The sequence below is a fragment of the Podarcis muralis genome, chromosome 5, assembly GCF_964188315.1.
Source record: "Podarcis muralis chromosome 5, rPodMur119.hap1.1, whole genome shotgun sequence".
Taxonomy (NCBI): domain Eukaryota; kingdom Metazoa; phylum Chordata; class Lepidosauria; order Squamata; family Lacertidae; genus Podarcis; species Podarcis muralis.
The window spans coordinates 94,841,065-94,913,153 of NC_135659.1; the positions used below are offsets into that span (position 1 = coordinate 94,841,065).

The window sequence follows — 72,089 nt, forward strand, 5'->3', positions numbered from 1 at the left end:
ATCTGCAAAATTAATTTCGTGTCCTGTTTCTTTCATGTGTTGGAAGAGAGAGGAAGTTTTTTCTTCTTTTTTGACGGCATTCTTGTGTTCTGCGATACGTGCATTTATTCGTCTGTTTGTTTGTCCAATGTACGTGGCTGGGCAGACTTTGCAGGGTATTTCATAGACCCCTTGGTTTTCCAACTGGATTTTATCCTTGGGGTTTCTGAGGATATTGGCTATTTTTTGGTTGGCGCAAAAGGCTGTTTTGATATTGTGTTTATGGAGGATTTTGCTAATTTTATCTGTAGTGCCCTTGATATAAGGAAGGAGGGCCATGCCATTGTTTTCTTCTGTGTCTTGGTTTTTGGGGGGTGTTTCTTTTTGGATTAGCTTCGTAACCCTGTTTTGCTGGTATCCATTGGCAATTAACACATTTGAGAGATTCTGTAACTCAGTTGTCAAGTGGTCTTTGTCAGCCAGGCGTTTGGTTCTGGAGATGAGAGTCTTGGCTACGGAGTTTATTTGTGCAGGGTGGTGGTGTGATTGTGCATGTAAGTAAAGTCTGCCCAGCCACGTACATTGGACAAACAAACAGACGAATAAATGCACGTATCGCAGAACACAAGAATGCCGTCAAAAAAGAAGAAAAAACTTCCTCTCTCTTCCAACACATGAAAGAAACAGGACACGAAATTAATTTTGCAGATTCCAAATTGCTCTCTAACATGGAACATCACCACAAGAGAATAATCATGGAAGCCATCGAGATAGAGAAACACCCTCACAACATGAACAAGCGTGACGACACATCCCGCTTGCCAGACATCTGGAAATTAGCCCTCCCCACAAAAACTGACACCAGATCCAGAGGCACACAGAACGCCATCACCAATCAACCACACCAGACCCAAACCCAGACCCTCTCCACAGATAAATTACAGACACCATCCAGTAGCCAAACCATGGTGGCACCTCCGGATGCTGCACCCCCCTGCAATCCCTACACAGATCTGGCTGGCACAGGCCACAAAACCACAGCTCGCCCCTATACACGAAGCCAAGCCAGAGCACAACTAAATGTAGTACACCCATCTTCTCAGAAAAACTCTTCACAAAGTTCAAGAGGTCAAGACACAAAGGCTTTAGCAACTAATCCACACCTAATGACCCACCTAAGTGGTACTCAGGATATCACTCAAGAAATCACTCAAGATATCCCTCAAGCAATTAAGGAACAAAAGAAGAAAAGGCACACTAGCCTGGGAACTTCCTCTCTGCCCAAAACATTGGAGGCCACACCTCCTCAACAGTATTTATAGGAACTCAAACACTGAGATCCTGCTCTGTTCCAGTAACAAGAAGCCGAAAGCACCAGCCTGAAGATGACGAGTGAGACCTCGTCGAAACGTCGCCTAGACACCCCAACTTTTACACGGGAAGATACCCGAGGACACCAAAACCTGCATATATATATATATATATATATATATATATATATATATATATATATATATCATTAAATAAAAATGAGACTGTTATACGTATATTGCTCAGGGCCGGATTTAGTTTTGATGAGGCCCTAAGCTACTGAAGGTAATGGGGCCCTTTATATGTCCAGCTGTCCTTTGTCAACAACAAATTGTCACTGTTTTTTGTGTTGAATATATGCTATATGGTAATTTATGGACCTAATAGGTATCTCAAGCCATTTGCACATAACAAAATATGTATTTTATCAAAGTAATTGTTGAAATACAATTAAGAAGTATATTAATAGTGAAATACAATTAAGAAGTATATTAATAGTGAAATACAATTAAGAAGTAGTATATTTTGGGTGGGGCCCTAAGCTATAGCTTGTTTAGCTTATACATAAATCTGGCACTGATATTGCTTCACTGATATATCTAGCAAATCATAAACACAGTGTACCAATCAAGTTTATCTGGACTCCAAAGAGGAGAAGTGACTGAGTTTATTTGACCTAAGAGAACCCAAACCTACAATCACCACTCTGTGAAGTTTGTGGCAGCAGCACAAATAAGTATCACTGATGGATATGTAGCGAAGTCTCTAATCACTGCTGTCATCATTACACTTCATGGTCCTCTACCTCCCTACTTCTGCATAATTTCTAAATTGGGCTCTGATGTTTGCAGTAATGAGATTTGTTGGGATGGCACTTACCTGCGTTTGTGCATGTTGTAAATGCACCTCTCTGGTTTGCTTCAGGCAAAGAGTGGGCACTTACCCTTAAAGTATAATCCATAGGTCTGAAATATCAGGCATGAACAAGAGGTGGTATTAGCTCCCGAAGGGGAAGAAATGTACCTTTCCATGTCATGTTCCTGATTAGGACAAATAAATTAGATGCTCAGCTTTCTATAAGTTCCCTCTACTAAAAACACAACAACAGCCTGGAAATTGAATATATAATAATGCCATGCACTTAGGTGATTCATCCTGTTAATATGCGGTATTCCCAAGCTACGTATTATTAACCCTGAGCATACTGGAAAATAAGCTCTCTCCCTTCTCCAAACCTCCCTTTACCAGGTGCACAACAAAAACAAGCTGATGGCAGAAAATGTGAGTTGTTTCCGAGGAGTGGAACTCTTGCACAAGTGGTTTTGGGAAGTAATGGAGGAAAGGCCCTAGCTCAGTGGTCAAGCATCTCTGCCTTGTATGCAGAAGGTCACAGGTTCAAATCCAGGCATCTCCAGGTTGGACTTGGAGAGATCCCAGCCTAAAACCCTGGACAGCTCCCGCCAGTCAGCATCGCCCATAATGTGCTAGGTGGGTCTCCTTCTGACTCAGTGTTAAGCAGCTTCCATACATTCTTATCTATTTGAGGAAAGAGCTTTTCTTGCAATGAACAGTGCTCTTTGCTGAGGGCAACAGCAGCAAATGGTTTCCTGAAGGGGAAAGTTGCTTTCCACATTTTTTTCCCCAAGCTTGGAGCTGCAAGCAATGATTCTGTATACAGTGGTACCTTGGTTCTCAAATGCCTTGGTACTCAAACAACTTGGAACCCAAACACTGCAAACCCGGAAGTAAGTGTTCCGGTTTGCGAACTTTTTTTGGAAGCCGAATGTGCTCCATTTTGAGTGTTACGCTTCCATTTTGAGTGCCATACTTCCGTTTTCAGTGCCACACTGATGATGTGAGTGTTACGCTGAGGTCTGTCTGTTTTTGCTATTTATTTTGTGTTTTTGTTTTCACGGCTCTTTTTGTTTTGTTTCTGTGACTGTGTGGAACCCAGTTCAGCTACTGATGGATTGACTGTGTGACTGCAGTACATTGTTTATTGCTTTCGTTTTATGGATCAATGGTCTCGTTAGATAGTAAAATTCACGTTAAGTTGCTGTTTTAGGGGTTGTTTTTAAAAGTCTGGGATGGATTAATCCATTTTGCATTACTTTCTATGGGAAAGTGCACCTTGGTTTTGGAACACTTTGGTTTTAGAATGGATTTCTGGAACAGATTAAGTTAGAGAACCAAGGTACCACTGTATAAACATGCAAAATACTCCTGCATGCAAAATGTAGAGTGGATGCTTGATTCTACATCCTCTGTTGAATGTCCATCTCTGCCAACTCTGAATGGGGTTGAAGATCTCAAGTGGGAACAACAAGTATAGGGTAGCAGGCCTGGATCAGCTGGGGAGCTGTCCTTCAAGGACATAGGAACCTGCCTCATAACTACTTAGAGTCTATTGGCCGATCTAGCTCATCATTGCCTACACCAGTTGTCTTCAACCTTTGCAGGTTCACAACTTGCCTTTAGCCCAAACATGCTGCTGTTGTGACTTTAGGTCAGGTTGTGACCCAGTAGTGGCTTCTGACCCACCTGTTGAAGACCAACTGGGAATATCTCTCCAGGGTTTCCGGTAAGAGCAGGCATGTTCGAAGTCTGGCCTGGGGGCCTAACCCAGCCCACCAGTCAGTTTATTTCCTGGGGTAAAATTCTAAAAGAAGGTCAACAACTTCAATCCTAAAAAAAGGGTCAACAACTTTGGTCGGCCCTCACGCATGTTCACTTCATCAAATTTGACCCTCTTCAAAAAACGTTTGGACACCCCTGGGTAAGAAGGACTGAGTGGAATCCATTGTTTATCCTGGACACTGATTTCCAGCTCTGAGGGTCTTCTGGTGGTTTTCTCACTGTGAGAAGCGAGGTTACAGGGAACCAGGCAGGTGGCCTTCCCTGTGGTTGCTCACTCCCTGTGGAACACCCTCCTATCAGATGTCAAAGAGACAAAGAACTACACAACTCTTAGAAGACCTCTGAAGGCAGCTCTGTATCAGAAAGTTTTTAAGGTTTGACGTTTTATTATGTTTTTATATTTTCCTGGAAGCCACCCAGAGTGGTTGGGGAAACCCAACCAGATGACTGGGGTATAAAATAATAAAATGATGATGTTGATGTGCAAGATCTTAGTCACCTGGGTCAGCTGAGTTCTCCAGTGGCAGCAGCAGTGGGAAGGAGGTCTGGAGCTACACAACAGAATCTAAGTAGCTAGGGCTGGATCTGCAAAACAAAGGGAGGTGCTCCTCCATAGAGTGTTATTCTTAGTAGCTAGGGCACTGGATCCGCCTCTTCCTGGATTTTCTCAGGCCCCTATGTAGAGCATACATGGACCTCCTCCTGAGTAAGCCAGATGGGATGAGGAACATTGGGCTGCTAGAGGGGAACTGCATCTCTCGACCTTCAGTTTCATCACAATGGGCCATGAAGTTTTGAGGATGGTGAAAGAGGATCCACGTATTCTGATAGGGGTGTGTGCACAGCATCATTCCCTGGGGCAATCTGGGTACAATTTCAAATGTAGCTGGGTGGAATGAGCCCAGCCAAGCCAGCACTAACATCAGGACAGAGAAAAGAAAGCACTTCTTCACACAGAACATGGTTAAACTACCAGATCAGATGAGCCGCTGGACCAGTTCAGCAGAGCTCTTCTTAACTTCTTGCCACTTGCAAAACAAAATCGAGCAGAATAGTCCCTGTTGCAGTTGTTACTTTGTTTTTATTTTTAAAGAAAGATAGCAATATTTATTTTCTTCTTGGCACCCTTTCAAAATCAACACATTTTGCTTTCAATTTCTTTCTCTCACCAGATGGCACAAAAATCTATCGCTCCCCATTTCCCAGAGCACCGGCAAATTTCTAGTAGCTCTGTTCCCTTGATAGTCGGTTATCATTTTGACTATTCCTGCCAAACTCCCCGAGACATGTTTTGATGGAGCAATTCACTTTTCTGCAAAACCTTTTGTTTTCTGTTACATTTCAGCTTCTCTTCCTCTCCCTTCCCGCCTGCCCCAAACACAACACAAAAGGTTTAATAACTGTTAGTGTTTTAGCAGAAATGTTCTGTGTCTATCACTTCCTTATACCTCCATTAAGCAATAAAGAACAATTGATTTTCTGTCCTGCTGTCCCTTGGGACCACACTTAACCTTCTGAAGTTGATCACCTCTCGTATTTTCAGTAGCAGGTAATTTCTGCAGTCCACCTAAAAAGCACTTTTACTGGGCCACATCACTGCCCAATATCCTGTTGACCTTATGTTTGCAGAGACTGGAACGAAAACTAATGGGTGGGCATCCAGTTTAGGTTTTAGTTGCTTTTTTCATTCAAATATATATGCATACATACATACATACATACATACATACACACAGCCTGCTTTATGAGAAACTTACTATGCAGCTTACTATCTCCAATAAAAACCAACCCCACCTGGCAATAAAATATAAAAATGCAAAATACAGTCGAACAAATAATAATAATAATAATAATAATAATAATAATAATAATAATAATAATATCTTTATTGTCATTGCCCCCTCTTGGGGACAACGAAATTACTTGAATGCTCCATAAAAACACTAATTAAAACAATACAGTATAGTACAGCAAGGAAGATTAGATGACTTTTAAAGTCCAGGCTTCCCATTCAGGGCCGAGATCGCTCTGGAGAAGAAGCTGTTCTTAAGACGGCTCGTTCTTGTCTTCATCATCCTGTATCTCCGTCCCGACGGCAGGAGCTCGAAGAGACAGTGACCAGGATGCGATGGATCTTTTACTATGTCCAGTGCCTTCCTATGGCACCTTGTGGCATAAATCTGCTCTAAGGTGGAGAGTGGGCAGCCAACAATGCTCTCTGCTGCCTTAACAACTCTGCACAACCCCATCCTGTCCTGGGTAGTACAGCTTCCGTACCACACACATAAGCCATAAGTGAGCACGCTCTCAATGGCACAGTGATAGAAGGCAAGCAGCAGTTTCTGCGGAAGATGGTTTTTCCTTAGAATTCTCAAAAAGTACAGTCTCTGCTGCGCCTTCTTCACAAGCCCCCTTGTGTTGACAATCCAGGACAGATCCTCTTGTAATTCAATGCCCAAAAATCTGAACGTTGTTACCCTCTCCACACAGACCCCATCAATCAAAAGTGGCTGGACATTGCACTTCTGTCTCCTGAAGTCCACCACAAGCTCCTATGTCTTCCTTGTATTTATGAGCAAGTTGTTAGCTCTGCACCACTCTGTCAATAGAAGTACAGAAATAGAATATAAAATATTGTACAGATCCTAACACAGTATTAAAGCATAAAACCAATGGGACTGTTAAGGGGAGGGGGAAAACCCATACAGAAGTAAAATATGACTAATTTGCAAAGGCCAGAAAGAAGAGAAAATGATTTCTTGTAGGATAAGGCTATTAACGGCTATTGTGCATGATAGCTATGTTCTACCTGAAGGAGAATCTCCACCCCCATCATTCTGCCCGGACGCTGAGGTCCAACGCCAAGGGCCTTCTGGCAGTTCCCTCACTGCGAGAAGCTAAGCTACAGGGAACCAGGCAGAGGACCTTCTGGGTAGTGGCACCCACCCTATGGAACGCCCTCCCACCAGATGTCAAAGAGAAAAACAACTACCAGATTTTTAGAAGACATATGAAGGCAGCCCTGTTCAGGGAAGTTTTTAATGTGTGACATTTTAATGTATTTTTAATCTTTGTTGGAAGCCGCCCAGAATGGCTGGGGAGACCCAGCCAGATGGGCAGGGCACAAATAATAAATTGTTGTTGTTGGTACGCCTCTGAATACCAGTTTCTGGAAACCACAGGAAGGGAGGGCGCTCTCATGATTGGATCCTGCTGGCTTTAGCTTTCCTACAGGTATCTGGGCAGCCACTGTGAAAGCCGGCTGCTGGACTAAATGGGCCTTTGGCCTGATCCAGCACTGCTCTTCTGAAGTCAGCTTTCAGATTAACACTGCAAAGTTTGCTCTCTATCCTCATCAACTGCTTTGAGATTATTGTCGTTAAACAGTATATAAAAATGTTTAAATAAATATATTTTCAGCAGGACCTGTCTCTGTATTCACGGGAAACACAGAAAGCTGCTGTTGGCCAGCTTGGACCCTTTTGTTCATCGAACCCAAATCGTTCTGGGACTCTGGGGTGTTCTACTGAAGTTTTTCGTATTGGGCAATATTCAACTGACTCGTCCCATCGGCAAAAGGATTTCTGCTTGTGCAACAAGGCTCCTCCATATCCCCATCATTCACCCCATGCATCCACCCCAATCTCCTCTGGAGGGTTCAGGGAACCTCTAGAACAAATTTAGGGGGCACACCAGGGGAAGAGGGAGGGAGTCTCATTGCACAAGTGGAAATTCTTGCTCTGGGAGGATGCTTATGTTGGGAAACTGTGTATGTGCAACTACTCTCACAGAGTCAATTAAGGTTTGGCAGACAGCCAGAAGGCAATCTGAAGGAGTAAGTCTGCCTGGTGATAGCAGAGACATTGATACAGCTCCCTGATTGGTCAAGCTCTCTCAAGGGAGTGATAATTAATGGCCTACTAACTGGAATGTGTTAGTTCAGTATTCAGAAGTTCAGAGTTCTGTGTGTCAGTGTAGGAGTTGTGAGTCGTGTCAGAGAGAGCTAGCAAAAGATCTGTGTTCTGTTCCTGTAAATAATCCACTGTATATAATAAACACCTAACTACAAGTTCCTGGTTCCTGCTTCGTCTATCCTGTCTGCAGCCAAGTCGCCAATTGCTTCCATGGATTCTGCATGTACTCTGCAAGGTCTGGCTAAGGTCCTGCAACTAGTCAGAAAGTTGCGAAACACCAAATAGGTTTTACCAATAGCTTACTTAGAGCTGTGTTGCATACAACCTTTTATTTGCTACTTCATATGACCTTGATGGCTGGAAACATCAACCGTGCTGTGTGAGAATCCCTTGCAGATGACCGCAGTGCCTGGAGACAGGCAGTTAGGTTGTGTATCCATAGCTGTGACCAGAGAAGGATGACCACTGGAAGGAGCACAGAGAGAAGAAACGCTATGGTGCATCTGCAGCAGCACAACCGGAGGCCTTCATCTGCCCCAGCTCCAACAAAACATGCCTCTCCTCTATTGGTCTCTACAGCCACAGCAGGCGCCGTAACTCTCCAATGGTCTGACTTCACCCCAGTAGGCATGTGCTAGTAGATGAACAGCCATTTACAGAAGGCTTCCCTCGGGAATCTGGTCAGCCACTGTGAGAAGAGGTTGTTGCATAAGATCGGCCACTGGCCTGACCCAGTGGGCACAAATTGTGTTCTCAATGCTCATCATCCCTGGCCGTGCTGGCTGAGGTTTATGGGAGTTGTAGTTCAGCAACGACTGGAGAGATACCAGTGAGCCATCTTGATTTGAGGGGAGATGCCCTGGGTCTGTTGGTGGAATTCAGCACAGTGCTAAAGGGAGCATTCTGTCAGGGCATGGATTTTTCCTTGCACAACAAAACAGTATTCCCCCTCCTCCCTCTGCACTCCTCCCCATATATATTTTTAGGGCAGGCATGTCCACCTCCCAAGAGACTGTGATCTACTCCGGGTATAAAAAATCTGGTAGTGATCAACCCATTGGCATTGGAGGGAGGAGGAACATGCGTGGGGTGGGTGGGTCAATGGATTGCCCAGAGTTGTTGAGCTCTTTTTGGGGGGAGGATTGCATAGGTTTTTTTAGCCCCCCCCCCGGTAACGTTTGTACAGTGGTACCTGTCAGTGTTTGAAAAAGAAAGGGTTCTGACCTCCTTTTTACTCCTTTGCCTAGTCCTCAGACTTTAGTTGGCACAAAGAGTCCTTAAGAAAGAGTACTTTGCAGAATGCTGCTTTTATTCTTAAAAGTCGTCTTCTCCAACCACGACCAACAGCTTTATACATATCAAACACAACCAGCTTTCTACCATCCAACCAACCCACACCCAACACTAACATTGACCACTCTATTTGTTGTTGTTGTTGTTTAGTTGTGTCCGACTCTTTGTGACCCCCTGGACCAGAGCACGCCAGGCACTCCTGTCTTCCACTGCCTCCCGCAGTTTGGTCAAACTCGTGTTCATAGGTTTGAGAACACTGTGCACCCATCTCGTCCTCTATCGTCCCCTTCTCCTTGTGCCCTCCATCTTTCCCAACATTAGGGTCTTTTCCAGGGAGTCTTCTCTTCTCATGAGGTGGCCAAAGTATTGGAGCCTCAGCTTCACGATCTGGACCACTCTATATATACAGGTACAATTTGGTGAAAGGTTGCATGAGTCATTGTACTCCGCTGACTCATCCTGACTTAGTTCTTTTAGCATTAAAGAAACAGCGGCCAATTTTTAGCCGTGACAGTACCTCGGTTACAGACACTTCAGGTTACAAACGCTTCAGGTTACAAACTCCGCTAACCCAGAAATAGTACCTCGGGTTAAGAACTTTGCTTCTGGATGAGAACAGAAATCGTGCTGCGGTGGCACGGTGGCAGCGGGAGGCTCCATTAGCTAAAGTAAATAGTACCTCAGGTTAAGAACAGTTTCAGGTTAAGAACGGACTTCCAGAACGAATTAAGTTCTTAACCTGAGGTACCACTGTACATGATAAGGATCCCACAAACCACCAGGATCAGCTGGGGATCTACTGGTTGGACACCCCTGTTTTATGGGTTCTCTCAACCCTCTGGAACAGATCTGGGATGGCCTCAGGGGGAGGAGAAGGGGTCAAGTCCTGTTGTGCAATTAGCAGTCATTTTGCACATGCAATTATTATTTAGTCGAATGCCGCCCTGTTTCTGTGTTTTCTGACTGGGGCAATCCGCTAATAAACTGAAAGTATTCTGTGTTCCGGGTGCCAAGTTCCTTCTAATTTAGTTTTCAATTCCGTACTGTAAAAAGTGAATTAAAGTAATGAACTTCCTATCTGTTTCTCACCAGAAAGGATGAGAGGAGTGTGTTAATGGACACCTACAGAAAGAACTTAAAATGACACCCTCCCCCCCCCATTGATTCCTCCTAATGGCTCTGCCATATTGTCATGTTGATGAGCTGTTGCTCCCTTTGCGGGGGCACAAGGCACAAGCGACAGATCTCTTAGCAAACCCTCAAGGGAAAGCTAAGCAGCATTCTGTTACACGCTCTGACAAATTGCTCTGTGTGTTTAAATGAATCACAAGTACTTTGCTGAGACTCGCCTTTGCCAGTGCTTTGTGCTGCAGTGTTAGCCTGACGGCGAAATTGCTTGTAAGATAAAGAAGGGTGGATCTCTTGACTCAACTCTATGGTGGAATCTATACCCATATAAAAACCGTTCTGAAAATGCTTTTTTAAAAAAAGTGTTTTTAAAAACACATTGAATATTCCATAAGGCTCACCATCGCCATCTAATGTCACATTTTATATTGCACTTGAAACACACTTAAAACATTTTATTTGCAGCTGTATAAAGGTAAAGGTAAAGGGACCCCTGACCATTAGGTCCAGTTGTAGCCGACTCTGGGGTTGCGGCACTCATCTTGCTTTATTGGCCGAGGGAGCCGGCGTACAGCTTCCAGGTCATGTGGCCAGCATGACTAAGCTGCTTCTGGCAAACCAGAGCAGCGTACAGAAACACCGTTTACCTTCCCGCCAGAGCAGTACCTATTTATCTACTTGCACTTTGACGTGCTTTTGAACTGCTAGGTTGGCAGGAGCAGGGACCGAGCAATGGGAGCTCACCCCTTCACAGGGATTTGAACCGCTGACCTTCTGATCGGCAAGTCCTAGGCTCTGTGGTTTAACCCACAGTGCCACCCGAGTCCAAAAACTTGCATCCAAGTAGAACTTGCTGGGAGGCAGGGAGAATACTCCAAAAGTTCTATTTTTTATTTTTGCAGGGGATTTTGGTGGCAAATATCAAATACGAAGTCCTAGCTCTATGGTTCGGACAGAGTTGGATGCTAGTCCAGTGGAGGTGTCTAGAGCACTGCCTGTTCCATATGTACTGGATCAGTTTAGATAATTGCAGCCTGAGGATGTGAACAAGCTGCTTGGAGAAATGAAGCTGGCCACCTGTCTCCTTGACCCTCACCTATATTGGCTTCTAAGAGCTAGCTGTAGGGGGCTGCCTAAGTGGATCCAGGGAGCAATTAATACTGCATCGGTGAAGGGGATGGTACCAACTTCCTTGAAGGAGCTGGCAGTTCACCCGCTCCTTAAGAAGACCTCCCTGGACCCAGAAGTGTTGAGCAACTATCGCCCAGTGGTGAATATCCCCCTATTGTGGAGGAGGAGGAGGAGGAGGAGGAGGAGGAAGAAGAAGAAGAAGAAGAAGAAGAAGAAGAAGAAGAAGAAGAAGAAGAGTAGTAGTAGTAGTAGTAGTAGTAGTAGTAGTAGTAGTTTGGACTTGATATCCCGCCTTTCACTCCCCTTAAGGAGTCTCAAAGCAGCTAACAATCTCCTTTCCCTTCCTCCCCCACAACAAACACTCTGTAAGGTGAGTGGGGCTGAGAGACTTCAGAGAAGTGTGACTAGCCCAAGGTCATTCAGCAGCTGCATGTGGAGGAGCGGGGAAGCGAACCTGGTTCACCAGATTACGAGTCCACCGCTCTTAACCACGACACCACACTGGCTCTCTCTGGAAGACGCCTTCTTAGATGGAAGTCAGCAATTGCACACTTTGTAGTTGGTGCTTTGCAACTCCAGGAGAGGCCTTCTTTTCAGGATGAGAGGTAGAAGAACCCAGGATTACTCAGTAAAACCTGCCAGAAGTTTATGAAGTTGTCAGAAAGAGTGGAACTGGGAGAATGTGCTGGGTGGCTCTGGAAGGGGACTGGTTTCCTCTGCTCTGCAGATGTTGCTGCCTGAACCAGTGGTGGAAGCTTGGTGGGCAAAGGAGAATGCCAGTTTCTTGCCCCATAATCATTGTACAGACATGGGGGAGAAATTCAGTTGCATTCACATGTAAAGACAAACATACCTAATTCTCAGTTTGTGAAAAAAATATGTGAACCAGTGGCTGTAAAATGGTGGACACTGGAGGTCACCAAGATCTGAAGGACCACAGGTTACCCATCTCTGCTACATGGACAGATGGTACCATACTAAATGATGCTTTCTGTCCTAAGGGGACAGAAACCTACCCATTCTTAAGGAAATCAGCCCTGAGTGCTCACTGGAAGGACAGATCGTGAAGCTGAGGCTCCAGTACTTTGGCCACCTCATGAGGAGAGAAGACTCCCTGGAAAAGACCCTGATGTTGGGAAAGATTGAGGGCACAAGGAGAAGACAGAGGACGAGATGGTTGGACAGTGTTCTTGAAGCTACCAGCATGAGTTTGACCAAACTGCGGGAGGCAGTGGAAGACAGGAGTGCCTGACATGCTCTGGTCCATGGGGTCACGAAGAGTCAGACACGACTTAACGACTAAAAAACAACAACAAGTCCTAAGGGGTAGTATGTTCCAGAGATCTGTCATAGTTGAGCAACCACATTTTCATATAGAAAGAAGATTCCTCAGCCTATAATACATTGGTTATTTCCCCCTAGTATTAGATAATACAAATTTGTGAGCTGGCTTTATAGTTATGCTTTTTCTGATCTGACGTTTCCCCAGGGGAATGGGATGTACTGGGAGAAATCTGCAATTTGTTGCCACTTGTTGAGTACCTGCCATCGAGGGGGGGGGGGAATTCTAATCCAAAATGTCAGGATAATCTCCTTCTTCCTGCACATTTTTTTCCTAGATAGAATGAATTATTTCTCCACAAATATAATGTTTGTGCCTATGACAGGTGCTATAAATGCATTTGGGAGGGGGGGGGATATTGAAATATACCATGTAATTTTCCAGAAGTTGCTTCTTCTTCCTCTTATGCTCCCCCCAGCAAGAGAAGGTGCCTGAATTAGTAATGTAGCAAATTGCATTTTAAAGTGAATTGTGGTATTTGGGAGGAAATGAAGACAGAAACACGCTATAGACGTGCAATACAGAATTCAAGATGAAATCCAGGATTTCACTCAGGTGGAATCATGCTCCAGAACTTGCTCTGTAACCCACACAATTTATCTCAGATTCTTCTTGGTCACTCTGAATACAAACCATAATTCACATTTGAGTGGCCCTGGGCATTTTTGTGCATGGACTTATCACTTGCACTCGCACAGAACATTGTTGTGTGCGCCCCAAACTCTGAGCAGCGAGAGACTTCAGGAATTCCAGAACTTACCAGAGGTTGGTTTCCTTGGAATCAAGGTCACTGGAGATTGTGGTGTCTTTAGGATAAAGGTAAAGGTAAAGGGACCCCTGACCATTAGGATCAGTCGTGGCCGACTCTGGGGTTGCAGCGCTCATCTCGCTTTATTGGCCGAGGGAGCCGACGTACAGCTTCCAGGTCATGTGGCCAGCATGGCTAAGCCGTTTCTGGCGAACCAAAGCAGTGCACAGAAATGCCGTTTACCTTCCCGCCGGTGTGGTACCTATTTATCTACTTGCACTTTGACGTGCTTTCAAACTGCTGGGTTGGCAGGAGCTGGGATCGAGCAATGGGAGCTCACCCCGTCACAGGGATTTGAACTGCTGACCTTCTGATCAGCAAGTCCTAGGCTGTGTGGTTTAACCCACAGCGCCACCCGCGTCCGTGTCTTTAGGATATGTGGTTTAATTTAAACATATCTACATCCTGTGTATAAGATAGCAAGGCTCATAGGATTTACACTCCAATGTATCCTGCTTTCCAAATAGGTTCTCAGGAAAGCCATAGCTTTAGTCTCAGCTTGGAGAGCAAGCTTCATCTTCCCTGCTTCCAGCTTCTGACATAACTAAAACAAAAGTTTAGCTCCTGGGATATTGCTCTCCTTCCTACAAGATGATGTGTCCTCCAACCAGGTGAGGAGGGGGAGGCTTACATCCTCCTGAAAAAACATCACCCAGCTCTTCCCATGCCAACACAGCAGTACTCAACCAGCTCCTTAGACATGTAAATAGATACCTAACAAACATGGCCAGGCCTACTGACTTAACAAAGAGAATGGTCGATGCTTTCAGAAAGGTAAAGGACCCCTGGATGGCTAAGTCCAGTCAAAGGCGACTATGGTGTTGTGGTGCTCATCTCGCTTTCAGGCCGAAGGAGCCGGCGTTTGTCTGCCGACAGCTTTCCGGGTCATGTGGCCAGCATGACTAAACCGCTACTGGCACACAGCAGACCGAGTGCCAGAGCGCACAGAAATGCCGTTTACCTTCCCACCGCAGCGGTAGAATCATAGAATCATAGAATCATAGAGTTGGAAGAGACCACAAGGGCCATCGAGTCCAACCCCCTGCCAAGCAGGAAACACCATCAGAGCACTCCTGACATATGGTTGTCAAGCCTCTGCTTAAAGACCTCCAAAGAAGGAGACTCCACCACACTCCTTGGCAGCAAATTCCACTGTCGAACAGCTCTTACTGTCAGGAAGTTCTTCCTAATGTTTAGGTGGAATCTTCTTTCTTGTAGTTTGGATCCATTGCTCCGTGTCCGCTTCTCTGGAGCAGCAGAAAACAGCCTTTCTCCCTCCTCTATGTGACATCCTTTTATATATTTGTACATGGCTATCATATCACCCCGTAACCTCCTCTTCTCCAGGCTAAACATGCCCAGCTCCCTTAGCCGTTCCTCATAAGGCATCGTTTCCAGGCCTTTGACCATTTTGGTTGCCCTCCTCTGGACACGTTCGAGTTTGTCAGTGTCCTTCTTGAACTGTGGTGCCCAGAACTGGACACAGTACTCCAGGTGAGGTCTGACCAGAGCAGAATACAGTGGCACTATTACTTCCCTTGATCTAGATGCTATACTCCTATTGATGAGGCCCAGAATTGCATTGGCTTTTTTAGCTGCCGCGTCACATTGTTGGCTCATGTCAAGTTTGTGGTCAACCAAGACTCCTAGATCCTTTTCACATGTACTGCTCTCAAGCCAGGTGTCCCCCATCTTGTATTTGTGCCTCTCATTTTTTTTGCCCAAGTGCAATACTTTACATTTCTCCCTGTTAAAATTCATCTTGTTTGTTTTGGCCCAGTTCTCTAATCTGTCAAGGTCGTTTTGAAGTGTGATCCTGTCCTCTGGGGTGTTAGTCACCCCTCCCAGTTTGGTGTCATCTGCAAATTTGATCAGGATGCCCTTGAGTCCATCATCCAAGTCGTTGATAAAGATGTTGAATAAGACCGGGCCCAAGACGGAACCCTGTGGCACCCCACTAGTCACTCTTCTCCAGGATGAAGAGGAACCATTGATGAGCACCCTTTGGGTTCGGTCAGTCAGCCAGTTACAAATCCACTGAGTGGTAGCATAGTCAAGACCGCATTTTACCAGCTTCTTTACAAGAATATCATGGGGCACCTTGTCAAATGCCTTGCTGAAATCAAGGTAGACTAAATCCACTGCGTTCCCTTCATCTACCAGGCTTGTAATTCTGTCAAAAAACGAGATCAGGTTAGTCTGACATGACTTATTTTTCAGAAATCCATGCTGACTATTGGTGATCACAGCATTCCTTTCTAGGTGCTCACAGACTGTTTGCTTAATGATCTGCTCCAGAATCTTCCCTGGTATTGATGTCAGACTGACTGGGCGGTAATTATTTGGGTCCTCTCTTTTCCCCTTTTTGAAAATAGGGACAACATTTGCCCTCCTCCAGTCTGCGGGGACTTCGCCTGTTCTCCAGGAATTCTCAAAGATGACTGCCAGTGGTTCTGAAATCACATCTGCCAGTTCTTTTAATACTCTTGGATGCAGTTCATCTGGCCCTGGAGACTTGAATACATCTAGACTAGCCAAGTATTCTTGTACTATCTCCTTAGTTATTCTGGGTTGTGTTTCCTCTGCTGAATCATTTGCTCCAAATTCTTCAGGTCGGGCATTGTTTTCTTTATCGGAGAAGACTGAGGCAAAGAAAGCATTGAGGAGTTCAGCCCTTTCTGTGTCCCCTGTTTGCATTTCACCATCTTCTCCTCTGAGTGACCCCATGGTTTCTTTGTTCTTCCTTTTGCTACGAACATACCCATAAAAGCCTTTTTTGTTGCTTTTAACCTCTCTAGCAAGCCTGAGTTCATTTTGTGCTTTAGCTTTTCTGACTTTGTGTCTACACGTGCTGGCTATTTGTTTGAATTCCTCTTTGGTGGTTTCCCCCCTTTTCCATTTTTTGTACACATCCCTTTTTAATCTTAACTCAGTTAAAAGTTCTTTAGATAGCCACCCTGGCTTCTTTAGGCACCTTCCATGTTTCCGTCTCATTGGTATTGCCTGAAGTTGTGCTTTTACTATCTCCCTCTTAACAAACTCCCAGCCATCTTGAACTCCCTTTCCTTTTAGTATTACTGTCCATGGGATCTCACCCAGCACTTCCCTAAGCTTTATGAAGTCGGCTTTCTTAAAGTCGAGAAATTGAGTCCTAGTATGCTTGGCTGCTCCTTTCCGCTGTATAGTAAACTTCAGAAGAGCATGATCACTCGCGCCTAATGATCCTTCCACTTCTACCCCACTAACCAGGTCATCAACATTGGTTAGGACCAGATCTAAAATGGCTGTTCCTCTTGTTGCTTCTCCCACTTTCTGGACAATGAAGTTGTCTGCAAGGGCAGTGAGGAATCTGTTTGACCTTATGCTCTTGGCTGAGTTTGACATCCAACAAATATCAGGGTAATTGAAGTCCCCCATTACTACTATCTCCCTTCCTTTTGCATGCTTGGCCATCTGTTCCAGGAAGGCATCATCTATGTCCTCCATTTGGCTTGGGGATCTATAGTAAACTCCCACAATGAGGTCACTGTTATTCTTCTCTCCCTTAATTTTCACCCAAATGCTCTCACTTTGGCTTTGAGGTTCTAAATCTTGGATCTCTTCACAGGTATACACATCCCTGACATATAACGCCACTCCTCCTCCTTTCTTGTCTGGTCTGTTTCTTTGAAATAGATTGTATCCCTCCATTATTATATTCCAATCGTGGGATTTATCCCACCAGGTTTCAGTGATTCCTATTATGTCATATTTAGTTTGCTGTACCAGGAGCTCAAGCTCATCTTGTTTATTTCCCATGCTTTGCGCATTAGTGTACAGACATTGAAGTCCATTAATCATTCCCCCGTGTCTCTTATTTAAGGATTTTCTCCTCCCACCACTAGGTCTGCATGCTCTTTGCTCCATTCGGTCTATGACATTTGGATGATCCTTATTTATCTACTTGCACTGGGGTGCTTTCGAACTGGTAGGTTGGAAGGAGCTGGGACAGAGCAACAGGAGCTCACACCATCACAGGGAGTTGAACTGCCGACCTTCCGATCAGCAAGCTCAAGTGGCTTAGTGGTTTAAACCACAGCGCCACCTGTGTCCCTATGCCTTCAGAAGTTTCTTCTAACACAGGCAACAATCTTACAGATTTTTTTAAGCTACGTGGGGCACTCTGCCCAATATCATTGTGAAGCCAAAATGATTTACTGGGTTAACAAAAGATCCATGATTAATTGTCATATCTTCAATCAAACATGCAAATACCACTAGACAGAAAGACAGAATTTCCTCATGAGCACAGCTGTTGCTTTCAGTCACAAATGGAAATCCAGAAGACTGAACAGGTTTCTACCTTCATGAAGCTGATGAAATGCTTAGCTGTCAAAAGGATGCATTATCAACACTGGCAAATGTAAACCTGAAAGGTGGAGAAAATGCACACACACCATTTAAGTGTGTGTGTGTGTGTGTGTGTGTGTAGAATTTTGCCTCCAACCCCTTAAGGAAATGAGGCTTAATGAGGAATTAGTTTGTAACTAGGGTGTTTTCCATGAACAGCTGTTTCCCAGTTCAAGTAAACAGAGTTATCAAAGATGCATCGACCATCCGGACAATGATCTTCAGAAGAAGATAAAGGGTCCATCGCTGTGCTTATCTCAGAGTTGGCATGGAAGTAAGAATAATCTGTGCATTCAATGATGCTTAGCCATCAACTGTCCTGCTCCTCTAGTCTTTGGTCTGGGCATCATGATCACCACAGATTCTCGAAACCAAACTTTGGTTCATACACTAAGTGGATCTGCTGCTTCTGTACGTTGTTGTTGTTTAGTCATTTAGTCGTGTCCGACTCTTCGTGACCCCATGGACCAGAACACGCCAGGGTGCTTCTGTATAGCACCCCAGAAACTACAAATCAGGCCATAAAGGATGTACGTAACAAAAACCCTGTTTGCTGAGTTTGTTCAGCATCCTTCTTTTAGAAAGCACCTGGAGAAGAAGAGGTTAGGTAAACTCACACTATGTGAGGGAATAGCTAAAATTCTGCTAGAGGTGTAGCAGAGAGGCAACACTATTGCTTCAAGGAGTCATAAAAACAAGACGCACTTGCCCTTTTTGCAGGTATTTCACATATTTACTGAGGTAGAAAGTCTGCAAAAGCCATTATGAGTGAGACCAGCATCATGAATGCAGGAGTGTAGCCTGACCCCCAAACTGGTGAGAACTAGTTTAGGAGGAGCCTGACATTGACTGTCAGAGGGAAGAACAACTCCAGATAACTTCTGAACCACCCTGAGATCTACGGATGAAAGGTGGTATACTAATTTAATAAATACATAAATAAGGGCTCTACAACCAAAAAGCTTGGGTTGAATAAGTGTTTTCAAGGACTGTGGCAGGATGACGAGAATGCAAGGTGCTGGGGCGGCAGAAGGTAGCAGATGATGGTTGGCTAGAAAATAAACAGCCAATATGATGTATATTTTCTATATTGGGAGTGCTCTAATGGATAAGCTCTCACAGACTCTTTTGGACTCTGAATAAAGTGTGACTAATTGGGATTCTGGTTTAAGCTTCTGTATTGAATCCCTAAAGGCAATACCCACCCACCCTTTCCATTTTAAGACGGGTTAACATTTTCCTCAGCTCCAGATGCACCACACATCTTCAATGGTGTCTAAGGGTCCACACAACCTCTGCTTCCCAGCATTTTTTGCTGCCCTCCTGCTAGAAAATGCAAAAAAAAAAAAAAAGTGAGTGGCAGGGGGTGTCTCATTCAGACTAGGGGGCTTTTGCATTGGTTGATCAGTCTCAAAGGCTTCACACATACAGGATGTGGTCACATTATTTCATACCCTCCAACATGTCGCATCAAAAAACTGGGGTACGTGTCTCATGGGCTGTGCTTCCAGGTGAGTCACGTGACCTGAATGAGAGTACAATGCCCAAAAGCACACTTTTTTGGTTCAGTGATCTCGTGTGCTTTTGGGCTCTGTGCTCTTTCGTGTTTTGGGGTACCGTGCTCTTATGCGAAAGCACAGAGCCCCAAAACAGAAAGTCCCAATTTAATCAGGACAGTTGAGGGGTATTCTGAGACCTGTTGCCTCCATTGCACTAGTGCTGTTATACCAGTGCAAGTCTCTATTGTACTACCAACCTTACTGTATGCTTGTGAAACATGGCAGGCAGAGGGCCTTCTCAGTAGTGGCGCCCACCCTGTGGAACGCCCTCCCATCAGATGTCAAAGAAATAAACAACTATCCGACTTTTAGAAGACATCTGAAGGCAACCCTGTTTAGGGAAGTTTTTAATGTTTGAAGTTTTATTCTGTTTTTAATGTTCTGTTGAAAGCTGCCCAGAGTGGCTGGGGAAACCCAGCCAGATGGGCTGGGTAGAAATAAATTATTATTATTATTATTACTACTACTACTACTACTACTACTACTACTACTACTACTACAGGCCACTTATAAATGCCATCTCCAACTCCTTGAAAGATTCCATCAATGGTGTCTCCGAAAATTTTACATATCACTTGGGAAAGCCAGCAAACTAATGTCCGTGTATTGGAAGAAGCAAAGATCACCAGTGTTAAAGCAATGGTCCTTCAACGTCAGCTTCGTTGGACTGGTCATGTTGTGCGGATGCCTGATTATCATCTTCCAAAGCAACTACTCTAATCCAAACTTAAATATGGAAAGCGTAATGCTGGTGGTTAACAAGAGAGGTTCAAAGACTCTTTCAAGGAAAATATTAAAAAATGTAGAATAAACACCGACAACTGGGAAACACTGGCCTGCGAGTGCTCCAATTGGAGAACAGCCTTTACCAAAGGTGTCATGGCCTTTGAAGACACTTGAACTCAGGACGAAAGGGAGAAACATGCTAAGAGGAAGACACGCTTGGCAAATCCACATTGTGATCAACTCCTGCCCAGAAACCTATGTCCCCACTACAGAAGGACGGGTAGTTCCAGAATTGGCCTCCACAGTCACTTACGGACTGTTAAGTCTGTGTTCATGGAAGACAATCTTACTATGAGTGATCGCCAAAGAAGAAGAATAAGTCTCTCAATAAAGTTTCAATGTGCACCACATTCACAGTGGCCTGTTGGCAGGACTCAGCCCCCGACACGTGAGCCAGAGCTGGTCACAGGAACAGAGCCCAAGCAAGTCCGCAGACAATGATGTTTCCAATTAAATCCAGCAGTCTGCGAAGCATGGTAACCTGGGGAAATGAACAAGCCTGGGCCGGAACTGCCAGCAGTGGCCTCTTAAACATATTTCCCGCTCTCCAAGACAGATAGAGAGGCAGAAAGCTCCGGGGAGCATCCATGTGTGGAGAGCCAGGCAGCCTGCAGAATGAAAGCAGCAGTTTGTCTTAGCCAACTGACCCAATGCTTATCTGAATGTCCCAGATGGCTTGCTAAAAGGTCCAGGTAGCAACCAGGCCAATTGCAGCATCTGGGGGGCCATGGCATTCTCATCCCTAAGGTAACGTAAAGCTTCTATAGGGATGAGCCCTGTGGCTAAATTGGGCCACATTGTAAACTCCAACTCCTCAAAAGATTCCATCAACGGTGTCTCCAAAAAATTTTACACATCACTTGGGAAGACATGCAAACTAATGCCAGTGTACTGGAAGAAGCAAAGATCACCAGTGTCGAAGCAATGATTCTTCAACATCAACTTCATTGGACTGGTCATGTTGTGCGGATGCCTGATTATCATCTTCCAAAGCAACTACAATGGTACCTCGGGTTACATACGCTTCAGATTACAGGCTCTGCTAACCCAGAAATAGTACCTTGGGTTAAGAACTTTGCTTTAGGATGAGAACAGAAATCGTGCTCTGGTGGCACGGCGGCAGCGGGAGGCCCCATTAGCTAAAGTGGTGCTTCAGGTTAAGAACAGTTTGAGGTTAAGAACGGACCTCCGGAACGAATTAAGTACTTAACCCCAGGTACCACTGTACTCTATTTGAAACTCAAAAATGGAGAGTGTACTGCTGGTGGTCAGCAAAAGTGTTTTAAAGACTCTCTCAAAGCAAATCTAAAATAAAAATAAAAATGTAGTATAAACACCGACAACTGGGAAACACTGACCTGCGAGTGCTCCAGTTGGAGAACAGCCTTTACCAAAAGTGTCATGGACTTTGAAGACGCTCGAACTCAGGACGCAAGGGAGAAATGTGCTAAGAGGAAGGCACGCTTGGCAAATCCTCACCATGATCAACTCCCAGTGTGGGAGTAGTGGTTAAGAGTGATAGACTCGTAATCTGGGGAACCGGGTTCACTTCTCCGCTCCTCCACATGCAGCTGCTGGGTGACCTTGGGCCAGTCACACTTCTTTGAAGTCTCTCAGCCCCACTCACCTCACAGAGTGTTTGTTGTGGAGGAGGAAGGGAAAGGAGAATGTTAGCCGCTTTGAGACTCCTTTGGGTAGTGATAAAGCGGGATATCAAATCCAAACTCTTCTTCTCTTCTTCCTGCCCGGAAACCTATGTCCCCACTGTGGAAGGATGTGTGGATCCAGAATTGGCCTCCACTGTCACTTATAGCTTCACTGTTAAAACCATGTTTATGTAAGACAATCTTACTCGGCTACAAGTGATCGCCAAAGAAGAAGAATGTATGGTGATTCTGATGTTGGTGCTACTTAGTTTAAGCAATGTGCAAGTATTATTCAGAATTAGTATTTCAGTGGGTGAGACACCATATAAGGCCAACATCACAATCCTTGTTTGAGATCACTGGTTATTCAGCAATGAAAAGGCTGATCACTGTTGGAAGAATAGGACATCTGTAGTAAGCTTTGCTGGTCCTAATACATCTTTTATTTCAAGAATCTCTTTTTAACATTTTGCATGTAAGGGAGGTGGGAACTTCCAGTGGAAATGGGAACAGAAATTGACGATGTCCGCTTAGTCATCCCATGTCCAGGACCAAAATTAATCCAGTGGATCATTCCACAATTGATGTTCACATTTCGCTGCTTTCAGTCCACAAATGATGATGCAATTGATTATATCTTCCCCCTTTTACATTGTGTTTCCTTTGCATGGAAATGAATGGGGTGGAATAGCACAATGAAAGTATAATTTATGAAACTAATTACGCTGAGCTGTGTAATTTCACCGCAGCGCAGTGAGGCAAATGTTGTACGTTTCAGCAGAAGACAAACCATGGTGGTACAGGAACAGTCTTGCATGTGATAAACACGGGGCAGAATGGAAGATGACGTCTTGTTACTCCCTTTCCACCCATCAGTCTCTGCCTACAAATAGATAGAGAGTGAATAAGACAGAGAGAGAATGTATTCAGTCCGAAGAGCACGAGACTCTTACTTTATTTTATGTATTTTATTCTTAATCTTGGTCCAATATACCTGAAGGAGCGTCTCCACCCCCATCGTTCTGCCTGGACACTGCGGTCCAGCGCCGAGGGCCTTCTGGCGCTTCCCTCGCTATGAGAAGCAAAGTTACAGGGAACCAGGCAGAGGGCCTTCTCGGTAGTGGCGCCCACCCTGTGGAACGCCCTTCCACCAGATGTCAAAGAGAAGAACAACTACCAGACTTTTAGAAGACATCTGAAGGCAGCCCTGTTTAGGGAAGCTTTTAATGTTTAACAGACCACTGTATTTTAATACTTTGTTGGAAGCCGCCCAGAGTGGCTGGGGAGACCCAGCCAGATGGACGGGGTATAAATAATAAGTTGTTGTTGTTGTGGGTTTGAGCCCCATGTTGAGGGAAAGATTCCTGCACTGCAGGGGGTTGGACTAGAGGACCCTTGTGGTCCCTTCCAACTCTACAATTCTATGATTCTATATTGTAAACTGCCCTGTGATCTTCGGATGAAGGGAACTATAGAAAGTTAATAAATAATAATGTATTTAATGTACATATGTCATGCTGTCTGGGGCGGATGGAAGCTGTAGTGCCAAAAAAGCTGGAGGGCACCATGTTGGGGGAGCCTCATGTGGCCTTCCAGATGTTGCTGGACTCTATCTCCCATCAACCTTGACCATTGGCCATGCTGACCTGGGCTGATGAGAGCTGGAGCTGAACATCATCTGGAGGGTCATAGGTTCCCCAGTCCTGATACAAATGACACGATGTAGTTGTGCAAGCACACCCTTATTTTTTTTTAAATAGCGTCATGGCATAAATTTCCATCAAATTACGTCTTTTTGAAGTGTTCTCTGGTTGCTTCCGGAGAAGGTTATCTGTCACTTGAAATGCATTAAGCTAACTGGAGGGCCCTAGAATATAAATAATGTTTTTTAGCACCTCCCGAGGCTCAGTTCTGTTTGTCTGGAGCTTGGCCCTGCTCTCTTCCCCCCACTTCTCCTGCATCACTCTCAGCTCCATGAATTGACATTTAGACTAGCCCCAGTCTCTGTCTCCTTCATCTCTCTCTCTCTCGTTTCGTCATGTTTTCAAAGCCCAAGATGTCTTTGTCCACAAGAAGCCCACTAGAGTGGAGGTCTGCTGATGCAAAGGCATGCAGATAAGGGCTGAGTCAGTTCTCAGTGGCTCCCATCGAATCCTATTGGACCACAGGGGTAGGGGTCAGACTGGAAGCCGTACTCCTTCCTGAGCTACCTTCTGGGGGCCACAAACTAGTATTCGGTGAGACCAGAAACAAAAGTAGGAAAAGCAATGGAGGTGACTCTGACCTTTCTCTTTTGTTGTTGTTGTTTAGTGGTTTAGTCGTGTCCGACCCTTCGTGACCCCATGGACATGAGCACGCCAGGCACTCTTGTTTTCTACTGCCTCCCGCAGCTTGGTCAAACTCATTTATTGGCATTTTCATTTTCAAAAAAAGCAGTGTGATTTTACATATCTTTACATTTCCTATACAGTGGTACCTCTGGATGCGAATGGGATCCGTTCCGGAGCCCCATTCGCATCCTGAGCAGAATGCAACCCGCGTCTGCGTGTGTGCGGGTCACGATTCGCCACTTCTGCGCATGCGCGTGACGTCATTTTGAGCATCTGTACATGCGCGAGCGGCGAAACCCGGAAGTAATTCATTCAGTTACTTCTGGGTTGCCACGGAGTGTAACCCGAAAACGCTCAACCTGAAGAAGAAGAAGAAGAGGAGTTTGGATTTGATATCCCGCTTTATCACTACCCTAAGGAGTCTCAAAGCGGCTAACAATCTCCTTTCCCTTCCTCACTCTGTGAGGTGAGTGAGGCTGAGAGACTTCAGAGAAGTGTGACTGGCCCAAGGTCACCCAGCAGCTGCATGTGGAGGAGCGGGGAAGCGAACCCGGTTCCCCAGATTACAAGTCTACCGCTCTTAACCACTACACCACACTGACATTCGGGGCTAAGGTTTTCCGCTCCCTGCCACAACCAGGGAGCTAGTGGGGTGTTGCAGTTAGAGTGTCAGACGAAGGCCTGGGAGGCCAAGATTCAAATCCCCACTTGGGCATAAAGTTCACTGGGTGGCTTTGAGCCAGTCACTGCCTCGCAACCTAACCTACCTCACACAGTTGTTGTGAGGGTTAAATGGGGAGAAGGAGAGCTCCTTGGAGGAAAAGATTGGATATAGATGCAATTTTAAAATCCCTAACCACACAAGTGCAGAGGTAGCCCTGTTCTTCATCCCATGTACTGCATCTCTCCAGAGGTAGGGAGCACATCCAGCCCCACCCATTGACTTTTCTGTGTGCACCTCTATACTTCCTGCCATATAAATGAATGACTGCCATTTGCTCCTACGGGGGGGAAAAGAAATAAAAATTACTGAACAGTCTGTACTCGTGGTATTAAAAAAACCGTATTGCTCTTTGAGGCCTCCATAATAAATGGGCTCTTGTTTGCATACACACACGGAAAAAACAACATAAAATAGAAAATTTATGAGCCATTTAATATGGAGAAGGCGAGAGAGAGAGTGAGAGAGAGAGAGAGCAAAAGACATACAAAGTGAGAAGGGCAGAATGCTAATTTGGTGGTGCAAACACAAACAATGAATACAATCCAAAATCAATGAAAGCATAATCCCTATGCCTATCCACTCAGAAGACCTACTGAGTTCAATGGACCCTATTCCTAGAAAAGATTGTTTGGGACTGTATTGCTGTTCTATAAGAGGTTCCAGTCTCATCTGGCTCCCAGCATGTGGATATCACTTTATGACCAGCTGAGCTTCACGTGGTGTCCTGCTTCCTAACATCTCATCTGTCTCCTAGCATATGGAAATCAGTTTATGAGCTGGTGCATATGGCAAACTTGCCTGCTTCACAGCTCTTAGCTCCACTTCTGCGTAGGGTAAGCAATAGATCCGTATTCCCAACGACAGTATGACAGCAGCTTCAGCTTCAGAAAGGCTTTCAAGATCAGACAGCAAAGATCTGGGGTGTCAACAGTAGGCGTCTTTCATCTCCAAGGCCCCGATCAACGCTGATGATAACGTAGCAGGGAACCCCCATCTCATCTACAGACGGGATGTTGCATCTCAGAGACATTCCGTCTTGAATTTCTGCCTCAGAGCTTTCTGCACATTCTGGATCTTCTCCGTGATCACCGTGTCACTCAGATGGTCCCCAAACTTCTGCTTCAGCAAAACCCTGATGATTTTGATGCACCTCTCGTCCATCATGGGCTTAGCCTCCCGGAAGGTGTTCCCCCGCCTCCCTGTGATGGAATGGCTCTGTATATAGTCAGAACTGAAGAGCTTGTAGAGGAGTGTTTTGCAAGCGGTGCTTATCTTCTGGTCAAACCGGATGGCCTCTTTGAGTTGCCCCCTGGTGTACCCATTGAAGAGTTCGGACGCCTCGCAGGGATGGCGTGCGGGCTCTTGCTCCTTAAAGGAGGAGGCTTCCAGGTACTGCACTTTCCGCTTCAAGGAAAGGACTTCTCTCTGGAGGCTGAGGACCATTTGTTCAAGTTGCTCGATCTTTTCTTCCCTAGAGTCAAGCAACAACACAGATGGCTTAAAAGGGGGGGGGGGATGGGAGGGTAGACAAATTCATGGGTGATGAGGCTATCATTGCCCCCCGCCCAGACATCCTGTTCATTGTGCATTCATGATAATCTGTGCTCAATATGGTATTGGGACAGTTATACACAATCTCGCTTTCAATATGATTTGCACCCGCAAAACTTCCAGGTAGACATACTGCCTTGTTTCCAGTTGTCCCATAGCTTCCTGCTGAAATCCTGTTGCTTTTTAATCATTCAAATGTTCCAGGGGTGTTTCCCCCCCACCCACCCACTTTTGTTGTATTATAGACAGCAGTAATGTGTAAAGCATTCACTTATTTGTTAATTGCGCTTATATATCACCTAAAGGTAACGGTAAAGGGACCACGACCGTTAAGTCCAGTCACGGACGACTCTGGGGTTGCGGCGCTCATCTCGCTTTACTGGCCGAGGGAGCAGGCGTTTGTCCGCAGACAGCTTCCGGGTCATGTGGCCAGCATGGCTAAGGTGCTTCTGGTGAACCAGAGCAGCACACAGAAATGCCATTTACCTTCATGTGCTTTCGAACTGCTAGGTTGGCAGGAGCAGGGACCGAACAATAGGAGCTCACCTTGTCACAGGGATTCGAACTGCCAACCTTCTGATCAGCAAGCCCTAGGCTCTGTGGTTTAGACCACAGCGCCACCTGTGTCCCTATAGAACACTTACAGACCACCTACAGAACAGCTGATAAAGCAGAATGATATGTGGATTGTCCAGTAGAAATCCACCATACATGCACTTTTATTGCATCAATGAAATGTTTCAGAATGCACCCACCCAGTCCAGAAGGACACTGTGGCCACTTGTTCACTATCTGTCTTCCTCCCCGGTCAGAGACAGCCTGCTTTTGAATATATGACCCCGGGGAACAACACTGAGAGAGAGCTGTTGCCGTCATCTCCTGCTTCTGTGCTTCCCAGCTGGTTCTCCACTATGGGAAGCACGATACTGGACTAGATGGACCTTTGGTCTAATCTAGCATTTTTCTTTGCATGTTCTTGGGTCAGAAATGGACTTGTGATGACAGTAATCTAATGTAGGGTAGCCTTTGCTTGCTATCACCTCTGCATGTGCTATTTGCACCAGGAGTGAAGCTTCCTATCCAAAGCAAGCAGCAGCTTCAGGGGGATCCTCTGCAGTCTCAGTGCTGCTTCCCCCTCCCATGGCTTTACAAAAAGTTTAGCCATTGAATTGTGTAAATTGGACTGCTGGTTGGTGCATTAGGATGTCCAGAGCTACTCTTCCATGCACTCAGTATCTCAGCACCTGTGTAGCAACCTTGGTGAAATGAACCTTGCCAGTTCATTTCCAGGAGCAACTCAAGGGGCTCTCATCTGCTGCCTTCAGTCCTCCATATTCTTTTCTTGTCCAAGGTGTTCGCATTAGTCTTCAAAACCCTAAACGATGTAGGACCTAAATGTATGAAAGACTGCCTTCTTTTCTACAGACCCTCTCAGGTGTTGAGATCAGCAGAAGGGGCCTCTTGGTTGTTCCATGACCGTCACAATCTTGGGGGTGGTGGTGGCCCAAGAGAGGGCATATTCTGCGGCAGCCTTTAAGTTGTGGAACTCCTTCTCCATGGAGAAGAAGGTGCACGACACCTTCACTATATAGATTTCATCATGTGCTGAAGACACACATCTTTACCCTGGCCTTTGACACTTGAGATGTATATTCCCACCACCCACCCTATTCTGGTGATTGCAATCTGTTTTTAATGTTGTGTTTAAATTGGTTGTGTCCCACCTGTGACCTTGGGGTGATGGGTGGGTAATAAATCAGAATAATAGCAGCAATCCCAATCCCAAAGAAGGGCAGTGCCAAAGAATGCTGCTCCAACTACCCCACAATTGCACTCATTTCACACGCTAGCAAGGTTATGCTTAAAATTCTACAAGGCTTAATCAGTATGTGGACTGAGAACTCCCAGAAGTGCAAGCTGGATTTCGAAGGGGCAGAGGAACCAGAGACCAAATTGCAAACATGCACTGGATTATCGAAAAAGCTAGAGAGTTCCAGAAAGACATCTACTTCTGCTTCATTGACTATGCAAAAGCCTTTGACTGTGTCGACCACAGCAAACTATGGCAAGTTCTTAAAAAAATGGGAGTGCCTGATCACCTCATCTGTCTCCTGAGAAATCTCTATGTGGGACAAGAAGCTACAGTTAGAACTGGATATGGAACAACTGATTGGTTCAAAATTGGGAAAGGAGTACGGCAAGGCTGTATATTGTCTCCTTGCTTATTTAACTTATATGCAGAATTCATCATGCGAAAGGCTGGGCTGGATGAATCCCAAGCCGGAATTAAGATTGCTGGAAGAAATATCAACAACCTCAGATATGCAGATGATACAACCTTGATGGCAGAAAGTGAGGAGCAATTAAAGAACCTTTTAATGAGGGTGAAAGAGGAGAGCGCAAAATATGTTCTGAAGCTCAACATCAAAAAAATGAAGATCATGGCCACTGGTCCCATCACCTCCTGGCAAATAGAAGGGGAAGAAATGGAGGCAGTGAGAGATTTTACTTTCTTGGGCTTCATGATCACTGCAGATGGTGACAGCAGCCACAAAATTAAAAGACGCCTACTTCTTGGGAGGAAAGCATTGACAAACCTAGACAGCATCTTAAAAAGCAGAGACATCACCTTGCCAACAAAGGTCCGTATAGTTAAAACTATGGTTTTCTGAGAAGTGATGTACGGAAGTGAGAGCTGGACCATAAAGAAGGCTGATCACCGAAGAATGGATGCTTTTGAATTATGGTGCTGGAGGAGACTCTTGAGAGTCCCATGGACTGCAAGAAGATCAAACCTATCCATTCTGAAGGAAATCAGCCCTGAGTGCTCACTGGAAGGACAGATCCTGAAGCTGAGGCTCCAAGACTTTGGCCACCTCATGAGAAGAGAAGACTCCTTGGAAAAGACCCTGATGTTGGGAAAGATTGAGGGCACAAGGAGAAGGGGACAACAGAGGATGAGATGGTTGGACAGTGTTCTTGAAGCTACCAGCATGAGATTGACCAAACTGCGTGAGGCAGTGGAAGACAGGAATGCCTGGCGTGCTCTGGTCCATGGGGTCACAAAGAGCCAGACACGACTAAACGACTAAACAACAACAACAATAGCAGCAATAGCAACAAACTCTTTTTAGCACTTAAGAACTAACTTGATTAATCAGATAAAGGCCTTCCAGTCTAGCACTCCCTTTAGAGCATCAATTTAGAACATCAGATGTCTGGGGCACTCACAGACAGAGAATGAACATGACAGCCTTTTCTTATTCTTTGTCTCCAGTTCTCAGCACCTGGTACACAGTGTGACATTCTGCTTCTAATGGAGCTTCCATTCAGCTGTCATCACTAATAGCTATGGACAAATCCATTGTCCAAAAACATCTCTCTCTCTCTCTCTCTTTCTCTTTTTGTCAAGCCATCTAAGTCAGCTTTACTGAACCGTGTGCCCTCTAGATGTCTGAAATTAACTAGTTCAGTTGAATGTAATGCAAAAACCTCAGAGCTACTTCTGGAAGTAGTCCCCATAATTGCCAGGTGAACTAAAGGTGAAGGAAGTTCATGTTGGGGTAGAACTTTGAACTTTTTCTAGTTCATCTTCACATTCATTCCCTCCCCCCTGCTACCTCCAGCCGGAGGTCTAGAGCCTTAGCTTTCATTAACAAAATGGGGGAAGTCAATTATATATCGCCTTACCCCACATGCGCCCACTCGACCACTTTGATAAACGGAATTGACACCATTACACATGCTACATAATACCCTTTCCTCATGTATAAAAACTCAGTCATTTAATGTGTTAGCACCTGCACGTCGAAACTCCCTGCCTATTGAGATCAAGCATTCACCTTCACTGTACTCTTTTCAAAATAAAAAAAAATTCCTTCCAGTAGCACCTTAGAGACCAACTAAATTGCCAAAAAATTGATGCTTTCGAATTATGGTGCTGGAGGAGACTCTTGAGAGTCCCATGGACTGCAAGAAGATCAAACCTCTCCATTCTGAAGGAAATCAGCCCTGAGTGCTCACTGGAAGGACAGATCCTGATGCTGAGGCTCCAATACTTTGGCCACCTCATGAGAAGAGAAGACTCCCTGGAAAAGACCCTGATGTTGGGAAAGATGGAGGGCACAAGGAGAAGGGGACGACAGAGGACGAGATGGTTGGACAGTGTTCTCAAAGCTACCAGCATGAGTTTGACCAAACTGCGGGAGGCAGTGGAGGACAGGAGTGCCTGGCGTGCTCTGGTCCAGGGGGTCACGAAGAGCCAAACACGACTAAACCACTAAACAACAACAAGTTTGTTATTGGTATGAACTTTTGTGTGCATGCACACTTCTTCAGATACATGAACACGAAAGCTCATACCAATAACAAACTTAGTTGGTCTCTAAGGTGCTACTGGAAGGAATTTTTTTTATTTTGTTTTGACTACAGGCAGACCAATACGGTTACCTACCTGTAACTTGTACTCTTTTCAGTGCCTGTTAAAAACATTCCTGTTTAGACAAGCCTACCCAGATGCTTAGAAAGTTGAGATAATTTTATTCTGTTTCGGTATTTTAATGTGCATCTCTTTTAAAGTATGTTTGTGATTTTTTTAATTGATTTTCATGTTTTATCTTTTTGTAAACCTCTTTGAGGTTTCTTTATAATCAAGCGATGTATAAATTTAATGAAATAAATAAGTAAATTATGAAATATAAAGAAAGTTAGGAAACAAAATGAGGTGGCAACCTTCTCTGGCTTATTAGGCAGTTAAGAAGGTGCTGCTGTTTTGAACGATACTTATTCACACTCGCTGCTACTAAGCAACCAGAAGGAAGGAACACGAGGCATTTCCTGTATTTTCCTTGCTGAAGAGATTTGCTCTCTTCTAACAGGAGAAGAAGAAGAAGAAGAAGAGTTTGGATTTGATATCCCGCCTTTTCACTCCCTTTAAGGAGTCTCAAAGCAGCTAACATTCTCCTTTCCCTTCCTCCCCCACAACAAACACTCTGTGAGGTGAGTGGGGCTGAGAGACTTCAAAGAAGTGTGACCGGCCCAAGGTCACCCAGCAGCTGCTGTTGGGATACTGCCAGGGAGACAAAGTCCATCATGACTCCACGTTGCCTCTGGACGTCCATCGATCTCCCGTAGACACGCAGTATCAGCAATTAGCGACACGAGCTCCAGAAATAGCTTGCCACATTCCAGGGCTGATGCACGCTCTTATCAGCAGATAATGCACAGCGAAAGATGCACGCAGGAGAGCATTTTTCATAAGTCTATTCTGCGTTAGTCAGAACAGAGAAAAACATGACTGCCTGCTTCAGTGTTTCAGGCAGCGAGAGAGAGAAACGAAAGCAACAGAAAACCTAAACATCCTGTGAACAGGAAATACGCAGACTCACAAAGCCTGCTCCCTTTTAAGGTGGAACGGAAATATCCTAACAGCTGCATGTGGAGGAGCGGAGACGCGAACCCGGTTCCCCAGATTACGAGACTTCCGCTCTTAACCACTACACCACACTGGCTCTCAAGCAGCTTGCAGCAAGAAGTACAGGGATAGGAAGAAAGCAAATGGCGCATTGCGCCTTTACAGCTGTGTGACTGGGACAAATTAAACTGGGCAAGCCTGTTCTAATCTGGAAATACAGTTATGAGGAAAATTTCAGCTGCTGACATTTTTATATCAGACCTTTTAATTATTGATTGACTTTTTCAGCTTGTACTTCAGCCCAGCAGTTCTGAATGTTATGAGAAATTGCTGAGGATTTGACCCTGAGACTGAAAAGGGTTACTCAACTCTGGCCTAAGTGTTATGAAGAATTAAACATAGGGGTGTCACAGTCCACTGCTGGAACTGCCCTACGTAGTTCTTGCCAGAAGGGAAATAATAGCGTTTGGGTTAGGAACCCGCCTGGTAAGTGGCTGGTATGTGATTCTGAAATATTTCACTTCTCTGCCACCACGAGCAATGCTGGACACTCCAGCTAGAATCCATCCAATGGAAAAGCCAGGTGAGTTTGTGGACCTGAAAATTGCTATTAGGTTTCCAGGCATGTCTAATCTATATCCCATTATATTCCCGCAAGATGCTAGAAATGCAATTAGGGGCAGATGGGTGTCTTCTCTGCCAGATTACCTTTCCATTTCACAAGCACTGAAGACTTTGTGAGCCACCTCAAAGCCATCCATTTCCAGAGAATTGGTGTCCTTTGACTTGTCACAGCTAGAAGAACAAACAGATAGCTGAAACAAGTGACTCCAGAGTTCATTAAAAAACAGCAACAACCCACTATCTTTAGGCCAAGAGAAGATTATACGGTTTTGTTTCATTTTGTGTGTGTGAAGTGCTGACAGTGATGGGTGCAACTGGAGGCAAACTTGGGCAGAAAAGCAAATGTATTTTCCCCCCTTTTTGGTTAGTGTCTACACACACACACACACACACACACACACACACACACACACACACTTATCTTTCCATGCATGAGACATTATATCAGATTCTATTAATGCATTAAAAAGGTAAAGGTACCCCTGCCCGTACGGGCCAGTCTTGCCAGACTCTAGGGCTGTGCGCTCATCTCACTCTAGAGGCCAGGAGCCAGCGCTGTCCGCAGACACTTCCGGGTCACGTGGCCAGCGTGACATCGCTGCATCTGGTGAGCCAGTGCAGCACACGGAACGCCGTTTACCTTCCCGCTAGTAAGCGGTCCCTATTTATCTACTTGCACCCGGGGGTGCTTTTGAACTGCTAGGTTGGCAGGCGCTGGGACCGAGCGATGGGAGCGCACCCCACCGCGGGGATTCGAACCGCCGACCTTTCAATCGGCAAGTCCTAGGCGCTGAGGCTTTTACCCACAGCGCCACCCGCGTCCCTTCTATTAATGCATTACAAGCAGTCAAAAACACCCAAGGAGGCTGCATAACAGAGCGCGAAGGGTATGTGGCCTGGGAAGGGTGTGGGGCCTAGGGAAACTCTCAAGGGCCAAACAGAGTGGCTGCCAGGACCACATTCAGCTTCTGGGTCTGAGGTTCCCCACCTGTGTCTTAGCACAACCCTCCTGCACATTATGCAGCTCACCTGCTTTCATCTCTAGCTGGGCAAAATATTCTTTAACCATCTTCTTCTCCCAAGTGTAAACAAAATCCATTCACCATATGCACATCCTCCAAGGCCTGTGGAAGGATTATGTGCACATTCTCCACGAGGGCTGGTGAATGTGCACAATGGCTGGTGATTATGCACATTCACCGCTCAACTTAAAATCCTCTTAACAAATTTTGCCAGGAACTGAATTGCACTCCTAATTAGGGATGGGTGAATCTGTCAGTTTTGGATTCCCATTTCTCCTCTGTTAATGTTTCCACATATCTTTGCAAAATTTGCCTAAGAGATACATTCCTTCAAAGCAGTTTTCCCTTATACAATGCATTTTTGTGTTCTTTCATTAATATATGCATTTCTAGGTACACTTTACCCTAGTATATGCATTTTTGTACTTGGACAGAGAACGGCATTGCAAAATTTAGAGAAGTGCAAATTTCAAATGAGGGCTGTGTAGCGGTTTACGTATAGTTTCAGAAAGTGTGGATTACATAGGTTGGCCTTTAAACGTGAACCAAATTGAACTTCTCCTCAACCCCTACTCCTAATGAAAATGAAAATGCTTGATCCGTATACCATGACACATTTGTACAATTTGGGGGTTTTTTGGGGGGGAGGGATACATTACCTGTTTATGAAGATATGTTTCTGACATTGGGCCAGAGAATCATCAGACCTCCTCCTAGTTGCTATGTTAGTGTAATCTAAAAAAGAAGATAGGATAAGGAAAGATTATGTAAAATTAAACACGGCAGATGAAAACCCCTTTGTTGTTCTAAGTGCAACCAATACATTTATGACCACCACATTAAAGTGATGGTCTTCTAAGGAGTCAACAGCATTTAGGTATCCATTTTGATGTGTGATTTTCTGATTTCTTTGGCAGAGATACTGAGGAGAAGATCCAGTCTAATGTTACTGTAGAGTCGGCTCCAAATGTAATTCAAAATAATAATAATAATAATAATAATAATAATAATAATAATAATAATAATAATAATTTATTTATACCCTGCCCATCTGGCTGGGTTTCCCCAGCCACTCTGGGCAGCTTCCAACAAAGTATTAAAATACAGTGGTCTGTTAAACATTGAAAGCTTCCCTAAACAGGCTGCCTTCAGATGTCTTCTAAAAGTCTGGTAGTTGTTCTTCTCTTTGACATCTGGTGGGAGGGCCTTCCACAGGGCAGGTGCCACTGCCTAGAAGGCCCTCTGCCTGGTTCCCTGTAACTGGGCTTCTAGCAGTGAGGGAACCTCCAGAAGGCCCTCGGCGCTGGACCTCAGTGCCCAGGCAGAATGATGGGGGTGGAGATGCTCCTTCAGGTATACTGGACTGAGGCCGTTTAGGGCTTTAAAGGTCAGTACCAACACTTTGAATTGTGCTCAGAAACGTACTGGGAGCTAATGTAGATCTTTCAATAATGATAAACGCATCTTCATGCTCAGGAACCTCATATATGCTTCTATGCTCACAGGAAGCCCCTCAAATCCACAATTTACCAGTCATTTCAATGGAGGGAGAAGAGCCCCAAGGTCATTCCTTTGTATGCATTGGGTTTCCTCCACAGTGGGGAAGGAAGCCCTTGCATGGGAGGAAATTCTGTATGCAACTCATGTGGGAGGAAAATATATGATCCTTGTGACCCATGTGTGTGGGGTGAATCACAAAAGAATCAGCTGGGTGCCTGGATTCAAAACATGGGGTTAAACTCACTCTCCAGCAGAAGAGAGCCTCCAGTAGCAGAGTTTAAACACTTAAAAGTTAAGCAGCACTGTGAAGCATTAGGAATGTAGGCTGTTAAATCTTTTTATCCCAATCAGTCCACTTGCAAAGAGCGCTCCTCTTCTTCTAACCCGCTTAAAATGAATAGACCATGCTGCGAAGTAAGTTTAAAAGTAAGTACGAAGCTTCGCGTACAAAGCATGCCAAAGGTCAGATTCATGAATTTATCCAAGCAGCAGCAAGGAAAACACAGGCAGTACACTCTTATGGAAACCTTTTGGGAAAAGTGTATTTCTGAGGTTTGATGGCTCATAACACCACTTCATTTTGAGTAATACCATAAAATTGTAAATCAATGGAAAGATAATTTATTGAAGAATGTAATGCAACAAAGTTTGTTCAAAACAAAAAAAAAATCCTTCCAGTAGCACCTTAAAGACCAACTAAGTCTTTAAGGTGCTACTGGAAGGATTTTTTTTGTTTTGACTATGGCAGACCAACACGGCTACCTATCTGTAACTGAAAGTTTGTTCAATTATCTGTATTCTATCAAAAGTTATAGCCAAATAACCAGAAAAAGGAAGAACAACTTGCTTAGGGTGACTGATTTCATTTGAATGTAGCCAATGAGCAGGAGTGTTTAGAGAGCCAATCAGCTGTTATGAGCCATCAAACCTCAGACATACACTTTCCTCAAAAGGTCTCCACAATTTTGGCAACTGGTGTAGCTTCAAACACATGCTCTAAGCTTGGAGCACGTCTTCCTTGATCAGTTACATTCCTCCCTTATTGGAGAAAAGGGGGAGTGACCTATCTGAGCCTAGGACTTCAACTCTATTGCCTTAGCTCATGGGTAGGCAAACTAAGGCCCAGGGGCCGGATCCAGCCCAATCGCCTTCTCAGTCCAGCCCGCAGATGGTCCGGGAATCAGCATGTTTTTACATGAGTAAAATGTGCCCTTTTATTTAAGATGCATCTCTAGGTTATTTGTGGGGCATAAGAATTCTTACTTTTCTATTTCTCCAAAATATAGTCCGCCCCCCCAGATCTGAGGGACAGTGGACCGACCCCCTGCTGAAAAAGTTTGCTGACCCCTGCAACTCCTTCATGCACTAACTAGCACATAGTTCTGTTTGACTGCAATTTCCCACAACTCAGAACAACACATGGCATATGAATTAGCATGCTCATATGCTGGAAATACAAATGAATGTAATCATCTCACATTTGCTGTACACCTGTTGCACCCTCATTCCATTCTTTGATCATAACAGATGTTTTACCTCTGGTTGTTGGGCTTGGCCTCGTTGCCCCTCTTGGGAATGCCCCAGCAGAAGATATTGTTAGGAAAGGAGGCGATACATGAAAGGGAGTAGAAGAGTGAGGAGCGGTTGGCTCAGAGGAATGGGACTTCATCATGACACCAAGGGTGCGCACCTCTCTAAGGCCAGAAGAGGTTGCAGGATCTTGCTGGAGATCAGCCTCTTCATCTTCCACAGTGGTCTCGGCATCTTTATCACGGGGGCATTTCTTCAAACCGTTCCCTGGGTTCCACTTGGGAAAGGACTTTCTGGACCTCTTTGGTTGTGGTGGCCCCAGATTCTGCACTGCTGACTGATCATCTGAAATCAGGAAAAGCGCATCAAACTGTGTGTGTTATTCTTGCTTATACAGTGGTACCTCTGGTTGCGAATGGGATCCATTCCGGAGGCCCGTTCACAATATGAAAAGAGCGCAACCCGCAGTGGTCATGATTCGCCACTTCTGCGCATGCGCATGATGTCATTTTGCACGTCTGCACATGCGCGAGTGGCAAAACCCGGAAGTAACCCTTTCTGGTACTTCCGGGTCGCCACGGGACGTAACCTGAAAGAACGTAACATGAAGCGGATGTAACCAGAGGTACCACTGTACAGATTTGTTGGCCAAAGAATTGCACTGTAGGGGGTGGCGCTGTGGGTTAAACCACAGAGAATAGGACTTGCCGATCAGAAGGTCAGCAGTTCAAATCCCCATGACGGGGTGAGCTCCCATTGCTTGGTCCCTGCTCCTGCCAACCTAGCAGTTCAAAAGCACGTCAAAGTGCAAGTAGATAAATAGGTACCGCTCCGGCTGGAAGGTAAACGAAGTTTCTGTGCGCTGTTCTGGTTCGCCAGAAGCGGCTTAGTCATGCTGGCCACATGACCCGGAAGCTGTACGCTGGCTCCCTCGGCCAATAAAACGAGATGAGTGCCACAACCCCAGAGTCGGTCATGACTGGACCTAATGGTCAGGGGTCCCTTTAGCATGATTAGAGTATTCCATATTGAGAATTGCCTTATAAAGACTAGTCTGTCTAGTCCCACATTGTCATCTACTGTGATGGGTTGTGGCCTTCCAGGAACATGAGCAGGGAACTTTTACAGCATCTGCTACCTAAACTTTTTAGGAATGTAGGATGGTATCTTACACCTAGTCAGAGCATTGGTTGATCTAGCTAAATATTGTCAGTGCAGACTGACAGCAGCAGGTCCAGCTGCCCAGCAAGCATCACACAAGTACAGAGCAGCATGTGTGAGAGGGGCCAGGAAGAACATTTATTGATTATTACATGTGCACTCTACCTTTCCTCCAAGGTGCAACAAACCTGTGAGGTTGGTTAAGCTGAGAGACAGTGCCTGGCCCAAGGTCACCCAGTGAGCTTCATGGCTGAGTGGAGACCAGAACCCCGGTCTCCTAGGTCCTGGTCCAACACTCTGACCATCACACTACGTGTGTGTGTGTGTGTGTGTGTGTGTGTGTGTTTTCCCCTATCCATTAGACATTTCTCTAGAGCTCTGCAGCCTCCCTAGCTGCCCACACTTCCTGATATGAAAAAGAAGCCAAAGGAAGAGTTATCTTCCCCAGTTTATCTCAGTTATAGGAAAGTGGGAAGGCTGGGTAACAAGTGTCTGACATTTGTGTGCTTGCTGATTTTTCTTCTAAGGAAACTGACTTCCTCTTTTAAAAACAACAATTCACAGCTGTCAGGTAGAGATGCCAGTTTTAGTTTCTCCCAGTTTCTCATTTTTCCAGTCTTAAATTCACTTCTCCATATTCCACTTCAGTTTGTGATTAGAAAAGTCCTCATGAAAATTCATCAGCCTTTTAGTGTGTGCTTCTCTTAATATACACAGTTCTGCAAAGCCATTTTCTCCAATTAAATGCATTTTTGTATATTATTTTCACTACTATATGCATTTATATGCAAAAATTAGCCAAGTATCTGCATGCTTGTAGACATTTCTTGGCCAGAGAATTGCACTGAATTTTGAAGGCTGTGTTTCGGTTCACATATTCATTTTGAAAAGAGCAAATTCAGTAAGTCCACATTTAAGTCCCTGTTTAGGGAATTTTTTAATGCTTGAAGTTTCATTCTGTTGGGAGCCGCCATGAGTGGCTGAGGAAATCCAACCAGATGGGCGGGAAATATCTATTCCCCTTCCCCTTCATACTGTCAGGAACATGGTAGGCAGCCTCCCCATTTCCCCATGCTTATAGGGAAACTCAACCAAAAATAGCATGGGATTTTGAGGAAGTGCAGGCACCCAGGGAGGCTGCAGAATGAAGATCACTGCCAAGATGATTTGTGTAATGAAATAAAGGACAGCCACAAAAGTCTTTTGGCCACCTCGGAAGTAAGGTAGGGATGCCCCATCTACGAGCATTTCACGATAAGTATCTCTCCCCTTTGATACAATTTTCAAGTGCAATATCTGTTCTCATTTAGTGGTGTAGAGTGGTAGGGAAAATGCAGAAGGAAGTTTTGGAACCATACTAATTTAGATCCTTTTTGAATTATGTTTTGAAAATTTAATACTGGACTGCCCTGAGCCCCTGCTGGACTTACAAAGCACAATTAGGGACTCTGCTTACCCAACATCTCCAGCAGTTCTTTATCCTCTTGTAGCTTTTTCTCCAGGATATATTTATGCTCTGTTGGAAGAAAAGCCTTTTAATGTTCATTTTTCACCTCCACGAGGTTTGCAGGCAAATCCATCCCACTGTGCTGTGGAACTGTCATCAACTTTTGCCCAATACAAAATTTTGACAACAATAATACATGCCATTGACTTAATGCTTTGGAATACTCAAGGCAATTCATATACAGTGTATTGATTCCAAGTCGTTGCATGAGCCTAATTCTGGCTTGCCCAACAAAACTTCCCCTTTTTCTCTGCACCGCCACCCCCTGCCCTCAGTGCACCTCTGCAAGCCCACCCCACCCCCAAATCTGTTTTGAGGGTTTTCTTACTTCATTGGTGCAGATTTCTGGTTGATTGAGGTCACAGGGAGAATGATAAGGAAGGGAAGTTCCATATGCACAGTGATTTCACTGGATCAATTCATTGTTTCAGCATTCCTCAAAACAGCCATGAATTCTGCCCATTTTGCAGATGAGCAGACTGCAGTCAAGAGACAGAAGTTTTCCAAAGGCCCATCCAATGAGCTCATAGCAATGGCAAGATTTGAACTAAGGACCTCCTGATCTGGTTCATGGTTGGTCTTCTGCAGCTCAGCTTTAATGGATATTTACTTGGAAGTAAGGCCCAGCAGGTTAAAGCTATGCTTTTCCCAGTAGTGATGTATGGAAGTGAGAGCTGGAACATAAAGAAGGCTGATCGCTGAAGAATTGGTGCTTTTGAATTATGGTGCTGGAGGAGACTCTTGAGAGTCCCATGGACTGCAAGAAGATCAAACCTCTCCATTCTGAAGGAAATCAGCCCTGAGTGCTTACTGGAAGGACAGATCCTGAAGCTGAGGCTCCAATACTTTGGCCACCTCATGAGAAGAGAAGACTCCCTGGAAAAGACCCTGATGTTGGGAAAGATGGAGGGCACAAGGAGAAGGGGACGACAGAGGACGAGATGGTTGGACAGTGTTCTCGAAGCTACCAGCATGAGTTTGACCAAACTGTGGGAGGCAGTGGAGGACAGGAGTGCCTGGCGTGCTCTGGTCCATAGGGTCACAAAGAGTCGGACACGACTGAACAACAACAACAAGTCCTACCAGGTCCAACAGGACTTATTCCCAAGTACATTTGTACAGGACCACCATTTTAAATTGATCCGTGACACTAGTTATCTTCAAGGATAAATTAGGAAATTTCTACTCAGATTTTGAGGGAAGCAAAAAACATTTGATTAATTGTGGAGAGACGGAGCCACACTTTTCTGGACCGGCAGTGAATGCTGGTTGTTAGTCAAGCTGTGTTGTGGATGTAAGGGATTCACAAATCTCTTAGATGGATACCTTTCCATTTTTTCCAGACTTAAGCTCAGTTCACCACGTTTGTACATGCTCGTAATATTACAAAATCAGCATTTTTGTCCTCATATTCCCTAATATATCTACTTTTGCAAGCATTTCCCCCCTGATATAATATATTTTGTATGCTATTTATATTAACACATGTATCATTGTTATTTATTTACTACATTTACATCCCGCCTTTCCTCCAAGAAACTCGAGATGGCTCAAGGCATGAAGCAGGTTAGGCTGAGAGGCAGGGACTGGCCCAAAGTCACCCAGTGAGCTTCATGGCTGAGTGGGGATTCGAACTCTAGTCTCCCAGGTCCGAGCCCAACACTCCAAGCACACTGCCATGCAGTTCTGTACACTCTCACTTAATGTGCACATTTTTTGTTCCCTATTTGTGTGGGTTAAATCATAGAGCCTAGGACTTGCCGATCAGAAGGTCGGCAGTTCGAATCCCCGCGACGGGGTGAGCCCCCGTTGCTTGGTCCCTGCTCCTGCCAACCTAGCAGTTCGAAAGCACGTCAAAGTGCAAGTAGATAAATAGGTACCGCTCTGGCGGGAAGGTAAATGGCGTTTCCGTGCGCTGTTCTGGTTCGCCAGAAGCAGCTTAGTCATGCTGGCCACATGACCCGGAAGCTGTATGCCGGCCAGTAAAGCGAGATGAGCACTGTAACCCCAGAGTCGGTCACGACTGGACCTAATGGTCAGGGGTCCCTTTACCTTTATTTGTGCTGGAGAACAGCATTGCAGTGCTTGGATAAGTGCAGATTTTGAAAAATAGCTGTGCTGTGGTTCACATGCTGCAAATTGCTAAAACCTAACGTATCCTGCATCCATAGTGGATGCCATCCTTTGATCCCTTATGGGCACAGGATGGCCTGTTGAGAGTCCTGGGCTGTTCAAAGTTGATAAGACCTGGAAAAAGAGTTTCAAAGTTTTGGGGTTCTTTCCTCTTTGAGCAGATCAACGGAGGAACTTCTGAGATCTTGGAGAGCAAATAGAACTCATTTTCAAGGCAGTAACTCCATAAAACCCACCCGTTAATGGAAGTGTGTTTCTTTGTTTGTTTTTACAAAAATGTAGCTGTAATGGTTCTAGGGGTTGCTTGTGCGTAAGCCTGTGCCAACACCTGGCTGGGTTGCCTGAGTGAACCTTTCCTGTCCGGACAGCCACTCACCCGTGGCTGTCTCAATCGCTGGCAGAATCCGTCAGTGGGCGTTTCTTAAACTTCTTCCAGCAAAGAAGCTCTTTGACGCCCAGTCCCCTCCTACTCTCCCTGCGCGGAAGCCTTCTGCGCAAGGAGGGCGTAGGCAGCGGAGGACCCTTCCTCTCCCCGCTGGTCCCCGGCAAGGAGTCATGTGACGGCCTCGCTGATTCCCCCATCTGCCCCCCTTCTCCACTGGAGCTACGCTGATTCCCTTCCCCAGAAGATGGGCTGCCTCTCCCAATCCCGAGACGCTCTCTGGGATCCCTCTGGAGCTTGCTCTCTCCCTCCGTCACTGACGGCAGTTCTCTGACAGTAGCTATATAGTGAGTTCTGCTTACCGCTTATTCCTTCCACAATTCCCCAGTACAGACCACTGAAGCCTGGGCATCGGGCCAGAACTTGCTCCCCAGCCTCATAGAGGTGGAAAGGTTTCCGTGGTTCCTTGATGTTTTCAATGTTGATAACACGGCTTCCGTCCGGCCAGCTGATGAGAACATAAAGCTTGGCAGCCATTGGTAGCTGGGTCACTTAAGAAAAGAAAGAAGAGGCAGGGAAGATCTGAGGGAACAATTCACATGTCTCTTTCTTGTAAGGAAGAAAACCACCTGTTAATACATTATGAGTTGGTACTCTAAGCTTTCTGTAAATGGCTAGCAAAAACTTTACCCATTGGCACATGCCTACAGAGTTTGAAATCGAACCAATGGAGAGTTACAGCGCCTGCTGTGGCTGTAGAGACATGTTTTGTTGCAGCCGGGGCAGATGAAGACATCTGATTGTGCTGTTGCAGACGCACCTTGACATTTCTTCTCTCTACACTCCTCCCAGCAGTTTTTGTCAGTTTTTAAATGTATATGTTGTGTTTTGAATTTTTAACCACTTCTGAAGATCCTCTGTGTGAATCGCCTTCTGATGGCAGTTTAGAAGGCAATTAATAAATTAGCTGTGATCATCATCAGAGTTCAAGGGCATATCTGGAGTTACCAAAATTGACGGATATAATAAGGCATAAATCTAAAACTATGGTACAGAAACAATGGGAATGCTTAAATGAATATTTACACAAACAGGGATCAAACACGAAAGTTTGGTTGTGCTTAGACTAACCTTGTGAAGAGTACAGAGAATACAAATATTAGATGGACTATGAAAGAACTTAAGGAAAGGAAGTGACTGAAGAACAGATGTAAAGGTGAATTAGATAACCAAGAGACGTGTGGCGAATGCGGTGAAAGTCTTTTATAATATTTTAACTAGGATTTATATATTGTAATGTTTGAAGCATGAATTTGGAATTATTGATTATGAAAAGTATTTTTTCTCTTCATTCTTCTTCTTTCTTTCTTTTGTCTCTTCTATTTTTCATCTTTCTTCTTTTCTAGTCTGCATTCTGGAAAATTGTGTAGCTAAATGTTTTTATGTATGGTTATGTATTGTTCCTATATATATATATATATATATATATATATATATATATATATATTGTAACATCTAATAAAATTTAATATTTTTTTTTTAAAAAAGAGTTCAAGGGCACATTCCAGCCAGTCAAAAACAGCTGAGGGTGGGAAGCACCACCAATGAGGGGTGTGGCCCTGGGGATAAGGGGTGTGTCTGAGGAGTGGGAGTGACCTGAAGTGAATCCTGAGGACCAGGTAGAAAGGGCTAGAGGGCCACATTTGGCCACCAGGCCTGAGGTTCCACATCCTTGAATAAAGAACACTAGACACCATTTTTAAAATATTTGCTGACACATCTGATATTATATGGTTGGCATGAACATTGAAATCAATAGCCTTACCTTCTGTCCCATTGCTATGTGCGATGTCATGGACAGCTGCAAGACGCTGGGCCTTTTCAGTGGTGGCACCGTGGAATGTCTCCTGATGGAGAATCACCAGGCTTCCCCTCTTTTTGTCTCTAGGCATCTACTGAAGATCTTTGCAGAAAAAGAAATCAAGCTTTTTTCATTTTTAAAAAAAAAACTATCTGCATGGTTGTTTGTTCATTTATTTTGAAATCATTTTTATTGGATTTTACAAATATAAGTTTATATCAATACCAAATAGCTATCCGTATAAAGAGATTTCTCTGAATCTCTATCTTCCCCCATCCCCTCCTATTGTCAACATTTTCAGCTACATATTATTTCACAATCTATATTTTGTATCCATCCATATTATCCATAGTATTTGCTACATTACAAGTGAAATTAAAATCCTGCTAATGTTTTCATCTGCTTACAGTGGTCCCCTAAGTAAATGATATTTTTTTCCAATTCTTTTTTAAAGTTTTTGTCCTCTTAGTTCCTGAGCTTTCCAGTCAGGTTTGCCATTTTGGCGTAGTCCACCAATTTGGTAAGCTTTTTTCATTATTAACAACCTGCTGGTTGTAGGGGTTGCATTAAAGCTGCTATTTCAGTGCTGCTATTTTCTGTACTATGTTCTATTGTTCTCAAGGCTGGCCTAAACAATGATAGATATCAGATGTGAAAATCTAAATGATTCTCACCATGCAATCAGTGTCGAGTGCTATAAGCTGGCCAAGTTATGTTGGTATCTGCGGCAGAAAAAGCTCACAAATGCCTTTCCCTGGGAGACAAATCTACAATAAAAAACAACTTTTTGCTGCCCTCTCGCGACACTCAAAATCAGCTGCCTGAGGAGGCTGCCTCACTCTGCCTAAAGAAAGGACCAGGCTTAATGGAGGCTGCTTAATTCTATTTTGCTTAATTTTGATGGAGCTTAAAGCCACAGAAATGTTGATCTAGGGCATAGATCTCATGGATCTTCATGGGTTTTTTTACGCAGGACAATAAAACCATCAACAAATCATAGGACACATGTGTGAAGGCAGGAAGAAGAAGAAGAAGAAGAAGAAGAAGAAGAAGAAGAAGAAGAAGAAGAAGAAGAAGAAGAAGAGTTTGGATTTGATATCCCGCCTTTCACTCCCCTTCAGGAGTCTCAAAGTGGCTAACATTCTCCTTTCCCTTCCTCCCCCACAACAAACACTCTGTGAGGTGAGTGGGGCTGAGAGACTTCAAAAAAGTGTGACTGGCCCAAGGTCACCCAGCAGCTGCATGTGGAGGAGCGGAGACGCAAACCCGGTTCCCCAGATTATAAGTCTACCGCTCTTAACCACTACACCACACTGGCTCTCATAGGAATGAACTATGTTTTGATATGGTTACAAGGATGCATAAGAATATTTTTGAGCAATGACAGTGCTGGAAGGCAGAAGGGCCACTATTTTTACAGCTCAATCAAAAGAGACAAATGTGATCTGTGATCTGATGGAGATTTGGGGAATGGACATCTGGTAAAAAACCCCCATGAAAAATCAATTTTACTGGATCCAATGTGTGTGCATGAACATCCCTCCCTCCTTCCTAACTTCTGTGCCACCCCACTTTCTCTCCCCTGCTGTTTCCTTCCACCCAGTTATTTTGTTTTCCTCCCCCAAGTCTCCCAGATCATTGCCCTTCCACTGGCTCGGTCTACCTGTTCCCCATTTTCCGGCAGCCATGATGGGTTATCAGGGAGAAGACAGTTGCAGGCATCAGGTCTAAGAGTTGCAGGACAGAAACTGATCATTCCTTTTCCCACTCTCTAGTCTCTGATGTTGTTCAAATTAGCCGTCTTGATTAAAAGCCTCAATCTAATTTAAACATTGCTCAGTCCTGCTCCAACAAAATCTTTTAATTACCTTTCATGTGGAAACGTTCCTTACGGAGATGTTAAAATTCTGCTCATACCCTCACTCCCCCGGCCACAAACTGATGGCCCTGAAGCTCCTGTTTACACATTTTGCAGTAGTTGTTTTTGCTCAAGCATCTTTAGACCCAAACCACAGGAAGTATTAACCACTGGGAGTATACCCTGCAAACAAATAGCTTTTCTTCTCTGGATCAATGCACCAGTGCAACCACCGTTTCATAGAAATCGCAAAAGGAAAGCCCCAAACCAAACCCTCCAGCTGAGATGGCAAATCTTTTTAAAATACTGATTTAAATCTTCTAAAACTACTTGCCTGAATTACACACTGCCCTCATTTGTGTGGGTTGTGTGTGCTCTGGGAACTGGAGGCTGTGTGTCAGTGCATACGCAATGCATTTGCAAGCTGCATGGTCACCAATCCAATCCACAAAGGCCCCAATTCTGGCTTTACACGGAAATTTAGAAGGGTGGAAAAACATGCTCCCCCTCAAACTCAACACCCCATTTCCCTATTGATTCCAACCTTCTGCTTTTAACCAGTCACCAATTCATAAAAGTTCCTGTTCTCTTATTCCATGACTGCTAATTTCACTCCCTTTGGTGAGGGACTTGGCCAAAAACATAACATCTACCACAGGGATGGGCAACTTGTGAACCTGCAGATGTTGTTGGACTGTAACTTTCATCAGCCCCGGCCAACATGGTCAATGATGAGGACTGATTGGAAATGCAGTCCAGCAATAACTGCAAAGTCATAGGTTCTCCACCAATGGTCTGTTGGATTGCCTGTATCAAAATGCTTATTGACACTTGGAAAGAATCCTAGAACTCTGTGGGTCCCCAAAGGAAGAGAAAATTCTTGGGTAGCTTTGAGGAAACAAGGAAAAGAGATGGTGAGGGAAGACCATGCTGCTGCCAAGGTAAATAGTGTACCAAACTGAGATTTCAGTTTCTCCATTTTATATATACTTAACAGTATTTCTCCTAGTGCTTCAGTGTGGGTTACAAGGGTCTAGGACCCTGAACTCTCCATGTGAATTAAGGGCCCCCAAATGTTTGAAAGCAGAACACAAGAGAGATAAATGATCCTTGCACATGGTGGACAATCTTATGTGTGCTAACCAATGTTCAGTCTGCTTTGGTGCGAGACTCATGCCACTTATGCTCTGGTCTTTGTCCAGCTTGCTTCATAGCCCGAAGCTCCCCCAAATACCAAGGAGCCACTTGTGTTCCACAAGAGAGGGTGCTCAAGAGAGAGAACGTCACCATCCCATTTCATCTTGCCATTTCATAGCAAGAACAGGACTTTGATGGGATCATCAGCTTTCTCTGTTGCAAAATCCCCCAGAGCATGCAGGAATACATCAGGTTCCACCAGTCTCTGGGAGTGGGTCATCCAAATGGGCCCTCACCCTTATAGGGGGGAATTGCTGCTACCTCTCCAAACTTTGACAGATAATGGTCCAACCATGGCAAGGGAGTACATGTACCTCTACTCCATCTTTCATATCATTTGGGGTAAAGACAACATCAAGGGTAGTCTGGTGTTGGATCAATGACCATTTGAGACAGCCCAAAAGTTGTCATGGAGGCCATGAAGTCTCACGCCTGCCCAATGACAGCCTCTGTGTGGATGTTGAAGTCATCCAGAATTATCATTGTAGGGTTCTCCAACATGACACCAGAGACTTCAGCCTCCATCCAGGTACGAAACATTACTACATATTCCATCCAGGCAAAAGCATTCATGGAAGGAGCAGAGCCATAGCTGTCAATGTTTCCATTTTTTAAAGGGAAATTCCCTTATTCCGAATAGGATTCCTCGCAAGAAAAGGGAAAAGTTGACAGCTATGAGCAGAGCTGGGACCCTGAGGGGCATAGACCTGTGGGTGGGTGGGGGGGGACAAAAGGGGCGTGGATTGGGAAAGGCTCTGAAGGCTATAGAAAAATAGGGCCACATTTGGTTTTTAGGTCTGAGGCTCCCTACCTGTGTCCTATAGAATAACTCTTATCACTAGGAATCTTCTCCAAATGCTCAGCTGAAAACGGATTCCCTGAAATTTCAAGCATCTCTTCTAGCCTGCCTTCTGGAACAACAGAGATCAAGCCCACTCCATCTTCTGCATGACAGCTCTCCAGATATTTGAAGGCAGCTATCAGTTCTCCACTTAATCTTCTCTCCTCCAGGCTAAACGTACCCAGCTCTTTCACCTGCTCCTCCGGAGACAGACCCATCACCATCCTGACTGAATTCAAATTAAAAGGATTTTATGCATTTTATTTCTCTTACCCAGTTTCCTTTTGCACTGGCTGCTCTTGCCTCTCTGGGATGCTGCCTTAGAAACACAGGAAACTGTTTTATATGGAGGTTTTGGGGGGTAGGTAGTTCCCTTATCTGGAAGATGGGCCATTTGCTTGTTCTGAGTGGGATTGCACACCCTTCAAAGGAGCAGGTATGTAGCTCCTAGGCACATCCTTGCCATTAGAAGACCTCAGTGGCTACGAGTGTCTTTTGCATATCTAAAGGTACCCTGCCCGTACGGGCCAGTCTTGACAGACTCTAGGGTTGTGCGCCCATCTCACTCTAGAGGCTGGGGGCCAGCGCTGTCCGGAGACACTTCCGGGTCACGTGGCCAGCATGACATCGCTGCTCTGGCGAGCCAGAGCCGCACACGGAAACGCTGTTTACCTTCCCGCTAGAAAGCGGTCCCTATTTATCTACTTGCACCCGGGGGTGCTTTCGAACTGCTAGGTTGGCAGGTGCTGGGACCGAACAATGGGAGCGCACCCCGCTGCGGGGATTTGAACCACCGACCTTTCGATCGGCAATTCGATTTGCATATCTAGATCAGGATAAATATAGTCCATGCATTAGTAACCTCAAGAATGCATTACTGCAATGCACTCTTGCCACGAGTTCTGCAGTACTACTAGGGTCAGGCTTGGGTTGACAAGCCCTGATGCAGGAGGAGGGGAAGCTGGGAAAAACAGCGGGAAGGCGTGGATGGTGAGGAGCTGAGCTGCTGAAGGGAGCTCTCCTCTTTCTACTCAGACTTCAGTTGCTTGCAGTGAGGGATCAAGGATGCTTGGCCTCCCTCCCTTACTTTTCTGCAAAGTGGACAACCTCAGTGGGGGACTCAGGAGGGCTCTGTGCAGCCAGGGGGGTGAGCCAGAACCAGAGGTGGCAATGACTGAAGAGGAACCTCAACAGAAGAGTACAGACTTGCCACCTAAAACCAGACACTGCCTTTGCATAAGGGAGAAGATCCACCCAGCCCACACTTTTGCAGCCCCCTACATTCTTGCAGGATTAGTGAGTCTGGTGAGCGAGCACACCACACCTCATCTTTAAAAGCTTGGTAAATGGGGTGTAGAAACTGGTTGGGACATCTTTGTTGCTTCTGCTCAATTCTGAACTTCTGGCCCTTCTTGTCACTTCATTGTGACATCAGCGGATTGGCAGATGAGTGCCCTTGCCCACCTGTCAAACCTGGCCCTGGAGTGGGTGGGTAGGGGAGAAAACAATACACCCAGGTAGCCAGATTCAGCTCCAATGCCCCAGATTTCAGAATCCCACCAGGCAGGATTTGGATTCTGTGGAATAGTCCAACCCTCAAATTCAAGGTCAGAAACGGGTCCTAGATTCACCAGGGCCCATCAGAAAGCAAGCTCAGATCATATCAAAACCACAAGTAAACTGATGCCCACAGCATATGTTTCCGATGTGCTCAGCTACTTCCTGACAGCAGCCATGCTTCATTAATGGTCCAGGAGAAGGGAGAGCACCACAGTGGCAGTTGCTAGGCAGCCACATCCCACATGTTCTTTTCTGTAGGATGCAGAAATATCACCAGGCCAGCACTGGAGCTTGCAAGTGTTTCCTAAGAAAGTTGGTTGGGGTCATTCAGCAGATGGTTGCAAACTGTCTCTTGCTCCCAAGAGCATAGTCATTTCCCAAGGTCGCAACATTTACCATAAACAGAGACATCGTTTCCTTACAAGTCTGGGAGAGATTTTTACTTCCTGCCAGACACAGCATGCATTTTACGATACAAATAGTATCTTGATCATCATGCATTAGTTGGAGGGAAAGAATCCTGCCGCACTAAATATTTACAATAGGATGTGCAGAATCCTACCCCCTTGAGAAACGTTGTGATTCTCATTGAAATGTTCTTGTCCTCCTTCATAAGTTGCATTTCATACTTACGGCTAAAACAGGGAGGGAGATGGAAGGGGGATGTCCTGTGGTCCTGCCCCCAGTGTGACTCCCACACTATCAGGCACCTGTAGACTTTATCTTCAGACCATCATTGGATGTCCAAAGGTCAGGATGGGTGGAGCCCCGCTCCCTTCAAGATGTTCCTGGACTTCATCTCCCTTGAGCCAAATGGTCAAGGATAATGGGAGTTGTAGTCCAGGAACATCTGGAGGTCCTACCACATGTTGTTGGACTACAATGCTCAATAGACCAAGGCAGTATGGCCAAGGTCAGAATGATAGGATTTCTAGTCTAGGAACATCTAGAGGGTGCCATGTTCAGGAGGGCCACCTGGTTAAATGTGGGGAAACTTCTAAATTGAGCCTCTGATCCTCTCAAGTCCTCAGAGCATGAATCTCAGGATAGGTCTATTAGTCATGGTGGCTAAATGGAACTTCCAGGTTCAGAGATAGGGTACCACCAAATACCAGCTGCAAGGGGGCAAATGCCAGAGGAGGGCTACTGCCTTTATGCCCTGCCTGCGGGCTTCCTAGAGACATCTGGCTGACCACTGCTGGGAACAGAATACTGGATCAGACAGACCTTTGCACTCTACTGCTTTTCTTGAGTTATCCAAACTTGCCTTTCAGTTTTGCCTTAGAAGAATATTGGTGGCAGATGACCTGCCCAAGTAGAAAGCTTCAGGTTTTGTTTTGGGCAAAATGAGAAACAAGAGCTGGGTGGGAGGAGGAACAAGTCTATGAATTGAATGGCAGGGCAGCCGTGTGTGTGTGTGTGTGTGTGTGTGTGTGTGTGTGTTGACACTGCACAGCCTTGAGAAGCCATAACCAGCTTTTCCTGCCCCCAGGCTATAAGTGTCGTTTGAGCTTGGGTGCCCCTAATTTCAGAAATGAAGCTGTTTCCAGAAGGTTTCTTTGGGTGGGGTTGGGGTGAGGGTGGGGAGGCAGGCAGGCAGGCAGCTCCCACAAAACCATCTCTTGATGGTATCAGGTGGTTTTGAGTGCTAGTCCCTCTGAGGAGTTTTTCCCCATTCAGTTTTTAGTTTCAGGATAGCAATGAGCCAACCAAGTCATGCACCCAACACCCAAGAGAAAGAGAGAGAGAAGGAGAGAGAGAGAGAGAGAGAAGGGGTGGGTGGGGGATGAGAAGGAATTGAAAGGAGAAGTCCCACGGCCATCAAAAAAGTAAGAAGCACAAAGTCCTTGCCTGCTTTCCTTCGGAGTCTTCTTCTCTCAAAATGTCTGCTGAGGGTAGAAGTGGAGATTGCCTTCCAGGTCTCCTTCTCCTTTCATCACCACCGTTCTTCGATGGGCTTCCTTTTGTTAGCAACCCCCTGCCCGCCCCAAGCAAAATCCCACCCCACCACCCAGAGATATAGTTATAGCCCCACTGCCCTTCTCAGACCTCCACCCCCACAGCTGCAAAACAAATAGGTCTTTTGCTTTATTACAAACCAGCCCCCCCCAAACCCCAAACACTTCCCTTATGGGAAGGGACAACAGAAAAACCGGGCTAAGGACAAAAAAGAAAAGAGAGATTGGGGGGGGGGGATGAAATCTTGGCTGAGAAGAGGGGCTTCTCCTCCTCCTCCTCCTCCCCCCCTTTCCGCAAAGCATGAATAAACCTTGCATTTCCATGAGTTATTCATGAATAATTCATGGCTGGGGTGTGGTGTGGGGGGGAAATGCATGATTAATTCAGGTTCATGCATTATTCAGGGATAATTCTCGAACATTCCTGGTTAATTCATGTTTGCCGAGGGAGCGGGTGAGTCACATCGCTGGCGCTCGGCTCCCCGAGATGGAGGGAGGCAGCGAGGGAGGGGTGCGCCCCCATGGCAAAGTTGTGTCAAGGGATGCCCCGAAATATTCTTTTGGAACCTTCTGAAATATGACAAAATAAGGAAGGGTGGGCGGGCTGTTGTTGTTTTCCCAGCTTTTCCTGGGTCCTCGAGGGGAGAAAAAGCATCTCACAGGTGACAGAGAATCAGAATTGTGAATTCCTTCGGGATGACTTGCAGCCTCTTCTGATGTGTTTTTTTTTGGGGGGGGGGGGGGTTGCAAAATAAATAAATAACTAAAAGCCTCTTTGACCTGCAAAAGTGGCTGTCCGCTCATTAGCATCTCTCTTGCTCTCGCTCTCAGTTCATTTCCCTTGCTCACAGTGGCATCATCCACACAGGCCAGTCAAATGGGATGCCCAAGGCTGAGATGTTATTTGCATCATGCATCACCTGGATTGTTTCAGGCTCCGTTGCCTGAAACACCTCCTGCTCATCTGGTTGGGCAAGGCGCAAAGTGAGTCCTGCCTGGATGGCCGTGGAACCAGTGCCTACGCGTGGATGTGTAGGAAACAGCCGGCTGATAAGGCCGGGCCTGCTGCTCCTGTCGGTCCCTTCCCCTCAAGAAAGATGGCACCTTCTTTTTGCACTCAGAAGCAACACACATCCTGCAAACAAAATAATAATGCCAGCAAAGGTTTACAAGAACTGAGCAAGCTTGCTAACGAAGATATGGGGAGGGAAGGCTTGGCTCTGTCATCAAAGGATGCTGCAAAAGGAGAATCTATGGGCCTGTGCTACTCCAGGTTCCAACTTGACTGTGGCAGCTTCAGTGGGGGAAGAAAGATTTTCTTTGGAAGCGCATTTATGCACATATTTGCTTTTTTTGTCCTGGGTTCCAGTGCAAACAGGGTAGAAAGATCACTGCTGTAGATGAGAAGGCTAAAGAAGGCTGAGAAGATCATGGACCAGGCCTGTCATCTGCTGATGTTTGTAGTCAAGTTTGGTATCCATGCTTTGCCAGTTCATTTCTCTCTCCCTCCCTCTGCCCTAGTGTTCCGGAACCCGAATAATTACACAGATGAGGAATTTTGCCAGATGCAATTCCTCAAATTCTTCAAACACGAGGATGGGGAAAGCAAAACAGATGGGAAGAAGAAGAAGAAGAGTTTGGATTTGATATCCTGCTTTCTCACTACCTGAAGGAGTCTCAAAGCGGCTAACATTCTCCTTTCCCTTCCTCCCCCACAACAAACACTCTGTGAGGTGAGTGAGGCTGAGAGACTTCAAAGAAGTGTGACAAGCCCAAGGTCACCCAGCAGCTGCATGTGGAGGAGCGGGGAATCGAACCCAGTTCACCAGATTACAAGTCTACAACTCCAACCCCGGCACCCTCCATTTTTGCTCATGATTGCCAGTGCAAATCTGACCCAAATCTGGGGGAATTGGCTAACCACTAGGACGAATGTATGAAAACACGGCTAATCCTAAATTGCAGGTGCTCTAACTGCCAAAAGTATTGGAAGCTGATCTGATGCTGTCACACCCATTCACTTTCCTATATTTGGGGCAGGATCATCTTAAGGCTGAAAGCGTTTCTGCAGTCTCTGAAGGCAGAACCCTTGTGCTCTTCGCTTTTGACTCCTTCTGGAGGTGACAGGAGATGTTTCTCCACCTCCTGAGAGGTAGCTGAGTCGGGTGAAACATTGCTCTCTGGCAAGGGCAGACTTTGGTCTTTCAAATTTCAGCAGCACCCTGCATGAGACCAACATTTTGAGCCCCTTGTCTCTTGTATTCCATTCACTCAGCTCAATTCACTACGTCATAGTTACGACACCCTGCAGTGCCCCCTAGGCTCGGCTCCCAGTGCAGCGGAACTGGTTGTGCTGCCCTAAATCTGCCTCTGTCTCTGGGAAGACAGAGATCCATCCAGCATCTGACAGCAACAGAGTGGACATGTTCAAGAGAGCCTCTGCCAAGTTTGGAGAGGGAGGCAGAGCTTGCAGCTCCCATCAAGGGGATGTAGAAGAGAGAGCAGATTTAGGAAGCCCCCACCCATGCTCCTAGCAGGCTACCCCAATCCCAGCAGAGACCCATCCCCCATTGGAGTCTTCCCCTGGGGCCTCAACCAATCCTCCATCTTCTTCATCCTGACACATCCAGTCTACGACACTCTCTCAGGAAGTGTTAGTGATGCTGCCGCCAGGATGCTGCCACCAGGAGCGGCCCCAATCCCCCCAGGTGAGCCACTCCTGCTACAGCCTCTTCCCATTCTAGCTCTTTCCCCCTGGACGGACTAGGGATGAATGTGTTTATGTAGAAGAAGAAGAAGAAGAGTTTGGATTTGATATCCCGCCTTTCACTCCCTTTAAGGAGCCTCAAAGCGGCTAACATTCTCCTTTCCCTTCCGCCCCCACAACAAACACTCTGTGAGGTGAGTGGGGCTGAGAGACTTCAAAGAAGTGTGACTGGCCCAAGGTCACCCAGCAGCTGCATGTGGAGGAGTGGAGACGCGAACCCGGTTCCCCAGATTACGAGACTACCGCTCTTAACCACTACACCACACTGTACTCTGAGAATAAAGATGCTTCTGGAATACGGAACATGTATGGCATCAAAATTCCTGAAATGCGTTGGCAGCCGATTCACCGAAAGCAATACAGCTTTGGTACTTCTGCCAATGGGCCAGATAACTTGACTAAACGGTTGTGCTGGTGGGAGCCAGCACAATGCATACAGCTAATGGAAGTGGGCTCCCCACACTCTCCTTCCCCTGCCCCCACCCACCGAAATTGGCCAGGTGGGTTGGGAGAACCCCCAAAGCCGCAGGGGAAGAGGGGGAGATTGTTCAGTCTGGAAAGTAGTAATTGCTTGCACCGGTGGAATGATCCCCTAATGTAACACTGAATTCTACCCTATAATTTTAGGATACTGCTTGCTTGACAGAGCAGCAATCTTCAGATTTGCCTCACTCAGCAATCAGGCCACTCCTTTCATCAACTCAGTCTCAGCAATGGCCCAAAAAGAAAATCCCACAGCATTTTTCTACCATGCTGATGGAAACAAATCAGTGACAAATCAGTGTCTGTTTAAGAAGGCCTTTTCCAGATTGTCACTATTTGCCAAATGGGATGCCCTTGGGTACCAGCAAGTTCAGGCCACACTGTTAAAGCAGATCAGTTCTCTTGTGCAACACACCTGCTTAAATAAAGAACTGTAAAGAAATTGACAGGGGTATGCAATAGAAGGCTTATATAATCCTATGCCCGAATCTTTTTCTGTCCTCTCATTTTGCCTATTGTGATCGTTATCCCTGCCTCATCTAGGTGCTCCCAGAGATGAGCTAACGTTAGTAGCTAGGTGATGCAAAATGCAACCACAAGGACTTTGCATTGTTTGCTTTGCAGTGGATAACCTGGAGCCCTGCAGATGTTGTCTTGACACTGGCTGAGGCTGATGGCAGTCCGACATCTGGAAGGAGATAGGTTACCCCTCAATTTTGCAGGATATTGGTGTGGTGTTTTTTTTTGTTTTTTTTGAGGGGGGGGGATAATAGCATTTATCCATCATTTATTACTAAATGTGTCAAAGCCACTTACAATTACAAAAGCATAAATGAAGCCAAATTTAAAACACACACACACACACCCCTAACTAAAAGTGCCCATCCTGCAATAACATGAAAGGACAAATCCTAACCTATTAAAAGATGGACACCAATACAGGCTTGGTTGTCATCATACCCCATGACCTCATGGTGCCCCCCCCCAAAGATGCTAAAGATGGTACCAGGCACCATGTCTCTGGAGACAGTGCTCCACAATCAGGGAGCCAACACTGAAAAGGCCATTTTTGTGTGGCTACCCTCTGTACCTCCCTTGAGAAATGAGATGAGAAATGCATCTGAGTGTATTAAGGTACCCTGCCCGTACGGGCCAGTCTTGACAGACTCTAGGGTTGTGCGCCCATCTCACTCAAGAGGCCGGGGGCCAGCGCTGTCCGGAGACACTTCCGGGTCACGTGGCCAGCGTGACATCACTGCTCTGGCGAGTATTAAAGGCCACAGCAATTGGATGAATGAGCATTATCTTGCCAGAATTACTGCTCTGTAAGCCAGAGTGTTTGCCCAAAGCTGTCATTCTGAAAATGTGACTGGGGAGACGATCTCTGGCCAAACAGTTCAACTCCAAGGAGTCCACTGCCCAACAAAGAGGAATCGTGTCTCAGTTAATTTGGTTCATGAGCCAGACCAATGCAGGGGAGCCACCTGTCACAGGTACTTTTGCTGAGATCATGGTTTTTTTCATAGCACCAGAACAAGACAAGAGACCTCGAGTTATCTTGGTGCTTTAAAATTGTCACTCTTTCTTGGGGGCCAAGCAGGAATTTTTTGCCTGCTTCATATTGTAGAATTGGAAGGGTTTGTGGTCCTGATTTGGGTAGCTGGCACTCTTTGCTCACTTTGGCAGGAAACACAGGCAAGGAAGGTGTAATTAAGGAGACCTTGGTAAGTCCCCTGAGGCACCTGCTTGGTGAACAAACAATCCAGGTGTCCCTATTTTCCAGGAACATCTCTCTTTTAGAGAAGCCATCCCAGTTTCTGATTCGATCCCGGAATATCCCGCTTTTCCTTAGGATGTCCCTATTTTCATTCCATCGTTCTGCCTGGACACTGAGGTCTAGCTCCGAGGGCCTTCTGGCGGTTCCCTCGCTGTGAGAAGCCAAGTTACAGGGAACCAGGCATAGGGCCTTCTCGGTAGTGGCACCTGCCCTGAGGAACGCCCTCCCACCAGATGTCAAAGAGAAAAATAACTACCAAACTTTTAGAAGACATCTGAAGGCAGCCCTGTTTGGGGAAGCTTTTAATGTTTAATAGGTTTAATTTTAGTGTTCTGTTGGAAGCCGCCCTGAGTGGCTGGGGAAACCCAACCAGATGGGCGGGGTATAAATAATAAATTATTATTATTATTGGCAAAATGTTGGAGGGTATGGAGTTAGCTGACCCCCTAGCCACCTGGAGCAATTTTGTATAGGGAAGGGTTTTTAAAAAATAAATAAATAATGTTTTATTATGTTTTTATATATGTTGGAAGCTGCCCAGAGTGGCTGGGGCAACCTGGTAAGATGTGTGGGGTATAAATAGTAAAATTATCATTATGGAATGGGACATTCCTATCTTCATCGGAGAAATGTTGGAGGGTACGGGTGAGGGGTCAGTTTCTTGACCTACTTGTCATTGCTGGTTGGCCCAAATAACCTAAGAAGTGTCTGCTACATCAGACCAAAGCCACATCTTTGGAGCCAGTGTGGTGTAGTGGTTAAGAGCGGTAGACTCGTAATCTGGTGAACCGGGTTTGCTTCCCCGCTCCTCCACATGCAGCTGCTGGGTGACCTTGTGCAAGTCACACTTCTCTGAAGTCTCTCAGCCTCACTCACCTCACAGAGAGTTTGTTGTGGGGGAGGAAGGGAAAGGAGAATGTCAGCCGCTTTGAGACTTCTTAGGGTAGTGATAAAGCGGGGTATCAAATCCAAACTCTTCATGTAGTCCACCATCCTATTTTCACAGTGGCCAACCAGATGCCTGAGTGCAACAGCAACCCTCCCTTGGTTTGTGATTCCTTGTAACTGGCTTTCGGGGGCATTCTGGCAGTGGAAATAGAGTCAAGGGAAGGAAGATTTCCTCAGGTACTTGATGCTTTGCCCCACTGATTTGTCACCAGTGCAGAGGGATGAAGCTGACAAGAAGTGCTTGTATATATTTATTGATGCAGGCTATGAGAGGCACAGATCTATGGCTTCATGGACCCAGTGAAAGGAGCCAGGGTTGATCTGCCCTATGGGGAAGTCAAGAGGACCATTTCCTTCCATCTTCTTCAGTGAGGCTGCCTGCTGTTCATGTTATTCTGAAGTTTCTCACTGCTTTGTACTAAATGCTGCCTTGTACTTAATAACAGGGACGCGGGTGGCGCTGTGGGTAAAAGCCTCAGTGCCTAGGACTTGCCGATGGAAAGGTCGGCGGTTCGAATCCCCGCAGCGGGGTGCGCTCCCGTCACTCGGTCCCAGCGCCTGCCAACCTAGCAGTTCGAAAGCACCCCCGGGTGCAAGTAGATAAATAGGGACCGCTTACTGGCGGGAAGGTAAACGGCGTTTCCGTGTGCTCGCCAGATGCAGCTTGTCACGCTGGCCACGTACGGGCAGGGGTACCTTTACCTTTACCTTTACTTACTTAATAAAAGGTAAAGGTACCCCTGCCGGTACGGGCCAGTCTTGCCAGACTCTAGGGTTGTGCGCTCATCTCACTCTATAGGCCGGGAGCCAGCGCTGTCCGCAGACACTTCCGGGTCACGTGGCCAGCGTGACAAGCTGCATCTGGTGAGCCAGCGCAGCACACAGAAATGCCGTTTACCTTCCCGCCAGTAAGCGGTCCCTATTTATCTACTTGCACCCGGGGGTGCTTTCGAACTGCTAGGTTGGCAGGCGCTGGGACTGAGCAACGGGAGCGCACCCCGCCGCGGGGACTCGAACCGCCGACCTTTCGATCAGCAAGCCCTAGGCGCTGAGGCTTTTACCCACAGCGCCACCTGTGTCCCCTTATACTTAATAGCCTGTACTTAATATCCTGACTCTAATTCCATTCACATGCCTGACGTCTTCATTCTGATAAGGAGGTGTGGGTGCAAAGGTCAGCATTTCTACTCAGTGTGATGGTTTTGAAGCCTGCTTCCTTGACTGATGATATTTGAAAAGGATTCTAGGTTAGGAAAGGAAGATGCTTATACATTCTGTGACATTCAAAATAAAAAGCTATTCAGCATGTCTATCCAGGGTCTCCTGTACCTACTTATTAAAGGAAATGTCACTTGTGGCAGAAATTAATAGACTTCTGATGGAACACTCTTTGCAATCTTAAGGTACATGAATGTTGTTGGAATTTGGATTCTATGGAGCTCCATAAAAGTGGAGAATAGAAGTCCACAGAATACAATTGCCTGGGAGATATGTGCTGGGGTTCTGATTTATTCACCCATTCTGCCTTGGTAATCCTTATGTGAATAGATGAATAGTGTCTGGGGAGTCTTTGTAGTCTTCTACAGATGCAATAATATTGGATGCTGAGACCGGGGATGTTTCTCCAGCAAGAATTAACGCAGCTGTTGAAAGGTATAACAATAAACTTTCAAATTTGAAGACACTTCCCCTAACAATAGCTATGCTAACTGGTGGTGGCCAGGAGTGCCTGGCGTGCTCTGGTCCATGGGGTCACAATGAGTTGGACACAACTAAACAACTAAATGACAACAATACACACAGAGCATTCTGGGTGGAGTTTCCAGGTCTGGCCTGAAGTCTCCATGTTTGCCTGGCCCCTTCCAGTTGGCAGGTGAAGGGCTTGAATATCCAGGTGTGTGAAAGTATGTATTTAATTACATACGTACACATACACATGTATATAGAAGACTGTGCATATAGCTTGCAAGTTTCAGCCTGGCAGGAGGTGGCTGCAAACTATAGCACAGACCCCTGGTGTGGGGGTCTGCCCTCTTCCTCTCGCCTCTCCCAATCAATCTGCATCTCCAGGGCTCAGTCCCATGACATCATCAGGAGTCGCCCCTAGGTCTCAGGGTCTGGGATACTCATGATCTGGCAACCCTAACTGTGAGCTATGGAGAATATGGACCATGGAGCAGGACTTTGGCTGCTTACTTAGCCCACAATGAAATAGGGTTAACACTGCAAGATTTTCTGCTTTGCAGGGCAGGAATAATTAATAAATAAATAAATAAATAAATAAATAAATAAATAAATAAATAAATAAAATTAATTTATTTATTATTTATACCCCACCCATCTGGCTGGGTTTCCCCAGCCACTCTGGGCAGCTTCCAACAAAGTATTACAATACGGTGGTCTGTTAAACATTAAAAGCTTCCCTAAACAGGGCTGCCTTAAGATGTCTTCTAAAAGTCTGGTAGTTGTTTTTCTCTTTGACATCTGGTGGGAGGGCGTTCCACAGGGTGGGTGCCACTACCGAGAAGGCCCTCTGCCTGGTTCCCTGAAACTTGGCTTCTTGCAGTGAAGGAACCGCCAGAAGGCCCTCAGCGCTAGACCTCAGTGTCCGGGCAGAACGATGTGGGTGGAGACGCTCCTTCAGATATATTGGACCGAGGCCATTTATGGCTTTAAAGGTCAGCACCAACACTTTGAAGTGTGTGACGTGATGTCGCGTTATGTTGGCACTGCAGCAGCGGTGTTTCTGGGCCTACAAATCCTATCAAGTCCAGCCAGCATAGTCATTGAGAGTTATAGTCCAGCAATGTCCAGAGGAATCACATATGCTTTATCCTTTCTGGCGTGTTCTAGCACCCTATTAATTTTTGTCCCTTTCTACTTTTCCAGATCTACAGTATCCCTTTTGAGATTACACAACCTCCTGGATTTATGATACAGCTTGCCATTGCAGTTTTATTCAAGCAGTTAAGACAATATTTATAGACAGGTATTTTACAATTAAAGTTATATTATTGGGAGCAGTACTGGCTCTCATGCCTTTGAACCTGTCCTTCTGTGTGTGTTTTGCATTTTATCACTGTATTTTATTATTTCAGTTTGCATTTTTTTAATTTCTGTTCTGAGAATTCCAATTGAAAATCAGACAGCAAATCATTTATCTGCAAATGAAAAACACTGCACACAATATTCCATATGCGGTTGCACCATATATTTTTTATGAATGCATTGCCATACTGACAATCTAATTTTCAAATCCTAATAATCTCTACTACAGAGTGTGCCATTTTCTATTGCTACCATTCACTGAGTTGATGCTATCCATCACTGCTACTAAGTCTCTTCCCTGGTTGGCCACTGCCAATTTAGGGCCCATCCTATGTTGAGATTATCCCACAACGAAGAACTTGCTAGATCAGGCCAACATCTTGCTCTTGTTAAGTGTAGTGATTTGATTCACTGAAATTGTAAATGCTTGTATGCATTAAAGGTAAAGGTAAAGGGACCCCTGACCATTAGGTCCAGTCGTGACCGACTCTTGGGTTGCGGCGCTCATCTCGCTTTATTGGCCGAGGGAGCTGGCGTACAGCTTCTGGGTCATGTGGCCAGCATGACTAACCAGAGCAGCACACGGAAATGCCGTTTACCCTCCTGCCAGAGCGGTACCTATTTATCTACTTGCACTTTGAGGTGCTTTCGAACTGCTATGTTAGCAGGAGCAGGGACCGAGCAACGGGAGCTCACCCCGTCACGGGGATTTGAACTGCCGACCTTCTGATCAGCAAGTTCTAGGCTCTGTGGTTTAACCCACAGTGCCACTCGCGTCCCATTGTATGCATTACCATGTGTTTAAATTTGATTGGTTGATAATTGAATTCTAGAAAGTAGTTCTCATGTGATTGGCTAATGTTGGTCACATGGGAGGTATCTAGTGAAGGAGAGACTCCTTTTGTATGTGAAGTAAGATGACAGTGTTTTAGAATCCACTGTGAACACTGCTAAGTAGAATAGAGTGCTGGAGTGCCTCTTTGCTTGAAAGAAAGAGAGCAAAGCTACAGGAGAAGGTAAAAGTGAAATTCTCTCATAGGAGATGCAAGACATGCCCTAATTGAGATACATAAGCCTGAGTGCTGAGCTCTGGAGAGGAAATTACAGCTGTTTGGAAGTTAGAAGAACAGACTGTAAGTCCATGTTTGGAGAAGCATGTGACTGTAAACATGTTTTAATTCATCTCTAAGTTTCTGCAAGAAAAGTTTTTGAATGTTAAAGTCTGGACATTGGTTTAATTTCCAAAGAAGGGTGTCAGTCATATATACAATTTAAGCTTCTTAGATGTGTTTTTGCTAAACTTATTCCATCAGTTCTCACAGTGGTCAACCACATGTGTGTGGGAAACTAGCAAGCGGGATCTTGTGGGTTCGAACCCCACATTGGGCAAAGGTTTCTTGCATTGCAGGGAATTGGACTAGATGATCTTCACGGTCTCTTCCAACTCTACAATTCTTTGATCTGAGTGCAGCAGAACTCTCCCCTCCTGTGGTTTCTAGCAACTGGTATACAGAAGCATACTGCATCCTAAAGAAAGGTAAAACACACTAACTTGGATACAGAAGCCACTGATAGTCACCTCCTTCATGAATTCATCTAAACCTCTTTTACAGCCATTCAAGTTGAAGCTGTCCATGGAGGCGCAGGTCAATTCTGTATCGAGGGCAGCTGTCTACCAGCTTCATCTGATACGCAGGCTGAGACCCTACCTGCCCGTGGACTGACTCGCCAGAATGGTGCAGGCTCTAGTTATCTCCCGCTTGGACTACTGCAATGCGCTCTATGTGGGGCTAAATTTGAAGGTGACCCAGAAACTACAACTAATCCAGAATGCAGCAGCTAGACTGGTGACTGGGGGCGGCTGCTGAGAGCCTACATTGGCTCCCAGTACGTTTCCGAGAACAATTCAAAGTGTTGGTGCTGGCCTTTAAAGCCCTAAACGGCCTCGGTCCTGTATACCTGAAGGAGCATCTCCACCCACATCGTTCTGCCCGGACACTGAGGTCCAGCTCTGAGGGCCTTCTGGCAGTTTCCTCACTGTGAGAGGCAAAGCTACAGGGAACCAGGCAGAGGGCCTTCTCGGGAGTGGCGCCCGCCCTGTGGAATGCCCTCCCATCAGATGTCAAAGAGATAAACAACTACCTGACATTTAGAAGACATCTGAAGGCAGCCCTGTTCAGGGAAGTTTTTAATGTGTGACATTTTGATGTATTTTTAATCTTTGTTGGAAGCTGCCCAGAGTGGCTGGGGAAACCCAGCCAGATGGGCGGGGTACAAATAAATTATTATTATTATTATTATTATTATTATTATTATTATTATTATTATTATTATTAATGTGCCACATCCGTTTTCAATAATGTGAGCTAAAAAACGTAGGAGGGGTACTGCCTTTGTGACAGACTTCCCAGAAGCATCTTCTTAGCTCAAGTTGGAAACTGAAATCTGTGCTAGACGAACCTTTGATCCGAGCAAACAGGACTCTCCTTATGTTCTTAAGCATATGTAGGCAACAATTAACTGAACTGGGCTGCAGCAAGCATAGTTTTGCAAGAGTGAACTCTTAATTAGCAAAAGCTGCCTGAAAGTTATTGTTTGTGTGGGTGGCTACTGAGAGATTCATCTACAAGGGAGATGGGGACTGAGTCATAACCAAATGCTTCTCAGACAGAGGACCACCTGGTGCCATTCTCCAGTTTTTAATAAAGGCGCACACGGCTTCCATTTAAGCTCATGCTGGTAGGAACACAACAAAGCATTACTTGGAATAAAGGAGCTGTGAAAGCTTTTAAATAAATACAATTAGTGGAGCACCATTAATTATCGGGGAACTAGCAGCCTCATACCCAGTGTTGTTCGGAATTTCTAAGAAACCGAAAAACCTGTGCGGTTTTGAACCATCTTGATTCAAAATGGCACCCAGCTGTAGCCATACATAAACACCTGCTGCTTGATCTCAGGAACCATGGTGCAAAATGTTACAATATCTTAGGAGGTGTTCTAATGCATTGACAAACAACTTTCCAAAACATATAGTTGTGATGCCTGGACATGACCTGGTCCCAGGCATGGAGCCCTTTGAGACTCCAGACACGCCACACACAGATTGATGGCTTTGGGAAACAGGCAGGGTCCCCTGAAACCAATATTGAGGACCCCCTTGAGGGGCCGTCTTGAGCTGGGACCTGATGGAGAACCCCTCAAGCTATCAGAAGAGGATGTTTAGCCACCATTATGCAGTCCTGGAGAATACCAGCACTGAAAGGAACCAACTGGAACAGCAAAGTCATCGAGTGCATCTACATGTGGGAAGGTTGTGGATAGTAGGAAAGGATATATTGATTAAGTATTATCCTTCCTCACTCACCCTAGTGAGTTACATATAGCAGAGCATATTCCCCTTTTACACAGCAAGAAGATAGTTGCAGATTCGTTTGGATTTCTTTAGTTAAGCAATCCAATCTGGCATGCCCAGATTGGAGTATATTCCTGGTAAGACCCCTTTGCTCCCTCTCAAAAAAAAAATAAAGACACACGAGTCTTCCTTATAAGTAATGGAAAGTTTACTCACATTCAGTTCACAGTATGATCCCTGAAGGCAGGCTTTAGCTTGTAGTTACAGATACAGTGTGGCTTACATCCTTGTAAGGATGGGCCCATGTGCTGCTGGCAGAGAACCAGCAGACAGCATCAGGAGCAGTGGCCCAAATGAGAGAGAGAACATCAAGAGAGAGATGATTGCGTGACTGGGCCTTTTGTTAGGTCTGCAAAGGTCACACCCACCTACCTGGTCACATGCAGGGGGAGGATGCTCCAGACCAGGTGGAACAGGAAATTCTACCTTGGCTGGATCAACATCCCCCTGTCTGTGTCCACTCTGGGCAAGCAAGGAATGTTGTATTTGACTGCTCCAATGGATTACATCCCACACTACAGACCCAGAGTCGTCTTGCTACCTGTGGCTAAAGGGGCTTACTCACGAGTAAGCAATCTCTGAAACCCCTTTAGTGCCAGCAGCTTTGGTCAGGGTGTGGTCCAGATGGCCAAAGTATGCAAAGTCTCCCTCCCGAGCCTTCTAGTTATCAGAAGAAACATAGATCTCTGCTTCCTTGTTCTTCACGCTACTGCAACTGTCTTGTGAAATACTCTGGAATATTGACCTCACTTCTGGATTATGCTTGGACCTATGCTGATTTTATGTGTTTGACCTTGATTTATTTAGACTGTGATGCACCAGGAACCCTTCCTTTGTTGGCAAGTACTTCCCTGAGAGTCTTGCCTACTTGGAGTACTACTGAGAGTACTACTCACTTGGAGCAAGATGAAAATGGTAGATTAATCTGCTGTCTAATGTTCTGTTTGTGGGGCTCACTCCAGCTTTTCGCCTCAGTAATGGAGTAATTTATAACCTCTAAGTGAGTCTACGTATTATGAACTATCTACAACCATGTCTGTAACTGTATAATAAACTACTCTAAAAGTCTAATGATCCGTATACTTACAGCTCTGGTGCATCACTTTATCTATGCCTCCACAAATTGCAACATCCCATTTTATCTGAAACACGGGTTGGGTATGACAGAAAAGTTTTGTTCTCGGATTACATACCCTCCAATGTCTCTCAGATGAAAATAGGGGTGTCCTATTCCTCCTCCTCCATCATCATCATCATCATCATCATCATCATCATCATCATCATCCTATTTACACCCCACCCATCTGACTTGGTTGCCCCAGCCATTCTAGGCGGCTTCCAACATATATAAAAACATAATAAAACATTACATAGTTAAAAACCTCCCTATGCAAGGCTGCCTTCAGATGATCCAGGAGTTGGAAAACTCCACACTCTCCAACATTTCTCTGCTGAAAACAGGGGCATCCTAAGGAAAAGAAGAAGAAGAGGAGTTTGGATTTGATGTCCCACTTTATCACTACCCAAAGGAGTCTCAAAGCGGCTAACATTCTCCTTTCCCTTCCTCCCCCACAACAAACACTCTGTGAAGTGAGAGGGGCTGAGAGACTTCAGAGAAGTGTGACTAGCCCAAGGTCACCCAGAAGCTGCATGTGGAGGAGCGGAGACACGAACCCGGTTCATCAGATTACGAGTCTACCGCTCTTAACCATTACACCACACTGGCTCTCAAAGAGGGACATCATGGGATCAAATCAGAAACCGGGATTGCTTCTGTAAATCTGGGACTGTCCCTGGAAAGCAGGGACACTTGGAGGGTCTGTGATTAGCTTAGAATACTTCAAGCTTGCCAAAAGGATTTCATTTTTTTTTTTAAAAAAGATTTTTATTAAAGTTTTCAAAATGTTACAAAAAAGAAAAAAGAAAAAGAAAAAATACAAAATAAAAACAGTTAAAAACAATTCAATCTTTCCGTGTTTTATCTTTCATTCGCTTGTTCCCCAGACCTCCTCACACCTCCCTTTTTTGTATCCAGTTCAATTGGTTGGTTCAGCAAATCCTTTCCCTCTTTATTTTTATCCTAATCTTTAATCTTAATATATTATAATTTTAGATTATCCCCTGTTAACAATCCATTTTTACACATCTTTATAACATTACTGCTGAAAACCACTTAACTTCAATCCAACATCATTCTAACATTCATTAATTTTGCAGTATTTCTGTAAATAATCTTTAAATTTCTTCCAATCTTCTTCCACCGACTCTTCTCCCTGGTGCTTGCCAAAAGGATTTCAATTAGGGCTGCACACTGGTTTTGGCTGAGGACTGAACCAAAATGAGCATGTCTGTAGGACTTCAGGCCATGGGACAGCTCAGGTACACACAGCCACTGATCAACATGAGTCAGGCTGGACCTGTGGCTCTCAGGTGTGAGGACATCATGCTGGAAGGAGAGGCAGGATGGGGGAACCACACAAAGAAGCCTGCATCTCCTTGGTTAGAAGGTAAGCTGGTGCTGCAGCTCTGTTTCCTGCCTGCTGTCTCACCACACAGGATAATGCCTCTACTCAACAGCTGTTGAGCAGAGCCATCAGTCCTGCGGGGCTTGGGTGCTGCTTTTACACAGGATCGAATCCTCCTAACAGCTGGAAAGCAAAAAGATCTGCTGCTACAGCCTTTCCTTAAACTGTATTTAAACTCAGGTAGGTAGCCGTGTTGATCTGACACAGTCTAAATATATAAAAAATAAAATAAAATTGCCCAGTGGCACCTAAGAGACCAACTAAGTTTGTTCTTAGTAAAAGCTTTCATGTGCATACACACATCTTCAGATACCACATTGAGCTGCATGAAATGGAAGTCCATCAACCTCACAAATCGTATGTGAAGAAGTGTCCTTCAGGGATCCAACTGTGAACTGATGTGAGTAAACTACTTTTACACAAGACTGTGGTATGTTTATTCTTTTAAGAGGGATATAAGGGAACTTAAGGTAAAGGTAAAGGTACCCCTGCCCGTACGGGCCAGTCTTGCCAGACTCTAGGGTTGTGCGCTCATCTCACTCTATAGGCCGGGAGCCAGCGCTGTCCGGAGACACTTCCGGGTCACGTGGCCAGCGTGACATCGCTGCTCTGGCGAGCCAGAGCCGCACACGGAAACGCCGTTTACCTTCCCGCTAGTAAGCGGTCCCTATTTATCTACTTGCACCCGAGGGTGCTTTCGAACTGCTAGGTTGGCAGGCGCTGGGACCGAACGACAGGAGCGCACCCCACCACGGGGATTTGAACCGCCGACCTCTCGATCGGCAAGCCCTAGGCGCTGAGGCTTTTACCCACAGCGCCACCCGCGTCCCTATAAGGGAACTTACCAGGAACCTAATAGTGAGAAGCTTACACAAGCCTGCAACCAGCTACCCGCTGTGCATCCAAAAGGGGAATGTGAAACTCTGTTAAGTAAAGGAACTTTAAGTAAAGGAAGTAAAGTTAGGAAGGATATTAATAAATAATTATATATCCTCTCCTGCCTCCCTGAACATTCCAACAGCTTTCCACTCTATAATTTATGTGATCTGATATGCCCATCCACTGACACATTTCTCCATTTGCTGTATGGCCATGAAGAGAGATCTTAAAGGTCTATCATCCTTTGGGGGGGCATAACTTGTCAGGAACTCGTCCCACTCTCGAGTAGGACCCTGGCAGAGACACATGCCCGACTGGCATGTTCTCTCCCTCCTGGTCAATCGTTCGGGAGCTTCAAAAGCTCACAGCAACCGATGCCAACAGACATCAGCACACTTAGGGGTCCGCAGAGTCTTTGCAGCTTGCGTAACAGACCTCAGCAACTCAGCATTTTGGCTAATCTAATTTATTTACATATAAACACACACGGAGCACTACAACGCGGCTCCCTCTCTCTCTAGCATCAGACAGCAAAGAGAGAAAAAAAAAGGACAATAGTCCCACTTCACGGAACACAGTAAAACAAACTTCCTGTCTCCGTCACTTCCCACTCTGTGGAGTCAAAACATACAGCGTCATGTGAAAGACAACAATTCCATGACTGCAATCACGGAGCAGGAATTCTAACGTAACTTACCTTTTCTTTCTAAGCTAGGCTGCTGAGTATTACTCCATGCCATAGATCACAGAGCCAGCATGATGGCTGAGTTGTATAATTCTCTTTCCGTTTTCACCCTCAATTTAGCAATTCCAGTAAGACCACCATGGGTTTTTCATGCAGTAAACCTTTAAAACCTCATGCTGGGCTGTATCCGGCAAAGCCATCCCATTAATGCAAGGACTTCAGCTTGCCCAACAGGACCTCCTCTCCCTCTCCCTTTGTAGCCCTGCACTCCACAGGCCTGTTCTGTTGTTTTCCCGATGCTCTGGAACAGATTGGATGGATATAGAGACACAAAGGGAATTGCAAAGGAGAAAAAGTCTCATTGCCCAGGCAGATGCCTGTGCACTAACAGGGCAACTTTGTTGCACACAGCCCAAAGTGTCTAGCTTCATTATTTCCTGCCAGAATTGGATTTCAGTTTCAGGCATGGTCACCCCTTCTGAGGGGGTGAAGCCTACCAATAGGAATGGGGGACAGGTTTGATTCAGTTCACATTTAAAGCCAGATTTATCAAATTTGCACTTTCTAATGCAACATCGGGACGCGGGTGGCGCTGTGGGTAAAACCTCAGTGCCTAGGACTTGCTGATCGCATGGTCGGCGGTTTGAATCCCCGCGGCGGGGTGCGCTCCCGTCGTTCGGTCCCAGCGCCTGCCAACCTAGCAGTTCGAAAGCACCCCCGGGTGCAAGTAGATAAATAGGGACCGCTTACCAGCGGGAAGGTAAACGGCGTTCCGTGTGCTGCGCTGGCTCGCCAGAGCAGCTTCGTCACGCTGGCCACGTGACCCGGAAGTGTCTGCGGACAGCGCTGGCTCCCGGCCTCTAGAGTGAGATGAGCGCACAACCCTAGAGTCTGTCAAGACTGGCCCGTACGGGCAGGGGTACCTTTACCTTTACCTTTAATGCAACATCGAAACACAGTAATCTTTCAAGACTCACACTTACCAAATTTTGTGATGCAGTTCTGTAACCAAGTAATGTTTGCCAATATGCATATATATTAGGGGAAGATGTGCATAAAAATGAAGATATTGGTGGAGATATACAAAAATGCATTATTATTTTTTCTGGGGGGAAGCTTGCAAAAAAGTGTACATTAGTCAAAGCTGCATAGAATAATGTGTGTGTTAGGAAAAAATTGCACAAAAAATATCTTTAATTTTTTAAAAAATATTTTATTGAAAATATATCAGTTAAACAAAACAAAGAGATTTGAACAAAAATTCTAAAGAATAAAATCCATAAATTTCTGCAGAAATGTGGAGAACTGAATTTAAGATCGGGAAATGTGAAAATTTGAGAGGACCAAAGTTGAAAGATTCATCCACCTTCACCTGCCCAATTTGTGCACCTATCAGTCAAAATAAAAAAATCTTGCACTTCTCCATCCCCTACTCTCGCAAGCTCTGGGCATTTCCTCAGTCATTTGGGTTTCATTTGTCAGAAAAGAAAACAGGTTGTAGGAGTTGTGCATTTACCTTTTTGGAAAGACTAAGACATTAGAGCTTCAAAGGTTGAGCAATTCTTGGGTTACCTTGACACACCTTGTTAATGACCAGCAATCTGGCTAAGAAGGTAATGGTCAGTTAACAGCTGTCCCAAAGGGAACATACGAAGCAGCCTTTGACACAATCAGTTCCCTTGATCTAGCAGATTCAATATTATGGCTCCTCAATATATCGAGGCAACCACAGCATCAAATAATGCACATGAGCTCTTATTAAATCCTGTGTTAAGGAGGGAAGGGGCTCTGCCATTCTTTCTACAAAGAATGAAAGATCAATTAAATCAGATCAGTTCTTCTCATTCAGAATGCTGCAGGGCAGCACATAGGACAATCAAATTATATAGATGTCTTCACAATGATGATATATGATCCATCATTTCAGCCTGAAGTCTGTGCTGTGGAGAATAGAAACAGGTGTTCATATCTGTGTGGAAACTGAATTATATACACTGTGCATTTCAAGTGGAGCAATATTACAGCAGATATGTTAGTAGCACCCCTCCCCCATTTCCCAGTATCATAGACTGGTTTGTATAATCTTGAAAAAGCAGCCTGTTAACTTATGACAGTTGCTGTAGCCATAGAGATAACTGATGCATTTTTAATATTACTGTGGGTTTTGGGGGGTGTTATTATGGAACATATTCAGGAGAAGAATCCAGAGTAGAGTCTCTAAAACAGTTAGATGGCATATTGTAGGCCTCTTTCCAGGGGATGTGGGTGGCGCTGTGGTCTAAACCACTGAGCCTCTTGGGCTTGCCAGTCAGAAGGTCGGTGGTTCGAATCCCTGCGACGGGGTGAGCTCCTGTTGCTCGGTCCCAGCTCCTGTCAACCTAGCAGTTCGAAAGCATACCCAAAAAGTGCAAGTAGATAAATAGGTACCACTCTGACGGGAAGGTAAACGGCGTTTCCATGCGCTGCTCTGGTTTTGGTGTTCTGTTGCGCCAGAAGCAGCTTAGTCATACTGGCCACATGACCCAGAAAAACTGTCTGCAGACAAACGCTGGTTCCCTCAGCCTGTAAAGTGAGATGAGCCTGTAAAGTGAGTGCTGCAAGCCCAGAGTCATCTGCGACTGGATTTAACTGCCAGGGGTCCTTTACCTTTATGCCTCTTTCCAGCAACTCCTGCAGCCAAGCTGGGGCCAAACATATTGCTCTGCTTTCCTTTGGACCATATTAGTGAGGCCGAAAAATGGGTCTTGTTTTCTGGGAAGCCCAGGACCTCCATACACACTACCTAGGTCTGTGCCCCAGGGAGCAGCAAAAACGACATGGGAGGCAGCAGTTGTAAGTTTTTGGTCTCTGCAGCCACAGCAGGTGCTGTGATTCTCCAGTGGTTTGGCTTTGCCCCTGCGTTGTCTCTGGGAACAGATGAATGCCAATATTGGGGAATCAGTTTAGATGATGTCCTGAGTCCCTTCCAGTTTTGAGGGTCCTTTACCCAGTGAGAGTTAGAATCTGATAGAGGATTCTACTGCTGACCCAGTCAGACAAGTTTCTTCATAAGACAATGACCTTGGCAGAGGACTTAAATGTCCTGAGCAGCACCCCAAAAGAATGAGGTACATTTCAAGAGCTACAGCTAAGTGATGGTGTCCACTGGGCTAATGGGGGTGGAGCTTTCCACCACCCGCCTCACCTAGTTGCTGTGTAGGTGAACAGTAGCTGGTGTATTGTGTGTGAACTCAACTGGAAGCAGGCTGGGAGCAGGCTGGGAGCCGGATACACAGAAACATGCTTGCTCTGTGCTGGATCAAAGCTGTGACTAATGGAGAAGCAAGATCTGTTGGGGGTGTTAATGTTGTGAGCCCCTCCATCTTACGCTCAGGTTGTATATAAAAGGTAAAGGTACCCCTGCCCGTACGGGCCAGTCTTGACAGACTCTAGGGTTGTGCGCTCATCTCACTCTAGAGGCCGGGAGCCAGCGCTGTCCGCAGACACTTCCGGGTCACGTGGCCAGCGTGATGAAGCTGCTCCGGCGAATGTGCACCAGAGCAGCACACAGAACACCGTTTACCTTCCCGCTAGAAAGCGGTACCTATTTATCTACTTGCACTTAATTGTGCTTTCGAACTGCTAGGTGGGCAGGATCTGGGACCGAACGACGGGAGCTCACCCCACCACGGGGATTCGAACCGCCGACCATGCGATCAGCAAGTCCTAGGCACTGAGGTTTTACCCACAGCGCCACCCGCGTCCCTCAGGTTGTATATAAGTGTAGATAAAACCATATACTGTATCCTAAAGATACCACAGTGCCCCCTGGCCTTCGTTCCATGGAAGCCAAACCTAGATGCCTGTAAGCCCTGGATTCTCTCACTGCTTGGAGATCAACAAAAGCCAAATGCATGAGTAGGGTGCATTTAACCATGCCTCCTTGTAGACCACGGTTTCCCAAACTTGGGAGTTGTAGTCCAACAACAACTGGAAACCCGCCATCCCTAGCTTGCAAGACCAATGGTAAGGGATGATGGGAGTTGTAGTCCAGCAACAGCTGGAGACCCAAGTTTGGGAATCCTGTTGTAGACGAACAACTACAGAGTCTGGAAAGGTATGAGCCCTTCTCAGGCACTGGCCTGAACATGGAGAAGGATAAAAACATCTCAAGGAGTAAGAGGTACCCTCAATGTCTCTGTGCATAGGTTCTCAAACCTTCAATGCCAGAGGCTTCTAGTTCTACACACATTTGACTGGATATTTATTCATTTTATTTAGAATACACAACTCAGGGTTCTCCAATGAAGCTGAATGTTGAAAGAATCAGGACAAAAAACATTGTCAGACTGTGGAGTTCACAAATGTAGGACATAGTGATGGACGCCAACCTAGATGTCTTGAAAGGGGATTAGACAAATTTCTGAAGGAGATAGCCAACGGTGGTTATTAGCCACAATGGCCATGTATAACATTCAGTAATAAAGGAGTTATGCTTCTGAAGAGCA

The 72,089-nt window shown here is 45.5% G+C and overlaps 1 protein-coding gene across 2 annotated transcripts; it reads right to left on the minus strand.

Annotated features, from left to right (window-relative positions):
* Window positions 1-25,388: 25,388 nt before the first annotated feature.
* Window positions 25,389-51,342, minus strand: LOC114599761 (uncharacterized). 2 transcript variants are annotated; one of them, XM_077929383.1, is made up of 8 exons: window positions 50,969-51,342; window positions 43,626-43,763; window positions 42,163-42,351; window positions 39,235-39,294; window positions 36,624-36,962; window positions 34,247-34,322; window positions 32,650-32,736; window positions 25,389-26,448 (listed from the first exon to the last, which is right to left on the minus strand). In XM_077929383.1, the coding sequence occupies exons 2-8, from the start codon at window positions 43,750-43,752 to the stop codon at window positions 25,998-26,000; spliced, it is 1,329 nt and encodes a 442-aa protein (XP_077785509.1). In that variant the 5' UTR covers window positions 43,753-43,763; window positions 50,969-51,342; the 3' UTR covers window positions 25,389-25,997. The 2 variants fall into 2 exon arrangements, with proteins under 2 accessions (XP_077785509.1, XP_077785510.1); XM_077929384.1 differs by lacking the exon at window positions 42,163-42,351.
* Window positions 51,343-72,089: the final 20,747 nt, after the last annotated feature.

Excerpts from the sequence above, each read along its gene's own strand:
- LOC114599761 (XM_077929383.1), bottom strand. The coding sequence starts at position 43,752 with ATGCCTAGAGACAAAAAGAGGGGAAGCCTGGTGATTCTCCATCAGGAG. Across the intron at positions 42,352-43,625 it reads ACATAGCAATGGGACAGAAG|TGACCCAGCTACCAATGGCT; the intron begins GTAAGGCTATTG and ends TCTTTTCTTAAG. Across the intron at positions 26,449-32,649 it reads AGTGCTTGTGAAATGGAAAG|GGAAGAAAAGATCGAGCAAC; the intron begins GTAATCTGGCAG and ends GCTTGACTCTAG.